The 72,089-nt window shown below is 38.1% G+C and overlaps 5 protein-coding genes and 1 non-coding gene across 7 annotated transcripts; 4 read left to right on the top strand and 2 right to left on the bottom strand.

Annotated features, from left to right (window-relative positions):
• Positions 1-16,492: 16,492 nt before the first annotated feature.
• Positions 16,493-18,428, bottom strand: LOC111878928 (uncharacterized). Its single transcript, XM_023875422.2, has 3 exons — positions 18,212-18,428; positions 17,063-17,126; positions 16,493-16,756 (listed from the first exon to the last, which is right to left on the bottom strand). The coding sequence occupies exons 1-3, from the start codon at positions 18,272-18,274 to the stop codon at positions 16,524-16,526; spliced, it is 360 nt and encodes a 119-aa protein (XP_023731190.1). The 5' UTR covers positions 18,275-18,428; the 3' UTR covers positions 16,493-16,523.
• Positions 18,429-25,313: 6,885 nt separating this feature from the next.
• Positions 25,314-28,614, top strand: LOC111878905 (uncharacterized). The gene is made up of 10 exons (XM_023875391.3): positions 25,314-25,495; positions 25,903-26,095; positions 26,201-26,420; positions 26,501-26,725; positions 26,821-27,080; positions 27,160-27,380; positions 27,450-27,575; positions 27,667-27,840; positions 27,919-28,056; positions 28,134-28,614. Exons 2-10 carry the CDS (start codon positions 25,960-25,962, stop codon positions 28,470-28,472), a joined length of 1,839 nt encoding a protein of 612 aa, XP_023731159.1. The 5' UTR covers positions 25,314-25,495; positions 25,903-25,959; the 3' UTR covers positions 28,473-28,614.
• A 4-nt stretch (positions 28,615-28,618) lies between these two features.
• On the bottom strand, positions 28,619-31,626 carry LOC111878904 (pentatricopeptide repeat-containing protein At1g14470). The gene has a single exon (XM_023875388.3). It carries the CDS (start codon positions 30,956-30,958, stop codon positions 28,682-28,684), a length of 2,277 nt encoding a protein of 758 aa, XP_023731156.1. The 5' UTR covers positions 30,959-31,626; the 3' UTR covers positions 28,619-28,681.
• Positions 31,627-52,700: 21,074 nt separating this feature from the next.
• LOC111878903 (syntaxin-43) lies at positions 52,701-57,633 on the top strand. Its single transcript, XM_023875387.3, has 7 exons — positions 52,701-53,260; positions 54,292-54,568; positions 55,728-55,817; positions 56,462-56,545; positions 56,750-56,893; positions 57,017-57,097; positions 57,180-57,633. Exons 1-7 carry the CDS (start codon positions 53,073-53,075, stop codon positions 57,285-57,287), a joined length of 972 nt encoding a protein of 323 aa, XP_023731155.1. The 5' UTR covers positions 52,701-53,072; the 3' UTR covers positions 57,288-57,633.
• Positions 57,634-62,530: 4,897 nt separating this feature from the next.
• Positions 62,531-64,100, top strand: LOC111878911 (uncharacterized). 2 transcript variants are annotated; one of them, XM_023875398.3, is made up of 6 exons: positions 62,531-62,875; positions 63,126-63,174; positions 63,237-63,339; positions 63,418-63,588; positions 63,674-63,743; positions 63,815-64,100. In XM_023875398.3, the coding sequence occupies exons 1-6, from the start codon at positions 62,750-62,752 to the stop codon at positions 63,875-63,877; spliced, it is 582 nt and encodes a 193-aa protein (XP_023731166.1). In that variant the 5' UTR covers positions 62,531-62,749; the 3' UTR covers positions 63,878-64,100. The 2 variants fall into 2 exon arrangements, with proteins under 2 accessions (XP_023731166.1, XP_023731165.1); XM_023875397.3 differs by having other exon boundaries at positions 62,533-62,875; positions 63,852-64,100.
• A 5,473-nt stretch (positions 64,101-69,573) lies between these two features.
• TRNAT-AGU (transfer RNA threonine (anticodon AGU)) lies at positions 69,574-69,647 on the top strand. The gene has a single exon. It is a non-coding gene; the product is annotated as a tRNA-Thr (tRNA).
• The last annotated feature ends 2,442 nt before the right edge of the window (positions 69,648-72,089 follow it).

Raw genomic sequence — 72,089 nt, 5'->3', positions numbered from 1 at the left:
GGATGTACCTTCGGGTGTGTCTGGACTCAAACTGGGGACTTCATAAATATTTTCAAAAGAAATGATTTTTCCAAAATGAGAAAGAGTTTTAAGAGAAAAACGAGTTGGAGCAGTGTGTACAATCTGCCAAAGCCCGAACGGTGATTTCCCAAAATACCCTTACTTATTTGTGTTATGAGATAATCATGAGATATTAGGGATGCATGCTAAAGGATAGGCTAGATATTTCATATTTTAGGGCTAGAGTTACCTGAATTGTGATGCCTTAGCCTAGGAATTGCTGCTATACATTATTTGCCTTAAGTATATGTTGAGTAGGAGTATCTAGCAGGAATCACTTAGAAAGAGTTCTGAGTCAAGGGATAATCTAGGAGAGGTACCTAGATGAGCATATGAGGCGTCTACTGAGAGAGTAATCTATTATTCGTGAGAGATAGAGTACGTGTAAATTGGGATCCTAGGAGGAGGACTTGGGGTGACTATAGGTTGGTGTGGAAGGTAGTATTGGGCCCGTACTACTGAAAACACCGGATCTGTATGCAGCCCAAGTAAGAATCCTTAGGGTACTAAGGAGCATGTAAGGGCGGGAAACCGAGTGTGGGCATGCTCAAGCGAGTCTCTAAAGATTTTTGTGTTGTATTTCAAAGACATCATGGTGGGTACATGCCACAACCCTGAGGGCGGTAGTGCCAGTAACGAGGAGATCCACAGGATCATTCATCAGGAGGTGGTCGCAGCTATCCGAGAGGCGATACCGGAGATGTTTGGGTCTATTAAGACCACACTGATTGAGACATTCGATGACCATTATGTTGTTGTTACTGAGGCTGCTGTTGCTGTAGCCACCACAGCCAGAGCCGCTGCTAGGCCACAGGGAGGTGACTCGTTGTTGTTCCGGGAGTTCAGCAACACGAAGCCACCAGAGTTTGATGGGACTCAGGATCCAATTGTTGTTATGAGATGGATCTTCGACATTAAGGGATGTTTTTACACGTGTTCATGCCCGAAGCATTTGAGAGTTCAGTTTGCGCTGAACCAGCTTTGCTTGGGAGCGAAGGACTGGTGGAAGTTTGTGACAGCCAGCTTTACTCCTGCAGATCATGCTGCAGTGACTTGGGAGAGATTTACGCAATTGTTCCAAGACGAGTATGTTCCTCCAGTGGAGAGGCAACAATTAGCCCAAGAGTTTCTGTCTCTCAAGCAGAAGACAGAAACTGTGACTGAGATTTCGAGGATGTTCCATGAGAGGGCGTTGTTTTGCCCTGAGCACGTGTCTACTGAGCAGGCACGTGTGAGCCGATATCTGAGCATACTGAGGAGGGATATACGGGAGTTCGTGGCGAATTCATCATACCGGGCATTGGCTGAGCTTCAGACCAATTCCAGGAGGAAGGAGATTGAGCTTGACTTGCAGACCAGAGAGGAGGAGGAGTCACGTGGTAGAGACAGGAGACCGATACAGTCATAGCCGGCGACGAAGAGGGCAAAGCCCACTGATGTGAGAGCTAGGAGCCAGAAGGGCCAAATTTGTGGCAAGTGCGGCAAGAGTCACGAGGGATCATGTCGGACATGGATTTGCTACAAATGTGGCAAAGAGGGGAACATGGCGAAGGATTTCCCCAAGGGGTTTGCAGTTTGCTTCCACTACAACCAGACCGGCCATCAGAAGGCCGAGTGCCCTCAGCTCATTCAGGGATCAGCCCAGGGTTCCACTCCTGCTGCTTTACGTGCTACTAATAGTCGACCGGTGAAGGCCGAGGCTCCGAGGGATCATGGGAGAGCTTTTCAGCTGACAGCGGAGGAGGTCCGTGCAGCACCTGATGTCATGGCTGGTACGCATTTCTTTATTTATATTATTTTGAGATTTGTTGTGCTTATTCTATGCTATATATAGGTACTTTTCTTGTGAGCTCTCTACCCGGTTTGGTGTTATTTGACTCGAGTGCGAGTCGATCCTTCGTGTCTTTAACTTTTAGTCATCACATCAATATCCAACATGAGGCGTTAAGTAGACTTCTTAGGGTTTCTATAGTCGAGGATCATGCGGTTTTTGCTACTGATGTATTCCGGGGATGTGTACTAGAGATCTTTGGTGTTGAGTTCCCAATAGACCTGGTACCGATCGCTATAGGTGATGTCTGTGTCATAGTGGGCATTGATTGGTTGAGTCGGTATGGAGATGTGAACGACTGTGAGCGTCAGATGGTGACTATACGAGACCCTAGTGGGGGAGTGCTTATAATGTATGGCGAGGGTACCAGATCTGGATCAGCCTTCTGCTCTGCTGCCAGAGCGAGACAGAGTCTACCACAGGTTTGTATGGGCTTTTTGGCATACGTGATGGATACACGGGTTGCTGTAGAAAGGTCGAGTTCTATCACCGAGGTTCCGATAGTGTGCGAGTTTCTGGATGTTTTTCCCGAGGAGTTGCCGGGTGTGCCTCCCAAGAGGCAGGTGGAGATCCGGATTGATTTGCTTCCGGGTGCGGCACCTATTGCCAAGGCACCTTACCGCCTGAGATGTAAGAGTTATCCTCACAGCTCCAGGAGCTGCTAGGGAAGGGTTTTATCAGACCGAGTAACTCACCGTGGGGAGCACCTATCCTTTTTGTTAAGAAAAAAGATGGTTCACACTGGATGTGCATTGATTACCCGGAGTTGAACAAGCTGATGGTCAGGAACTGTTATCCACTACTGAGGATCGACAATTTATTCGATTAGGTGCAGGGGAATCTTGGTTTTCCAAAATTGATTTGAGATCTGGGTATCATCAGATGAGAGTTTGCGAGGAGGATATCAAGAAGACGGCCTTTAGGACTCGTTATAGGCACTACGAGTTTGTGGTGATGCCTTACAGACTCACCAACGCATCGGCAGCATTCATGGATCTCATGAACCAGGTGTGCAGACCCATGTTGGATCGATCGGTGATCGTGTTCATCGACGATATTCTGGTATACTCGAGGTCCAGAGAGCAGCACGAGGAGCATCTTCGGAAGATTCTTAGAGTATTGAGGGCGGAGAGGCTTTACGCCAAATTCTCTAAGTGTGATTTCTGGTTACGAGAGGTTCAGTTCCTGGGGCACCTCGTTAATCGGAATGGGATTTTGGTCGACTTGGCCAAGATTGAGGCAGTTTTGCGGTGGGAGGTGCCGAGATCCCCGTCCGAGATCAGGAGTTTTTTGGATTTGGCCGGCTACTATCGGAGATTTATCAGAGATATCTCCAAGATTGTTGTTCCTCTTACCAGATTGACCCAGAAGGGTATTACTTTTTCCTGGGGGCCCGAGCAACAAACCTCGTTTGAGACTCTTTGCCAGAGATGTGTGAAGCTCCAGTGTTAGCCCTTCCCGATGGAGTGGAGGACTTTGTAGTTTACTGTGATGCATCTATATCAGGGATGGGTGCAATGTTGATGCAGAGGGGGCATGTGATAGCATATGCATCGAGGTAGTTGAAGCCTCATGAGACGAGGTATCCCACCCACGATTTGGTGCTGGGGGCGGTGGTGTTCGCCCTCAAGATCTGGCGCCACTATCTGTATGGAGTCTGGTGCACCATATTCACAGACCAGAAGAGTCTGAAGTACCTCATGGATCAGCCCAACCTGAATATGAGATAGAGGAGGTGGTTGGAAGTAGTGAAAGACTACGACTGCGGGATCTTATATCACCCAGACAAGGCTAATGTGGTAGCCAATGCCTTGAGTTGTAGAGCAGAGAGTGCTCAAATTACAGGCATGTGTATGAGGATGACGGTGATGACTCCAGTACTAGATACCATCTGAGAGGCTCAAGTGGAGGTTGTGAGGCCAGAGAACCTCAAAAGGGAGCGAGTGATCGGATAGGTTTCTGAGTTTGAGACAGATAGTCGAGGGCTTATGACTTTTCGTGGGCGGATTTGGGTGCCCTACACAGGTGGAGCTCGGCGCACACTGATGGAGGAGACACATAGATCGAGATTCTCGATTCATCCAGGTGCCACTAAGATGTATTTGGATTTTAATAGGTATTACTGGTGGCCGTGTATGAAGAGAGATGTGGCATGGGCAGTCGAGAGGTGCTTGCCCTGTCGTTAGGTTAAGGCGGAGCACCAGCGTCCACATGGCCCGTTGCAACCTCTAGAGATTCCCCAGTGGAAGTGGGAATAGATTTCCATGGATTTTATCACCAAATTACCATGAACCGCGCGAGGTGTCGACGCGATATGGGTAATTGTGGGCCGGTTGACGAAGAGTGCTCACTTTTTGGCTATCAGTGAGAACTCTTCTGTAGAGAAATTAGTCGAGATCTATGTAAGAGAGGTGGTAGCCCGGCATGGAGTGTCGACATCGATACTGTCGGATCGAGATGTGCGCTTTATTTCCAGGTTCTGGAAGAAGTTTCATGAGGATTTGGGTACTCGGTTGCACTTCAGTACCGCATACCACCCACAGACAAACGGGCAGAGTGAGCGGACAATTCAGACACTTGAGGACATGTTGAGTGCATGTGTTATGGACTTCGGGGGAAGTTGGGACACTTATTTGCCCTTGGCTGAGTTTTCGTACAACAATAGCCACCATTCCAGTATTGGTATGCCTCCCTTTGAGCTCTTATATGGGAGGAGGTGTCGGACTCCCATCTGTTGGGGAGAGGTAGGGCAGAGGGTGATGGGTGGCAAGGGATGAGCAAAAGGACCAAATCGGCTGGAACCGGCCCGAACCGGACCCGACCCGGGAACCGACTTCGGCCAAAATCAAGAACCGAACTGGACCAATGGTTCTACCGGTTCTGGTTCTCGGTTCCTACCGGTTCTTGTCGTGTCTTCAAATGTTGGAACCGGTCCCCGAAAAATAGCATCATACGGTTCCAGTTTTTGCCGGTTCTACCTATTTCGGTTATATCGGTTCCGGTTCCCGATTCCAAAAATCCACAAAAATAACATCCCGGTCCCGGCCTGACCGGTTCCATCGAGTTTCGGTTCCGGTGTCGGTTCCGATTCCGGTACCGGTTCCAGCCGGTTCCCCGGTCCATATGCTCATCCCTATGGGTGGCACTGAGATAGTGCTCAGGACGACTGAGCAGATTCAGCAGGTCAGACAGAGGTTACTGAAGGCCCAGAGTCGCTAGAAGAGTTACGCAGACCGGCGATGATCCGAGCTAGAGTTCCAGGTTGGAGATTTTGTCCTCCTGAAAGTATCCCCGTGGAAAGGGGTGATCCAATTCAGGAAGCGGGGAAGGTTGGGTCCTAGATATATCGTTCCTTTCAAAGTGACTGCCAGAGTGCGGAAGGTAGCTTATCAGTTGGAGCTACCTACAGAGCTGAGCCAGATTCATAACACCTTCCATGTGTCTCAGTTGAGGAAGTGTGTAGCCGATGAGACGGCAGTGGTACCCCTAGAGGACATTCAGGTAGATGCGAGCCTGAATTACATTGAGAGACCGACAGCAATTTTGGATAGAAAAATTAAGACCCTAAGGAACAAGGAGGTGAGGCTGGTTAAGGTGCAGTGGGAGCACTATAGGGGATCCGAGTGGACTTGGGAGCCGCATTCCGAGATGCGCGAGTAGTACCTAGAGTTGTTTCCGAAGCATGACTTCGAGGGCGAAGTCTGATTCTAGTGGGGGAGAATTGTAACATCCCGACTCTCATGTATAATATTTATTCATTAGTTTATAAGATGATTGAGCAACTCAACGAGTTGGATTCCCCAACTCGTCGAATAGAGATGGATCGGTCACATGGGTTTTATGACCAACTCAACGAGTCAGAGGGACCAACTCGGCGAGTTGTGTTGTGAGAGGAAACCCTAAATCTTCGGGGTTTGGTCCTATTTAAAAGACCTTAAGCCCTCATTTCCGCCTCAGGAGCCACCTTACTCCCCTGCGTGAAACCATAATCGTCCATATTGATCTAAGAGAGAAAGAGAGCTAATCTTTGGGCATTTTAGTACACTTTTGGAAGAGAAGAAAATAGTATCAAAGAAAGGAACGAGAAGAGACTGTTGGATTTGGTGTTATATCATCTAGAGCTTCTGTTGAAGGTAAAAAGTCTCCACCTTGCTCATTAGTTTGAGTATATCTCATTTTATGGAGTTTTAGGGCTTATTCCATCTTTCCTTGGGGCTTTGAGTGTGTTAAGCTTATCAAGAGATTGAGACTTCAGATTTGGACCTTGTGAGGTCCCTAGAGCCTAAAGGTCCCAGCTTTATCCAGCTAATAGAATAGCTTTCATGATTAAGACCCTAAATGGAAGTTGTTTTGGCATTTCAAGCCCTACGTTCCATGCATGGACGTAAAGCTTGCAGCTTTACGTGGTATCTCAGCCTTGGGAGGCTAGATCTAGAGTTTGGGGTTGTAAATCTGCGTTAAAACGTCTGAATAAGAAAAGGTTCTAGAGGGACTCGACGATTCGATGAGCTGACTCGACGAGTCGGCTAGGGTTTTCCCCAACGAGTCTGGACATGAGTAACTCGGCGAGTTGATGAGACAGCTCGACGAGTTAGGTTGCGTTTTCGCGGCATTTTTGAAGGAACGAGGGGACTCGACGAGTCGGGTCAACATGGACTGTTGACTCGAGTGCTGACTTCTGTTGACTTTAGGGTTTGGTCAAGACAGGGATTATGGAGACCATGGAGGGGTAGAATAGTCTTTTACCCATTCCAAGAGATTAGAGAGAGAAAATAACTTGGTTTATTTGGAGTTGTGATTTAAGTGTTAATTAGAGATAATTATCATATGTGTTAGGCGGAAGCTAGATCGGTGATCCGCGTACGAGGTCTATTTGCTTACTTACTAGGTGGCTCTTCTCATTATACTTACCTTGAGTGGTAATTTTGTGTGACCGGAGGGTCTTGTGTGCTTATTGTGAGTATTGTGATATCCTGCATTATGTCTTTGTGATTTATGTTGTGTATTATGCAAAGCTTGACTGAGTTAGGACTGGAGGGTCCACACGAGTTGTGGGACCGAAAGGTTCCACTGAGACACATCGACCAAAATGTCTTACTTGAGATATAGCCATGAGAGGCTAATGAGATATGTGTGGTATTTTGGGGAACTCACTAAGCTTCGTGCTTACCGTGTTATGTGTTATGCGTTTCAGGTACTTCTCAGGATCACGAGAAGGCGTCGGCTTGATTGTACACACAGGATAGAGTTTATGTTTTGAGGATCTTGGATTTTATCAAACACTTTATGAATTTGTGTTATTGAAAATTTGACAATGGTGGTGTTTGGAATGTGATATTGAAAATCTTGTGGTTTTGAAAATGAAATTTTTGTTTGAAAATTTACGGTGTTACAATCTTCTTCTTCAAAATCAAAAAGAATGCACAAAAATGGCTCAAAACTCTCAAAAGCGAATTAGGGTTTCGTGGCTAGGGTTTGGGACAATGAAGGCTGTAAATGAGGCTAGCTTATCGGGGTTAAGGTGTTTAAATATGATGCAAAACCCTAAAATTAGGGTTTCATTTTGCCAGTCCTACTCGTCGAGTTGAGGCTTCTCAACTCATCGAGTAGACTTCATATCCTGCATCCCAATCCATCTCTACTCGACGAGTTTGGTGCCTCCTACTCGTCGAGCTTCTATAAAAAAAATGACTAAATTAAGAATTAAATACATACCAGGAGTCGGGCGTTACACGCATCCTGAAAAACTCACAAACTCCTTGATGTCATCCCTTAACATATCATGATACTTTACCTTCTTCATCTCCTCTTCTGTTGCATACTACAGAACCAACAAAGCCCTCTCCCGAAACTTGGCAGTGATATCTGCCATGGTCTCAGTCGTCTGGCAAAGGTCCTGAAACTCCCCCACCAACTGTTGCACCTCAATAGTGGGTGCAAACTTAGCCCTAAATTAGGTTACAAACTCCTCCCAAGTCATCGTCTCTAGGGTTTCGTCTCCCAAAGCGAAGTCTACCTCCTCCCACCAATCTCAAGCTCTGTCTTTCAGAAGACATGAAGTAAATTTGACCTTCGACCCCTCGGGGAAGAAACTCGTCCGAAAAGTGTTCACCATATCCGCTAACCATCTCCTACTAGCAATGGGGTCCTTCTCGGCAAAGAACTCGGGAGCTCCACAAGCACGAAACTCTCGGAAGGAAAGAGTGTGAGCTCCTACAATAGCCATGACCTCAGTTCGGAAAGAGCCCAGAGGCTCATCCAGAATCTCCATAATCCCTTCCTTGACCGCCCTGAAGATCACAGGAGTCTGCTCCAAAATACCGTGGGTGATCTCCGACGAGATAAACTCTCGCATCCACTCATCAATCGGCTCAGTACCAGCACCTAAGCCTGAACCAGATCCCGAACCTCCTCCACATGTTCTCATCAACATTGTGAAAAACAATCATACAAATGATCAGAACATACCCACGAATCCTCATCCTACAGGCTTCCTAGATTCTCCGTGACTCCCCTCAATTTGAGTATGGATCCTGTGATTTCAATAGTGCGGGCCCAATACTACCTTCCACACATATCCATACTTACCTCAAGAGTTTCCCCAAATCCTCTAAGTCACCTTCTCAAACTGGTACTCCAAGTACCAGCTAAATAGCGCAATCAAACCCACTAACCTACATCCTAGGCTCTTTAAGGTTCCGACCTCATCCTGCCATCAACTGCTGAAGAACTCCCACTAATGTCAGCTAACTATTTCATGAATACAATCACATGCCATAAATCTTAGATAATCCTTCAAGTAAAAGACTCAACCCTACAATGGTTAGACTCAAACGAGAGTTGCACAATAGAGTCAAATCCGTCACTTTGAGATTATTTATCCTTTGCAACATGTGACTTGACATATTCAATTAATAGTTAACTCACATCACTAAGAGTTCCACAAATCACAAATCGAGCAACATTCATGCAATGACACTCCAAACCACAAAACAAACAAAGGACATCCCAAGCTCACTTACTACCATCCATTCTAGGAACCTCCACTCTAGGGATGAAAGTGGGTCCAAACCCGGACCGGATGGACCCGGACCCGGAAAACCCGGAACCGGTTAACGGGATTTTATAGAACCGGAAACCGGACCGGTATATAGGAACCGGTTCCGTTTCGGTTCCGGGTATGGTTCCGGGTAAAGTGGGTCTAGAACCGGAAAACCCAGAAACATCAAAGTGGGTAGGTTGGAACCGGATAAAGTGGGTTTAGACCCGGAAAACCCGAAAAAACCGGAATTTTTTGGTAATTACTTACTACTTAGTGGGTTGAACTTTGAAAATTTTCATATTGATATCCCGAATTTGGGGGCTGTAACTTATTGAATACGAAACCACAATTAACAAAATTAGAGTCTAAAATGTACAAACTCTAAAATACACTCTGGAAAAACCCGCATGTCAATCCGAATTTAAACGAATGAGATATACTTGTGTTAATATTTTCACATAATACAAAGTACAAAAACAAATAGCTGAAAAGTTGAAAATTTTCAGTTTTGATATCCCGATTTCGGAGGACTGTAAATCATTGAATGTTAAACCAAAAATGACAAAATTATAGTGTAAACTCATGTACAAACTGTAAACTAGAAGTTGGAAAAAACCACATGTCAATCCGACTTCAAACGAATTAGATATTCATGTTTTAAAACTTTCACCGAATACAAAAAAACTAAAAAACTAAAAACTTTCAGCTTTGGTATCTCAACTTTTGAGGACTGTAAGTCAATGAATATAAAACTAAAAATGACAAATTTATAGTCTAGAATCATGTACAAACTCTAAACTACATGTTGGAAAAAACCGTATGTCAATTGGAGTTGAAACGAATAAGATATGCATCTTGTAAACGTTTCACAAAAAGTGGTTCCGGCCCTAAAAGTGGTTCCGGTTCCAAAAACCGGTTCCGGATTTTAGACACGGTTTACCCGAACCCAATGGACCCAAACCCGGATTACCCGGAACCCGGATAAAGCCAATTTTTAAACCCGGAACCGGACCCGGTTCTATATATTCCGGTTCTAACGGGTCCGGTTCCGGTTCCGGTCCGGTTTTCCGGTTCTAAATCTCATCCCTACTCCACTCTCACTGTCGGTTGCCTTATTCATGCAAATTATACACAATACAGGATCAAATAGATTTTCGAATAAAAGACTCTACCTTAGGACCACAACTAAACGACGAACAGGAGATAAGGCCAAATTAGTCATTCTAGGGCTATATGATTCTAATCGTATACAATTTTTAAAGCATACACCTAGCAATTACTAATACCAATACATATTCCCAATCTAGCATAGCATCCAATGCTTCCTAGGATACAAGGCATCACATATCAGGCCAATCTATCATGCAATTCCTGAAAGTATCCCTAGCCTTATCCTAGCATGCAAACATGTATAGCATATAACATATCAACATGTATGGGTATTCTGAGAATCACTTACTTGAGCTCGGCCGATTACACGCATCACATCCCCTTTTTTCTTGACAAAAGTCTCTTTAGAATTTTGTTTTCTTTTAAACAATTACCAATTCCTCGGTTTGAGTTTAGTCACACTCAAGAGTGTGTCCGAATCCCTCAAACCAAGGCTCTGATACCAACTTGTAACGTTCCAAAAATTATAAGGTAAATTTTTCATTTTTAATCTAACCAAAAACACCAATTATCTTTTTCGAAACATTCAAAAGTATATCATAATAAAACAGCTATTAGAGTACAATCCCAAAATCGTCAAGTTGCGGAAAACATGGGTGGATGCATTGCGATCAAGTCAGGCCCTTCCCATTTGAACTGGAAGTACCTGAAACCATAACCATAAAAATTGTAAGCACAAAGCTTAGTGAGTTCCCCAAAATACCACATGTCATACATATCATTTGGCCTAGCCCTCACATTGGGACCAACCCACCATAATGGGCCTAGACCTGCCAAACCAATACGCCCAGCCCGACATACAAATACAAGAATCACAAAGACAACTAGCATAACATAACATACAATGGGCCTATCCTTTCCTGATCCATGGGCCTAGCCCAGCATAAAAATGGGCCTAGCCTGTCATACAATAGGCTTAGCCCAACATACCATGCAAGAGTCATAAAGACAACTAGTATAACATATCCTAGTGGGCCAGCATTTGGTGCCTTTGACCCACAGGTACAATGAGGAAACTCACCTCAAACTGCTGAAAATCAAATAAATGTTTGGGCTGCTAATCCGAAAAATCTCCGCGCTAATCAATCAAATAAAACCCCAATTAATAATTGGGCCATAAACCATAATTAGGCATCTAATTTATTTGTCCAACTCACAGGGTAAAAGACCATTTTACCCTTTCCTCACTTGGCCCAATAACCGAGGCCCAACCCAATGGCACCAAAATCCCAATATGGCCCAAATTCCTAAATGACACCCAAAGCCCATTATGGGCCCAAATCCAAGAAGGCCTAAAGCTTAACAATGGCCCAAAGTCAAAAAGACTAGTTGCCCAACAAGGCCCAAAACCTTTAATAGTCCAAATACAGCCCAAATTGCAAAAGTCAACAAAAGCCAAGGCTACTAAGTACACCCAGCGTACTCAAACTTACACCCTACGTACGCCTCTTTAGACTAGTACGCGATGTGTATGAGCTAGGTACGCCCATCGTACCCCACAACATGCACAACTTCGCCATTAAGAGCTTAATTGGTTAAGCCACTATATCCAATTCTCAGATCCGATCCTAAATGATGTCTTAACATGTAAAGTTGGCAACTTTACTCCTTTGCATGTCTTAATGGGACCCAAACTCAATAAAAACCCATAATAAGAATCCTAACTCATGCATGGTCCAATATAACACACCAAGATTTCAATTTTATGAGCAAGGGACCTCAAAAATGCTAAGATCTACCATCTCTAGCTTCCGGAGTAGCTCATACTCTTAAGCATGGCTTAAAGGACCATAAAAAGCATAAAAACAAGCCCTAAATAGGTCTATCAAAAGAACCATAAATTTAAGAGCTTTATACCTCCAAAAGCTTCCCAGTTTGGTGATGATTCTTGATCTACAAGCTCTAGCCACATCAATGCAACTTCCAAGAGTTCTTCTTCTTTCAAAATCACCAAAAACACCTTCAAAGTTCACTTCTAAGCTCAAAACACTTAAATGGAAATTAGGGTTTCGTATCTAAGGTTTAGTGGGATGGAGGCTGAATGTAGGAGGGTTTGGAGTTGAGTTAAGGCCATTAAATAGGGTCCAAGACCCTAAATTAGGGTTTACACCTAACTGGAATACGTCCACACACTTTTGGTGCGCCTAGCGTACTCCAATGGGCACCCACGATCCTCCTGCCTAGTACGCCCAGCATACTTCTATGTACGCCTAGCATACTAGGTTTAGCCCTAAAAACCATCAAACTTTTGAAGGCCATAGCTTCTTCATTCTAAGTCTGATTTCGATGATCCTTATATCACCGGAAAGAAATAAGAAGCTCTAAACTTCTATCAACTCACTCTCGCCTTGAAACTTTCCAAACTTAAATCCAAAATTCATAAAAGGCCCGAACTATCACTTTACGGTTATACCCTTGGGCTCCAAAACACAAATCGAACTCTCAGATCACCTAATCTACATTAACCACAACCAAAGGGGTCTAAATCTCTTCTTCCCCAAGGCTCAAATCCTTCTGATAACTGATCTTCGGATCACGGTCCCGAAGTAGGAAACGATTCGAAATAGGGTGTTACACCCTTCACATCGGTTTTTGTTTGGTCGAAAGCTTTGAGCTCCGATGTTTGATCGTAGCCTGAGATGACTGAATAACGGTGGCAACCATTTTTGTAAAGATGATGGTGTATATATGCAAAGGTATTCTCTACAAATGTGAGTGAGAGGAAGGTCTGTCTTGCTTTTTGAGGTGGGCGTATAGAGGAGATAAGTTGGAGAGTATCGGTGGTGATACCTTGACGTGGACTCTTGAGGTGGAATTTAGTTTAATTCTTTTAGTGAAAAAAGTTACGTTATCAAAGAAACCGGCAATTACAAGTAAAGGTCCTTTGGTAAAGATGTATTTTATGCCTCTAAACTACCAAAAATTAGTATGAATGACCATTTATTATAGAACTTAATAGTTGGTTGTGCTACAACGAGGGTAGATCTAAACTTAACAAAAATTAAAGCATTATATTTTCTTTGGGACGATTAACAAAAATTATTTGCAATTTTTTTTTTTTGAGATTGGAAAGCTTAAGTTTTTTTTGGGAGGAAATAAATGACACGAGGATGATGCTTTTTGATTTATAGTGTAAAGTGTAAACCTATATTTCCCTTTATAACCAATCAATGCACGTTCTCTGAACATTAGATTCATATACATCTGTCAAATAATCATCTATGTTTCCACTTATGTACATCCGACATAAAGAAGCAATATTATGTGATATATGCTTTCAATGAGTTCAAATGTGGTCCATCACACAGTCAAACTTGGAGTTTGTTTCCCTTTAAATTATATTTAACAAATTAAAAAGGATTGTAACTAGGGTTTTTGTTATCTTAGCCCAAGAAGCAGGACCATTTAGCTAGTTGGTGACTTTACAGAACATAATTTGTCTTTCCTATAAGCACCAAAGATATTTGAATAATCATTCATCCCATACATAAAGAAACGATGGTTAAAACCTTGACTTTATCATACACTTGTTTTGTGTCAGAGAGTTCAGGGTTTAAGCATACAACCTATGGCTTCATAACTGAACTCCCTTTCGGGACCACTTCTCCATTATCATCCATGAATGGTGTTTCTATTTGTATAATGACATAATATATATTGTAGTACACCGAAAGTTAATTTTTTTCACTTGGTTTTTTGTACTCTCACCCCCATAACTTCGTACATATGAGCAACCAATATGAGGAATGGGAGTATGGGACATTGCAAGAAAATTCATGATTCAAAGGCATGTGACAGGAAGAAGGACAAACTAAAGCTGAATATATATACTACTTGATCTGAAGGGGATAATTGTTTATGAATACAAGGGATGGGGATATATAGAAAGCGTGCACCATTGATCGCTCTATTGATCCTCATCTTTCATCATGAATTTAAGGATAGTTATGCCTTGGCAACAGTGTATCCGTATTTTAATACTAGACGAACGTACGACAAACTGTGGCTCCACGGCGTTTTATGTGCCCATATTTGGTGACATGAAGCTAAATGGTAATCGATATTAAGGATCTTTGTAGGTTTTGCAACAAGGTATAATATTTATGAAGAAACTTTTGAACAGGCTAACAGCCCTTTTGTCCTACAAAATCAATTCTCTTTGATTATTTTAAATTAAGTCATCAACTAGACCTGTTAAACATTTGTTTAAGTTCATATTCATACTTCATTTCTTTTTCCGTTTACTTGGCTTTTACTCATTTCGTGTTTGTCAAAATCAAGTGTCATTGATCATTATGGGCCTTTTAATCGAGGAAATGGCCCTAAACAAGAGAAAACGATCATATTTATTCTCATCCTTGTATTGTATTTGAATTATTTCTTGAGACATCAAACTACCATTTTCTCTACAATTGGTTTCCCTTCATAATTTTCATTTTAGCAGCTGTCATAAGTTTTACTAATATTTATCAAGAAAACGAGAGAAACACGTATTGTTTTGTCTCACTAAGTATCACTAAAAATGGAGATACAATTATAAGTTTTATCTATAAGACTTGTCCTCCTGTTATACACATTAAAAACCTTTGATACTAAAGAACATACCACAGAGACCCCATTGCTAAATTCTGGAGAAACCTGTCCAAGTGATCTTTTGTATTGAGGATAAAGAACACAAAAAATAGGTACAAATAGTTTGTTCAGTATTCTACCATGAAAACATTCCTAGATTCTTCCCATGTTTCTTATGAATTATATTTTGATTTTGGGTAAAACAGGCTGTTTCCCATTTTTCTTATAGGAATTGGACTTGGATACTTCTAGAACAAAATATGGTTGATGTATAAGTTGGAAATGGATTGGGTACCAATGTTGAATAATATGATGTATCATGTGACATGCATGTCGTGATTGACATCATGTGGCTTGTTTTTTGGTTTGGTATGAGGTAGGCACACAAGGTCATACATGAGTTCAATATCATGCTCCATCAAACAGAATCAGTATAACAACCTCTTTCAATCAAGAAGAAGATGATGAATTAAGAGAAAAATGGTAATCTCCTGCTTGTTTCATTATTCATATAAGAAAATTGAATCTAAGTTTCCGTTTTGCTCCTAACGAACAGAAACCTTCCATTGAAGGTAATTATCATTCTATAAGATGTGAATCTTTGATAATTTATGGATTTCTTGAGTTGGAAGGGAATGTGGAAATTATATATAATTCGTGTAATAAATTGTTCGTGTTTCTATAAATGTGAACACAAAATATAAAGCTCGTATGGAAATGAAGTAACTCAAAGAGTATGTTGTTATTATGGGTATATTTTTGGATAATGAGAATTAAAATGATAATTTTGTGGTTTTAGTATGTTAGGATCACTATAAAATCATTCTAAAATGATTGGCATGGAAATTGGAAGGAAATTGGGTTATGTTTTGATAAATTAGAAATTTGCCAAACATTAGTAACAATAACCAAACGGATGTTATATGAAAAATTGAGATTTTGATAATATAACATGTCTTTGTATGAAAATTGATCATTTGATTACATACTTGGGTATTTGACAACTATTAATGTATTTGGATATACGTTGGAAGTAATGGAAACAAATGCATACTTATTATGTTATAAAGACATGTGTTTGGTGTGTATGTGTAGAATATGTGTGTATACATATTTGTATACTATCCTTGATTAAGTTATGACTCATATGTGGAAAAATTGGAATCTTGTAGATTTAGAAATGAATTAGGATAACATGTGTATATTCAATAGTCATTTGGTGACTTAGTTATCATATGTGATGAAGTCTCAACAGCCTGTTAAGCTTAATGTATTAATTGGATATTATATGGTTTTGTTACGGAGTTTTATAAAAGGTGAATATCAGATTTTATATTGGTTCTTTTTCCGATTTAACTAACTTTTTTTTTCTCTCAAAATGACCTTGTATTATTTTCAGTTTTTTTTATTTAGCCTTTTTAACAATTTTACCAGTAATCTGCTCGGAAAAACCCTCTACTTTTCTTCCCAAAAAAAATCCCATGTGACAACTTCACAACTTGCTTTGATATCTAATTTCGACTTTCAATATTAGAAATGATTTGATTCATAATATATTTCTTTGAGACTCAAATTTTGTTTCCATCTGAACCATTTTTTTTTTGTTTGACGAAGTTATGTTTGACATGTTGCATACAAAGTTGCAACTTGAAAAAATTAATAAATAAATAAAATCAAATGTTTACAAATATGTTCAAGATTCATGATGAAGCTTCAAAGAACATTTTGAATGTAAAGCACATACCTAGATCAATAAAAAAAAAATGTACTTCTTTTTCTTACTTATAAATACTATCTAGATTTGAACATTAAAAACAAGTACCCAAAAAAATCAATATATATCAAATATCAAATATTTGATTTACAAATTACAATAGCTTCAACGAAACCCCATCCATCATCAATATCTGGGCCCACCCAAAATCCAAATATCACATTGGGACTACAAACTAATTTATCATCATCAACAAAAACATTTCCACAACAAACTCTTAAATGTGTCTGATTAGGGTTGTGATGCCACGTCACAGAAAGTAGGTTTTTGTTTTTCCCGGCTGATTTGGGTGCCACAAAATTGATTCCTTAAAATCAAATTTCAATTGTAAGCATGAAAGAAATAGTAACATACTTTTATATATCTGTTTATTATAGCATCCTATTTTCATTCTGAGAAACCTACCCAATTATAGCAAATCTCATCCAAATAGAAAAATATTTTCATTGCTATAAATAGAAAAAAAATGGTTCAAAGTACAATGCTATAACTGGTTAAGATTTGTCAAAGTACAATATCAGGAAAAAAAAAATGAAATTACTAGATAACAGATATAAGCTTTTCTAATTATGTAAAAAAAATTCTGAAGGATAAAAAAGCTTGAAGCACATACCTGTTATGGAATTTGATGAATGTAAAAGCATCCTGCAATTAGCTGTTTTCCATGCTTGTAGGTCCTTTAAATAAAAATAAGCTTTGTTGAGTCACCAATTAACTACATTTCTTTATAAAATAATAACATACTTTTGATTTGTCTCATTTAGGTGATTTTTTTTTTTTTTTTTTGATACACAGATAGTCATTGTACTTTCAAAAAGTGTCTTATTTGGTTAATTTGGTAAAAAATAGTTTGACTTTCTTGAGTCAACTCATCAATAGGTTTGTTTAAAACAACAATACTAAACCATTTGCAAAGTATATATATTGGTTAAAAATCAACAAAATACAAGAACCATCTCTGCACATATGATACATAATATTTATATATTGATTTAGTATTTGTAATATTGTTAGATTCTAACAAAATTTTGATGAAATTACTCAAGAAAGTCAAACTGTTTCTAACTAAATGACTTAAGTGGAACACTTAATGAAAGTACATTGTGACCATTTGAAAGAACATCTCTTAACAATGTTTGTTTATGCAACAATGTTGCATATTTTGACACATCATCAGGTAACCAGTTTCAGTTACAATGTTGGATATTTTGACCCTAGAATGAGAAGCATGGATGCATAATTTGTTTTAAAACAAGCTTTAATCCAACTTTTTACTAACATTTTGATATATATTTTAATCACATTTACATAATTGAAGGAACCTTCACCTCAAAAATCCATCGCATCAAACTCATATCATAAGTGATAAGTCTAGAGAAAAGGTAAACAAAGAAACAATAAACAGTTTGTACTTGAACAAAATTTCCACTTTGTTTTTCTTCTTGTTACTTTTAAACCTGCTTTCCTGACCTAAATCAATCTGCCGTATCTGTTATACAGTTAATTTAGTATACTACTGACCCATTTCATGTATATCTATACACATCACATCGAATTGAAGTCATGAAAATAGCCTATTTGACGACAGACGTCAAAGAAGGGAGAGAGTACGAAAAAATTTCAACTAAATTGCTGAAGAAAAGTAACTGAAATGGAAATAGAAGAACATATTAAAGCATGTGAAGAGTCCCAACTTAGAGAAATGAATTCCTTCTTCCATAATCTACATACGGCATAAGGGGATGGCCACAGTGTGAGTTACCTTGATTAGGGTTTTGTGCGAAGTTAAAGGCGTGAAGGAGAACAAGGAGACTAAGCACGCCATTGAAGCCAGGCTTGGAGGTTCCAATAATAAGTCGGCACTCGGCACCACGCAGCTGTGTGAACTTTGAAGGCAACAAGGTGTTGTGAGAAGTTTGAGAACCCAAAGGAATGAAGAATAATGGAACCAAGGTTCGAACCTGAAGGGGCAAAAGAGTGATTATATTTATACCCTCTCCCAGTCAAGACTAAAAGTGAAGATAAAAATAAAAGTTGGACACCCTTAAAAGCAACTTTATACAATATCCCTTTGGATTATAATTTGGGATAATCACTAAAATAGTAATATATTTTTTGATTTGTACACATTTAATTACTGACTTTTTTTTTCGTCTACATTTATCCCCTTCAACTTGTTAAACTGAACACATTCAGTCCTTATGACCGGTTACTCCAGGTTAGCCGAGAAAATGACTTAATAGGGTAATATATTTTTCATTTTGTACACATTTAGTCCTTAATATTTTCGTACACATTTAGTCCTTAATATCTTTTTGTTTCAAACTAAGTCATTTTTGTTTTTGTACTCATTTAATACTTATAATAATTTATTTAGGTTTTTCTCACGACATCTTACGTGGGACAATCATTGATGAAGTGTGTGTGTGACTGTTGATGTTTATGTGTAACGTCTCATTTTCACAACCAAAAAGTTTCATTTTTAAATAACGCAAAACTCCCTAATTATAAATCCATTATTAAGAAAAAAACATTTATTCCAAAATTTATCGAAAATCAGAGTAATATAAGAAACGTGGAATCCTGAATATTGTTGATGAGTGTGTACATTCATGCCTTCGCCTTCCCACGATCAACCATAAAACCTGAAAACATAAACAACTGGGTAAGCATAAAGTTAAGTGAGTTTCCCTCAAAATACCTGACACAACAAAGGTATTATCATGCATAACAAGCCCACACTCATCAGATTGGAATACCTTGGCCCAATTAGTCATCTGACTGGAATGCCAATACACAACATGTCCAATCAGTCATCGGACTGGAATACCCAAGGTTTGTTGGCATGTTGCCTTAACCCAACCGCTCTTCTCGAGTCTCCATGCCTATAGCTTACAGCCGATCCGCACCAAGTATCTTGGCCTACAACATATAACAGGACCACCTCAACCTATCTCGCCACCATATGGCTATTCACTTAAGATGTGAGAAAAACCTTAAAAAATCATTTATAAGTGTTGAATGAGTACAAAAACAAAAATTACTTATTTTACAACAAAAAAAATATTAAGAACTAAATGTGTACAAAAGTATTAAGGACTAAATGTGTACAAAGTGAGAAATATATTACCCTATTAAGTCCTTTTTACTGGCTAACCTGGAGTAGCCGATCATAAGGACTAAATGTGTACAGTTTAACAAATTGAAGGGGTAAATGTGGACGAAAAAAAAGTCAATGACTAAATGTGTATAAATCCGAAAATATATTACCCTTCTAAGTCATTATCCCTTATAATTTAGCACCATAACTATACTATTCTTACTAATTAAATTGCTTATATCATTTGTAAAAGAAATTAGTCTAATTTCTTAATGTTAAGAAAATAGCCAAAAAAAAATTAAGAAATTACCTAAATACTCATAAAATTGCAGATGGGTCTTCACGGGCTATGATTTCGTCATTTGGATTACGATTTCTTAAAAAATATTAAAAAAATATAAAAAAAATCTATTTTTAGCATTATGCATGACAAAATCTCATATTACATCTGCCATCTGCAATTTCTGCTCTAAACTCACATATGAGATTTCCTCTTCTTAAATGGGATTCTAATAAGTGACTAATGCATAAGTTTATGCATTAAACTTGTGTACATCTCACTTGAGGATAGGAAGTTACAAATAAGATTTTGGGGAAAAAAATATATGTTTAATGGAATCACAACCCAAATAACAAAATAGTAGCCCGTGAAGGCCCATCTAGGATTTCGTTGGTCATTTTGGTTATTTCTTAATTTTTTCTATTTCTTGGAAAAAGTTTAAAAAATTAGATTAAATTTGTCATTTTCTCTATTATTATTGTTAGAGCATCCAGAAAGGGTTAGTGGTTAACGAGACCGTTGTATATTTTTCTTCCACCATAATGTTAAAAATTCTTTTAACTAAAGATTGAAAGAGATTTATTTAATATGTTTATAATTCGTTCACACACACACACACACATATATATATATATATATATATATATATATATATATATATATATATATATATATATATATATATATATATATATATATATATATATATATATATATATATATATATATATATATATATATATAAAAGAAGAAGAAGTTATGAATGGTTATCGAGACCCACGTGACGTGAAGATCGGAGAAACTACCTTAATTTGTATACATGAAGATTCATATAATATCGCTAAAGATCATCGCTTTGTTTTATTGCATTTAATGGATCATCGCTAATTCATGAAGATATTCTACCTCAAAATATTTAGTCAATATTTTTAAAATATAATAAGAAATAAATGATAAAAGTAAAAAGTAAATTGTATGCATGTGGATTTTGCTACTTTATAGATTATCATGTGTTAGGAAGAAAGTATGAGTTTAATCAAAAATTAATGTATGATAAATATGATTTTAATGCATTTATTTATATGACAATTGTATTTGAATCATCATGCTTTTTTATTATTGTATTTGTTTATTGTGTGAGAGGTTAACAAGATACAACGTAGTTAATATATTCATTTTAAAAGTACAAAATAGTTGTTTTTGATGAGTTGTGTGGCATGATCTTTCATTTGAATTCATTGTCCATCGGAATCTAGAACTAAAGGTTGTTAGAAATAGGGGATGAATAGATTGCTTGGATTATATGAAAGTCGTGATACACTATTAAATTGAAGTATTTCGATAGTACAGATCAAACACTCAATTGGATGAAATTTAGAGATACGAAATCAGATAATGTATGTGAAAATGTTCTTCAAAAAGATATACCAGAAAAATGACCAAAAACGACTATATGATTCCTATATGAAAACTGTCACTAGACAGTTACAATTTGTCATCAAAACTACCAAACTTGTCATAAAACGAATTTCAGGGAAAAAGGGTTAACTTTCAAAAAAATTGGATTTTGATGTATTTTTTAATATAGCAACATAACCCAAATAAAAAATTTAGTCAGTGACACAATCAGGAATTTTTGTGCCTTGTAATTACAACACTTAAGTCAAATTATGAATCCAAAAACATAAGAGCATGTATGATGCTTACTTTATGACAACAAAATTGCAATCAAATACACCATACAAGCACTACAAATAGTCGTTAAACAATTGGAAACCCTAGGAGTTCTTGTTTAAGTCCATTTTGGACTAGGACTTCTTTATTGGGCCCAAAGGACCAATAAGCTTCCAATTTGGCTACCTTGGGCTTAGAACTCTTAAATGGGTTCTAATTGGACCCACTCTCATTCATTTTAACATTTTGGGCCATATTGGGCCTAGAATGAAATAAGACACCTTAATGGACCTCATTGGGGCATAACTAACCTAATTAGCCCTAAAGGGCCATAAGAATCATATTCATATTTATTTGGGCCGTAAATTTCTCTAAAAGGGCCAATGGGACAAAAATCATTAACTTGGACTCCATATTATGGACTTAAACATAAAAGGCCCAAAACCCCATCTCTCTTCCCTATCTCTCGACCCAAACCATAAACCTAAGAGGAAAGGGGGTTGACTTTTCTTGCCACCTCATTATTGTATGAAGGATATCTAGGCTTTCGCACTTCAAACATCCATGCAATCTCATCTTCCCATGCAAGCACTTCCTTTTCTCCCTCTCTCTCTTGCTCTCGGCCGAGTTCAAGCACACACACACACACATTTCACTCACTTTTCTCTCAAGAAAACTCTCCCATACCTCCTCCATATTTTCGAGATTCAAGGACTTTGCAAGGAGGATTCTTCACAAAAATCATCATCTAGGTAAGTTGATGCTTGAATCCATACTCTAGACTCCTTGTCCTATACAAAAATCTCTTCTTAACTCATATGAAATCTTGATCTTGCATCTTAGAATCACCTCAAATTCGAGATCTTCATCAAGGTGTTGCTAGGGCCGAAAATCACCTCACTTTCTTCCTTTTCTTCTTCAAATCAAAACCACAACTCAAGGTGAGCTTCATACCCCCTATTTTTCGGTTTTTATAAGTTTTGTGGGAGAGAATACAAGCAAATGTGTAGATCTATGAGTATATGTATGCTTTGTGTGATTTCTATGCTTATATATATATATATATATATATATATATATATATATATATATATATTTGTTTTTATGTGATTGTGGTGTTGGTACTAGTCAAAAAGAACTTAGAAACCGAGATCTACAATATGTTGAATGAAATAAGTATAACTTATATTATTTCACACAAATCAATTCTAGAAAAATAACCAAGTTGGTTAATATGAACATCTTTGGGCTTAAAACCCATTTTTGGGCTCAAAATGCTAAAAATACAAAACTAAAGGGCCCAAAACGACAAAATACAAATTCTGAAGGTTGAGATGAGTCAAAACAGTTTCTAAAATGTATTTTCTGAAAATTTACTCTTTTGAAGGGTTAAAATGTGAATTTTTAAACATAATGGGCCAAAAATGAACTTTTCGGCCCAATAAAGCCCAAATTGCGAGATTTTTAATTTGGAGGGGCTGAAACTGCACATTTCTGTAAAACAGGGGACTACTAGTGTACCAAGTTCATTTCAAGGGTTAAAAATGCCTTTCAAATTTAAAAGGGACCAAAGATGCAAAAATTTTCCATTTTGGGTCAAAATAGTAAAAATTGCGAAAATAGAGGTTTCAACCGAGAAAATTTCATTTTGAGGGACTAAAACTATTTTTCAAGTAAATTTGGGCTGAAAAATATCTTTTCAACAAGTTTTGATACTAAAGTGTCAAGAAAAATGGTTTAAGGACTAAAATGGAAATTCTTTTATATGAAGGGTTAAAAGTGTAAATTTATCCAAGAAGGGGCTTCAAAAAGAAAATTTCTAATGTTTAAAACAATAAATCCTTTAAGATAAAATATGAGTACCACAACTACCGGCGAAACGTAATACACCTTCAACACCAAAAATCGTTACCAAACGAATTGATTCGGTCTCGAATCAATAACGAATCAAAAATCAATAAACGATGATACTTCAATGCACACGCGGAAATTTACGGGGAGTCAATACACACGTGGGAATTCACCAGACGTCGATACACCATCTTTGGGCCCAAAAGTTTCAAATCGTGCTTGTTGGGCCTAGCTAGCCCAATGACATGATCTTTAGGCCCGAAGGAAACACGCTTACATGTTGTTGGGTCTTATACAACCTAACTCCGTGTAAAAGGACTTTCAATAGCTTTTGTGTTGTTGGGCCCCAAGGGTCCTTTGGTACTGCTAGTGAAGTCAAATGCGAGTCGGGCCAAGGGCCTTTCGCATTCACGATAGCCTTGAACGACTCATGGAAATAGCGGGGGCTTCGCACCCTCTTTTCTCCTAGGTTGTGGGGCTATGAGAAGTCAGGGTGGTTGGATTAAGTGGGTAGTACGGACGACGCCTAAGGGATCGTTTGTATAGTTGTAACCTAGTCATTTTCATTAATGCGTGATTATAACAACTCACGACCCATAATTAATCCAATGTCACCTGGAATTATCGAATACACACGTCGCAACGGCATAACAATATATAAAACGCGCAATTTAAAGTATTAGGAAAACATCCGGTTTTCCTAGGGATTTCAACACTTACACCTATGTGATGCATACCAAGTCTAACAATTATTCATACTTATAGAAATAAACAAGCATACTTACGGATCTTCACACTTTTTCTTACTTACAGTAATCTTTTCAGAAAATATCGGATTTTCTGGTGGTTTTCAAAATGATACACATCATTACTTTTCAAACATTACTTATGAACTCACCAACATTTCATATGTTGACGTTTTTCCAAAATATTTGTATTCTCAGGTAACAGGTAAATCGAAGAAAATGTACCCAGTGATATCATGATGTTTTGTTTAATTAATATCGAACAGTTTATGTTTTGGAATTGTAATGTGTAAAAACAATGTACTGAACGTAAACACTGATGGTTGTAATATTTCAATGCATGGTGACGAATGATGTTATGATTCATGTATATTCATTGTGATAGTATTCAATTGAGTCACAACAGCCCTCGGACGTTTCCGCCGTCTGGTTCGGGGGTGTGACAGTCAGGGGTTCTGTCCCTTAGACCCCTCTCCCAGGGGCGCTGCCCCGGATCCCCGTTCGTTTAGGGGTTTCGCCCCTAAATAACAGTGTACTTTGAATCTCGAAAAACTTGAACAAATGTGCACTCCTACACCATCCTAACTTATTCAATATTCAACAAGATTACTTTTGGTCAACAAATTTAATCATATTACACTTAAATAATATTGATGATATTAAATCACCAACAAAGGTCTATCATCTTGGCAATTGTGTTAGTCTGATGTGCTCTAGCAGAAGGTTTGTGATGCTCGATACAAGATATGTGGTGCTCAAACCAATGTCTGATGTGTCCTCGATAAGCAAATATGTGATGTTGGACTTGTGCCAAGTCTAGTTGATGACAAATTTTGGGTTTGACCTTAAGTAGTTTTTTTGGCTATCTTGTCGTTATAAATTCATGAACGTTTGTAATCGTAAGAAGAAAGTATATGTATATGACATTGTATTTTCTATAAGTCTAATAAAATCTTTTTATACTTGCGTTTGTTGGTTAGTTGATCACTCTAATTGTGTAAACCATGTTAATTCTTTATGTACTTTTTTTTTGGTATTTTATTGTTGTTGATTATCGATTCCTGAAATTCCCAATCCTAACCATTTTTGTGAAATACTATCTTATACAACTTAATTTTTACTATTTTGTATTCAAGATTTAACAAGATGTATTATTAGTGAAAAAAAGGGTTTTGATAGAGAGAAATAATGTCATACACTTTATACTCGAGTTTTTATACCAAAGTACCCAATTAGTATCCCTTGTTTGATTGCTGCTGGTGCTGGTCTTTGACACCCGCTTCTACGCATTGGCTGGCTACAGTCATATCTCAATCAATCCCCATAAAAGTTACTGCTGGCTTGAGTCTTCACCGCTTTGCGATCAGTTTCCCAGAAAATTTTGTAACTAATCAGGTACTGCTCCCTCTATGTCGTCTGTTTCTTTTCGCAAAACAAAGAAAAAGCCTTTAGAAATGACTGAACATGGCAATTCCACCACTTAGGTAATGACTGACTTACACCTACAGCACCTCCTTTTACCATGCTTATAATCAAGCGGCTGACTGGGTTGCAGGAACACGTTTTAATTTTTATGACTCTTTCAGTAATGATTCAATCCAACTCTTTTTCGTGTTTTTATCTCAAGGGAAATTCACCAAAGTTCACTTTGTTCAATTTCTTTATTGCTGGAGCTGTAGTTGGTTAAATTACTCATTCGAATGTGCCTTCTGTTCATTATAGTTTAAACGTACACAAGGTGTTCGACGTAATGCTAATGTCTAATTTCTCTTATTTCATATTTATCTTCGGGCGCAAAATAGGTTACATTTTGCAATCAGAATACAGGTTTAATAATCATCAAAAGCAGTTCTTAATGCATGTCTCTCTCACGTGTTCATACTCTTTCACGTCAGAAGATCTTCTACCACTTTCGTATCACAACTCTTCTACCAAGAAACTTAGTCCACCACTCAATCTACAATGAACGTTCTCCTCCTTTACAGTTCACTAAAGGTATTATTCAGGTGTGATTGTATACAACACATATACAATTTGTACATCTCCTAAAAGGACAGGAAAACATGATCTTGAGATGTTGAGATTGTTTTTCATTGTTAGGTTCACACCTCCATCATTCTACTTTCGAAAATAGACATTGGTTTTCTACCATTCGAGCTCCTGATGATGTAAGCAATGATATCAAAGACTCTTGTGTTGAAACCAGTGGGACCCAGTTAAGTGGAAAACCAGTTGAATTCAGCAAAGTAGATGCCCGCTTGCTTCCAACTGTACTTCTTATTGGCAGACCCAATGTTGGCAAATCTGCATTGTTTAATAGGTTAGCTGTTCTTGAATAGTTATACATACATACATGCATACATACATACATACGTACACATTGTGTGGGATCTATTGTAGGTTGATTAGAAGGAGAGAGGCACTTGTGTACAACACTCCTAATGATCATGTGACTAGAGATATACGAGAGGGGATTGCAAAATTGGGTGATTTAAGATTTAAGGTGTTGGATTCAGCTGGTTTAGAGGCTGAAGCTTCATCTGGTTCTGTTCTTGGAAGGACTGCAGAAATGACAGCAAATGTGTTGAGGATGTCCAATCTTGCACTATTTCTCATTGATGCAAGGTTAGCTCTTTTGATATCTGTTTTGATTAAAAGCTTTAATTTTTCTTTATCTTGAGTGTATGATATAATTAATATCTTTATTTGTTGTTGATTAGAGATGGATTGCAGCCTATGGATTTGGATGTTGGAAAGTGGCTTAGAAAGCATGCTCCTGGAATCAAGATTATTATGGTGATGAATAAAGCCGAATCACTTGATGATGGATTTGGTTCAGTTGATGCTGCTTCTGGTGAAGCCCAAATCTTGGGATTTGGAGATCCCATTCCTCTCTCAGCTGAAACCGGCTTGGGGATGAATGACTTATATGAAGTTCTTAGACCACTTCTTGAGGAACATATGCTCAAGAATATCAATGGTAAGCTTATTCATACATTATATCATCCTACTTTCATTTCTTTCTATAACAGGCTATAATCTTTTATATTGCAAATTAGAATCTGTGGATGCAAGTAATGAAGAGTGTGAGTCTAGTGAGCAAGAGGATGAGTCAAAGCTACCATTACAGCTGGCATTTGTAGGACGACCTAATGTTGGAAAGTCAACCTTGTTGAATGCAATTCTGCAGGAAGATCGTGTTCTTGTGGGCCCAGAAGCTGGTTTAACTAGAGATTCAGTTAGAGTTGAGTTTCAGTATGAAGGGAGAACGATATACATGGTAAAACACCTTACAATTCTCTTTTCCGCTTTCAGTTCCATTGGAAATGACCATTTTACCCTTGTATAGGTTGACACTGCAGGTTGGTTACAGAGGACAAAGTCGGAAAAAGGACCAGGGTCGCTGAGTGTTGTCCAGTCAAAGAAAAATCTAATGAGGGCTCATGTTGTTGCTTTGGTCCTCGATGGCGAAGAGGTTTGTTTGAATAATTGAATTCTACACTTTCTTGCATAAATATGTTCACAAGGGTAAAATGGTCATTTTGCACTATGCTCTCTTCGTGAAGGTTTCAAAAGCTCGGAAAAGCATGACACACGATGAGGTAGTGATAGCAAGAAGATCTATAGAAGAAGGGAGAGGTTTGGTAATAATTGTGAATAAGATGGATCTTCTCAAAGATAAATTATATGATCGGGTTGTTAAAGCTGTTCCTGAAGAGATTCAGACAATCATACCCCAAGTAAGCTACGTTTCTTTTTGACTTAATGGAGAAAAATTTTGGTTTGAATTTTAAAATATTTGATTTTTGATTTGACAGGTGGCAGGGATCCCAGTTGTATTTGTTTCAGCATTAGAGGGAAAAGGAAGAATAGATGTGATGGAGGAGGTGATTCAAACATACAAAAAATGGTGTTTAAGGTTATCAACTGCTCGCCTTAATCGTTGGTTATGCAAGGTATATTTTTATTAGTTCAAATTTGTAAGAAAAAGTAATAATGGAAATAAATGAAAGTATGATGCTATTTCTTTCAGGTAATGAGCCGGCATTCATGGAAGGATCTAGCGTCTCAGCCGAAAGTGAAGTATTTCACACAAGTGAAAGCCCGACCACCGACTTTTGTCGCGTTTGTTAGTGGAAAGACACGGCTTTCAGACACAGATTTAAGGTTCTTAACAAGATCTTTAAAGGAAGACTTTGATATGGGTGGGATCCCCGTTCGTATTTTGCAGCGTGTTGTCCCCAAAAAAGGCACAACTGGTAGTAACAGTAACAGTAGCAGTAACAGTAATAGTAAAAGTAAGAAAAATGGCGGGAAATTTGTTGCGGGAGAGGCATCCGACAAGAGGATACTAAATGTGGTGAAAGATTAAACTATGCATTAAAGGGTTGTACATTGTAGAATCTACTTAAATCACGGAATTTGTTTCGAGGGTTTTTTTATTTTATTGGCATTTTGTTTTTGTTTTTCTTTTATATAATTGAGTGGGAGTCCATGTCCCACTTTTTGAGCTAGATATTTCAATTTTGTTTCATTGACATCAGTCTCAGTCCAATACATGCAAAAATACAGTTCTATAACCTACCAATAATCGTTGCAAGAGCATAAACCATCACGAAACAAATGAAACCTATTATTATCCCTTACAATAATCTCTCTACCTTCCAACTTTGACAAAATCTTCATAGCTTCATGACAATCCCAACAAACCCTTAAATTCTTCACAATTCTAATACTACTCCCTTTTTCACTCACAAGAATAGCGAAACAAACCGCTAACTTCTCACTATGAGTCCCCACCATCTCTTCCTTCTCTTCATCTTCAACATCTCTCAACACACTCTCCTTATCAACATTATACCCAACCACCCTCATTTTCTTTCTTAATTCCATTAATAACTTGTATATATCATCCGATCTTTCGTGCGACTTATCACCTACAATAAACTTATGTAATTTCCCATTATACTCCACGAAACTCCATCCGGTTGTTTTCTTTACTCCTATTACTTTCATTTCCTTTCTTACCCTCTCAACATTGCCCCATTTCCCCATTGATGCGTACATATTTGAAAGCAAAACATAATTACCCGAATTTTGTGGCTCAATTTTGAAAAGCTCATTTGCTGCAAACTCTCCAAGATCAATTCTTTTTCGAATTCGACTCGCGTTTAGAAGCGAACCATATACACCTGCGTGAGGTGCCATTGGCATTTTTTCAATCAACTTTTTGGCTTCATCAAGCTTACCCACTCGACCTAATAAGTCAACCATGCATGCATAGTGGTCAACATCTGGGGTGGGTATGGATTCGAATAGTTTTTCACCTTCTTTTATTAGTCCCGAATGACTACAAGCTGTTAAAACACCGATATACGTGATTCTATCGGGTTGAAAACCATCTTTTTTCATCTTTTTTATTAAATCAATAGCTGAAAATCCATCACCATGAGCTGCAAAACCTGTAATCAAAGTGTTGAAGGAGATAACATCGTGTTGTTTCATTTTGTTAAAGATTCTTTGAGCTTCTTTCATGTTTCCACATTTGGAGTACATAAAGATTAAAGAATTGTAACCCGAAATACTCAGATTGATTTGGTTTTCGTTTATGAATTTTAAAGCCCAGTTTCCTAACTCCAATGCTCCTAAATGACCACATGCAGATATCACACTTACCATGGTAACTTCATCTGGTTTTATGTTTGTGGAACACTTGATCATTTCCTTGAAGATATCAATTGCCATTGTTGATTGACCATTTTGTGCATAGCCAGCAATCATTGAGTTCCATGACACTACATTCTTCCCTGGCATTTTATCGAACAGTTGTCTTGCAGAATTTAAATCACCAACACGTGTATATGCAGAAATCATTGCATTCCATGTGACAGCATTTCTGAAAGCACCCAACTCGTTAAAAATCTTTCTAGCAGCTTCAAGATTCCCACATTTTGCATACATGTCAAGTAATGCAGTATGAACAAAGCTATTCAATCTAACATTCTTCTCATTGAGCATTTTCACAAGTGAATTTGCAAGATTAGGATCTGCACGCTCTGAACATGATGAAATGACAGAAACCCATGTTGTTTCATCAGGTTGAACATTGGAACTAATCATCTTGTTGAACAATTCTATAGCCTCTTCTGCAAACCCATTTTGGGAGTATCCTGATAACATTGCGTTCCAAGAAACAACATTTTTCTCTTGCATTTCATCGAAATACATCCTTGCTGTTGCCAAATCTTGTATATTTGAATATCCTGTAATCATTGCAGTCCACGTGATCACATTTCTCTCAGGCATTAAAGTAAACAGTTTATGAGCTTCAACCCTTTTACCCCATCTCCAATACCCAGAAATCATGGAGTTCCAATCTGCAGCCATCCTCTCAGACATTTCATCGAACAGTTTACGTGCAAAACAAATAGGCCCATATTTCGCGTACATACCCATGATAGCATTACGTACGTAACGATCAGACTGATGTCCTGTTTTCAAAACATGACCATGTAAGACAATCGCGTCCTTTCCGAATGATTTAATCACGATCGGAAACACAAATGCGTCTGGTGTGACACCGGAGATCTGCAAACAACCAAAGAGGGTGATGACATCAGTATGGGCTCCGATGTGGGAGTAGAACTTGAGCATGTTGGTGAACGCGTACACATTTGGTTGGTCTGTGGAGTTGAAAATGCGGCGGGTGTAGATAGGTGGCGCACGGAGGCGCGTGCAGTGGCTGATGAGGAGTGACACCCAGTAGTTATGGTTGTGGAGTGAATGCTGAATGATCTGCGCATGGAGCTGCGTTAAGTGTTTGAAGCGGGATATTGCAGTGGCGTTCAAATGTGACATTTAAAAATTAAAAGCTTTGGTTTATGAGTTTCTAGGAAGGTTATATGTAGACAAACAGAAGAATCTATTCCAAACCAAGTTGTATTTAACTATACTACAAAAGGCCTGATATATGAAGTCTATAGAAGAGATATTTGAATATAAAGATAGATTGATAAATTGGTTGATTGTGACGCATCGAATCAAAGCCTTTCTTGTTATGATAATGATCCCCAATCATAATCCCCTTTTTCCTTTCTCGAATTTATCGTAGATTTTTAAGTATTCATAAAGGCTATTCTGAATGAACTTTCTGAAGATCTTCATCTTCTTCACCAGCTCATGATGATCACATATACGATGTGTTTCTAAGCTTGAGAGGTATAGAAGTTTCACTGACCACCTACTCAAGGCACTGGTTGATGCCAACATCCACACCTTCTTGGATGATGAAGATATCCAAACAGGAGGGAAGATCTTAAACCAGAACTTGATAGAGCAATCAAGGGGTCAAGGGCTTCTATATAATTATCGTGTTGTCTGAGAACTATGATTCTTCAACATGGTGCCTTGATGAGCTTGTATTGATCCTTGAGAGGCGTAGGACCTCTGATCATATTATATTGTTATATATCATGTCAACCCCCCAGATGTTAGGAAGCAAGAAAACAGCTTTGGTGTTGCATTATGATCAAAGCATAAACAAAGAATGAGTTTTTTTTACTAGAAAGGTGTTTTTTACAAAAATATTTATCAAAAAGGTATTGTTTTAAAAATATCTATCAAACAAGAAGATTTTCAAATGTAATCTAAAAAATATTTTACGTGCCCTTACTACTACTTCGTCTCCACATACAAATGAGAAGTCGATTTAGAAATCACCCAAGTAGCAAGTAAGGGTCGTCATTCAAAGCCGAGCTACATATCTTCTCCTCCTCCATGAAGAAATCTGGTTTCTTGGGCTTTGATTCTATCCAAAGAAAATAAAAGAAATTGCCGTGTTCTTCTGTAACTATTAAATGCTTTTACATTACAAATATTTATTGTTAATTTGTTTTTGATTGTTCATTGTTTACTGTTATTCCTTTCCAAGGTTTCAAATTTCCGTTGAAATTTTGTTTATTCTTCACTTCGGTTTGGTTTAAATTGCATTGCTTTGTTATTTTGCATTTGTTTTTCATTTCAAATCTTTACTGCCCACTAATAAAATTTTGTTTGTTGTTAATTTCTATCAGTTGGTTATCTTTTGTTGATTTTTATTGGAATCTGCCAAGAAGTTAACTATCAAATTTTAGATGTTGAAATTAGTATATAGCTAGCGGTTGAATGGTTTAGTAGTTTTAAGCCGAGAGATTCATTTTTTAACTATAGCAGCATAAATATGATTGATATTTTTGATGGTGTACCTTTTAGTGATTTAAATTGAAAAATATAAGTAATTTAGGATATTTATTTAGATTTAAACCTTTTAGAAAAATATAAAATTTTAAAACTACACCTATTTGATAAATAAAATATTTTTAAAACTATACCTATTTGATAAATAAAATATTCAAATATCCTATTTGGTCAAAAACTCAACAAAAGAATAGAGAGGCTAGACAAATATGGAGAGGATAAGTCAATATGGAAGTTGTCATTCAAAAAGGGAAGGATGTATATCGCCACTAATTATTATTAACTACTTTGGAAAATTCTTAATATTTCATCATAATTTAGTAAAAAGTCTCAAATTAAAATTTGTTGAGACGAAAAAGTAATAATTAACAGTAAAAATGACGATTTAATCCTTTTTTATGGTTTACCGGTTTCAATACTTACCCGGTTTCATGAAAGTCTCATTATTTTACTCTAATTCATTAAAGTCTCATTATTTTACCATAAGTTGGGACTTATTCTTAAATTATGGTAAAATAGTGAGACTTTAATAAAACTGAGTAAGTAATAATAACGGTAAACCGGAAAAAATGGGTTAAATCGTCGCTTTTACCGGTAATTGAGACTTTTTTGTAAAAAAATTTTAGTTTGAGACTTTTTTATAAATTAGGGTAAAATATTGGGACTTCTCCGATGATTTCCCAAATTTTAACTATAACATCTTTGAGTAAATTACATGAATGGTCCCTATGGTTTGGGGTAATTTATGCGTTTAGACCCTAATTTATTTTTTTTAACTCAAAAGGTCTCTACTATTTGTTTTTGTTGCGCGTTTGGTCTCTGTCTTACCTAAAAAGACTATTTTTCCCTTGATTTGTTAATTTATTTAAATAAATACACTCTCAACTCCAACCTCACATCACCTTATCTTACCTAAAAAGACTGTTTTAGTTTATCTAAATAAGGGCATAAGAGTCATTTCAGGTAAGACATGAACCTAGCGTGTAACAAAAACTAACAGTAGGGATCTTCCAAGTTAAAAGAAATAAATTAGAAATCAAACGCATAAATTAGTCCAAACCATAGTGACCATTCGTATAATTTACTCAATAACTTTTTAAAAAGTTGTCTTTACAAGTTCGTTGGAAAAACCTAATTTACTATTTTTGTTCTCATTGACATCTTCATATTTGGTTTGTTTTGTTTCCAAATTAGTGTTCGTAGTTCTAAATGAAGTAAGTTTTCAGGCGAGAGACGAAGTTTATTGAAGAAATTGTTGTGGACATTGAAGCTACAACACATGTACACTCTCAGCCTGATTTGCCACTCTTTTTTGGGATGCAATATTCCATTCATTCCATTACTTCACGGTTGAAAGATGGATCCTTGCATACCGCTATTCTTACTACTTCAGGTATGATGGATGGGATTGGGAAATCATCTTGCGCTAAATATGTATATGGCTTACACAATTATGTTTTTGATAGAAGTAGTTTTAATGAAGATATTGGGAGGAAATGTGCACAACAGTTTAATGGATTACTTGATTTACAAAACCAACTATTTGATGACGTTTCAAAAACAGGTGTGGCTCAGGTTTGGGATATTTCTATTTACACGCATAAGATTCAGAATGTATGCCCATATCTTGAATCGTGTTGCGACAAAGAAGGTTTCCAAAACACCTCAAGAAATGTGGATAGGGAAGGCTCCCTCACTCGCACACATCAAGGTTTGGGGTTGTGAAGCACTCTTGAGACGAGAGATGCATGACAAACTTGAATCCGGAGCTAAGAAGTGTCATTTCATTAGCTACCCACCCACAAAAGTCATTTGGATACTTGTTCTATAGACCTAGTGAGAATGTGGCCTTCGTAGCTCGAAGAGGAGTCTTTCGCGAGAGAGAGCTCATATTCAAAGAAGATAGTGGGAGTGTTATTGATATTGAAGAAATTTAAGAGTCATTCAATGAAGGAACCTCAGATAAAACTAGCACTCAACATGAGGAAGAATGTAACATCCCATTTATTGAGTAAATAAGTAGATAAAGATTTATAAATGAATAATAGTCCTATAGTAAATAATATTTAGCGGTGTGTTGGTGTTGGGGAGCCAAATGAATATAAATTTGGATTTTGGGGGTTAAAATAGTAAGTTTTGGACTTGATTTGAAAGGGATTTCAGAATGCAGGGTATAAATGGTAAATTATGTACCAAGGTTGAAAGGAATTTGTCATGAAAGGGGCTATATGGTAACTTAAGGATCTATTTTGGAAAGTTTATGGGTAGGAGGGACTGGAAGTGTCAAAATCATAAGAACTTTGTATGGACACGGGATTGGATCGGTAACTCATTTTTTCCTCTCGTTGGAGCATACAAACCCTAAACCTAATCTTCATCAGCCGTCACCATGGAGCTCTCTTAGTCGCCGCCACCTTGTTGTGTCGTTCGCCGCTTGCCACTGTGTCGTTGAAGCACCGCCACCACAAGCGACGTCGAGATCAGCTGGGAGATACGCCAATCGGAAGGAGGCTCTGTGTCGTCGTGTGTGGGTCGTGAGCCACCGAAAACCCACGGTTAGTCCACCTATAACCCATCCTTGCTCCCTCTCTCTCATTATTTTATGGGTGTGATGTCGGAGTCGTCACTGCCGCCCAAAAGGTGGTTGAATGTGCCACTGTTTGCATTTTATGGCGATGTCTGACGCCAAGTGGTGGCTGAACGCGCATATGTTTGATTGTAATGGTTGTTTTCGGTATTTATGGTGTGGATTGTGTGCATTTGTGGCCGAGAACCCACTGTCACCACCGTGAGGTGATGGCTACCACCCCATTATCGTTTTTATTGCCACCCTTGGGCGCCACCATCCACCGTGGGAGGTGGTTGTGTGTATGTTTATTACGTGTGAAGTGGTATGTGTGATTTTGGGTGGGAACCACCACCATCACCATTGGAAATGGTAGCTTCCGCCGATCCCACCACCCGAGGTGGCAGTGGGTGGTGCTCGATCTAATGGAACCCTAATGGGTCTTATACACTTAATCTTGGGTTGGGTTGCTTTATGATTGGGCTAGAAACCCTAATTAGGGTTTAGAAAGCCCTAATTTTTGGTTTGTTGGTTTGGACCTATTGGGACCCGTGTTTGGACCAGTGGACTGAAGTTATGACTCATGCAGATTCCATTGTATAATGGACTTAATGGTTTAAGTCCTTAATGGGTTAAGTGAGAACACTTAACCATAATCGTCATTTCATGTGAAAACCCTAATTTTGCTTGGGCCTTGAGTTGGGCCTTTCTATTGGGCTATTGATGGACCATCCAAGAGAAATCATGTGGACTAGAATATGTAGATGGGCTTTAGGGTAAGGCCCAAATAAGGGTTTGGTCCCAATTTGGAAAATTAGGCCATAGTTGGGCCATTAGTGGACCTTTGTGGACCCATTTGGTAGTGGGCCTTGTGGGCCCAATGGGCTTGGGTTATTTATGGTCCAGATTGGTGGACCATATTTAAACTAATATGTGAAGGTTTGGTCTTAGATCATAAGGGGGTTAATTGTGGGTTTGGCTCAGTGTTAGAGGTCGGAGTACAACAATAGTATTTATAGGATCTGCTCGCCATTCGAGGTGAGTCTTCTCACTATACATACATGTGTGGTAATTTATGTGTGATCGGAGGGTCTTAATCGTGTTATTAACCAGAGGGTCTTATTTACATTATTGATCGGAGGGTCTTAGTACATTATAGATCGGAGGGTCTCAGTATATTGTAGGTCGGGGGGTCTTAGTACATTATTGACCAGAGGGTCTTATTTGCTTATAATATGATATGTGTTATTGGGCATACTGTCTTTGTGACTTATGCTGTTATAGTATTCTGTGTATATGTTGATCTATGTGTGTATACTGCGATATGTGATATCATGCATTTTGTCTTATGATTTATGTTATATATTATCCTGTGCATTGTTGGGATAGGACCAGAGGGTCCACCCGAGTTGTGCGACCGGGGGGTTCCACTGAGACGCATTGACCGAAGGGTCTTGTTCAAGATATAGTCATGAGAGGCTAATGAGATGTGTATGGTATTTTGGGGACTCACTAAGCTTTGTGCTTACCGTGTTATGTGTTATATGTTTCAGGTACTTTTCAAGATCATGGGAAAGCGCTGGCTTGATTGTACACACGAGATGGAGTTACGTTTCTGAAGATCCTGGATTTTATTCAAACAACTAAGAACATGTGTTTTTAATAATTTGACATTTTGGGGATTTTGTGATATTTGTTAATGAGATTTATGTGATTTTAAATGAAAAAAATTGTTGAAAATTTACGGTGTTACAAAGAAGTTCCAGTTGAGCTAGTTGACAACTCATTACCCCTTTTGTCATTCCAGTAGGGCTAGCATTAAGAGTTTGGCAGCGGCTTTGGAAAACACTCTTTGTTGGTTACCTCAAGATCTATACTTGCAATTGTAGTTATTGAGTTATCTAAATGGGAGACTATTGGATTAGGGTGTCTAAGCCAATAACTAAATCGATGTATTCTTGAATTAAGAGAAAATTCCTTTTTGGGTTGCTCTCATAACTAGTAACTGAATATAATGACTTTTGGAAAGAGAGAGAGAGAGAGAGAGAGAGAGAGAGGAGAGAGAGAGAAGATGTTTTATTAATTTATAATATGATTAATAAATTAATTAAAAATCAAAATAAATGATTTATTAATATATTATATGATTATTATATTAATTACAAAATGTATTTATTAATTAAGAGTTAATCGAAAATTAATTAGAATTAATTGTGTGATTAATTAGATTAAATGAAAATACAAGTACTGAAGCTGACAACGTTCAAAAGTTGATCATTGAAGGATTCCAGAACCTTCCCACATAGGGGGGGGGGGACAGTTTTGGAGGCTTCTTAGGGGTTATCTATGTATGATTGCCTTATTTAAGCTTCCTTACTCACCTATATAAACCTCTTAACTGTTCCTTGATTTTGTCCATCCCATTACACACATAAGAGCCGAAAATTTGCTCTCCTTTCCCCTCTCTGAAAGTCTTATAGTTGCTAGAGTTTTAATGTAATGTCCTAAAATTCGAGTCCGAAAATTTCATTTTTGAATTAATAATTTTTAAAACATTTTACCATAACATTGTCAATAAAACAACACATTACAAAATCATAATATTGTGTCCCAAACCATGACATCATAATAATGGAAATCAGAGTGCAATCCCGGAAAATCCGATGCGGAATCGACTCGCCAAGTTGGGCCGTCAACTCGTCGAGTCCCTACCCTTTACTCGTCCTTATCCATGACTCGAGTCGAGTTTGGCAACGACTTGACGAGTTCCCCTTTTTTCGAACATCAATGAACCTTCATCCGATTCGCCGAGTTGTATGAACAACTCGTCGAGTTCACCTTCATCTGATGAACAAGTCCTGACCTTGACTCGCCGAGTTGTATGAACAACTCATCGAGTTCATCTTCAAACATAAGAAGATTGCCTTGGACTCGCCAAGTCTATTCTAGCACTCGTCGAGTCCCATGAACTCTAGGTCTAAAACTAAGTCCAATGCGTTGGGTCACTCCTTCTGTCCTGCTACAACCCTTATAACACCCAACTGAGTTCTTTTGACCCTCAACAGATATGGGACTCAAAGCCTTGGACTCGTCGAGTCCCAAGAACGGACTTGCCGAGTCGATAACGTCCACACCCTAAATCCTCGATTTCTGATGTACAACACTTGTCCAAATGATAGATCCAAACCCCTAAGCTCGATCTAGCACGTAAAGTTACGAACTTTACGTGCATGCATGGGACTTTTGAGCCAAAAAGGCTCTAAAATGGCTCTTGTGTTGCATGGGGCCTTCCTTGGGTGCAAAAGCAACCCAAATCTGCCTTGTGACTCTTCCCAAGTGCTAGATCCGAAGTCTTGACCCCCAACCATGTTTGCAAATCATGGTTGGTCACCTCATATGGCTTAAAAGCCTGAAATCTTCCCCAAAAAGGGATCTAACAAACAAGCAAGCAAGGTACAGACTTTATACCTTTCAAGGACTGCAAATGATGAACCAAACTTGAATCCTTCAGTCTCCTCCTGATCCTTCTATGCTCTTCCTTCTTCCTTGAGGCCAAAACCCACAAAATCACTCAAAAGCCTTAGTTCTTGCACCAAAACACTTAGGGTTTGCTATGGAGAGTCTTTGGGAGAAATAGGGACGAGTGGTGGCTGAAAGAGATGATTAAATAGGGTGCAAACCCTCATATTAGGGTTTTGTCCAGTCAGAGCCTACTCGTCGAGTCTGGCCGCCGAATCGATGAGTCCATCACTTAAGTCCCGTGTCCAATCCCACTCCTACTCGACGAGTTGGGCCTTCAACCTGCCGAGTCCCAGACCAAAAATGCAAAATACAACAAAATAAATTACATACCAGGAACCAAGGGTGGATCTTTATTAGGGCTAGTGTAATGACCCAAAATTTCACGTCCAAAAATTTCGTTTATAAAACATTACATAGAAAACATTAACAATTAAACATTGTTTAGTTGAACCACTTCACATCGAAAACCAAATTGAAAACCACAACATTTGATCAACCAAAATATCAGAGTGTTAATCCCAGAATAAACTCGTAACTGCAGAAACAAGAGAGTGTGTGTGACATGCTGCTACCGCGCCGACTCCTTTCCCCTAGCTGAGGAGGTACCTGAAACCAAAACTGAAAACCGTAAGCACGAAGCTTAGTGAGTTCCCCATAATACCTCATACCATGCAAGCATATAACAAACAACGTTCAGCTAGGAGTTACGGGCCTCGCCCACACTCGGGAAAATACGGGCCCTGCCCACACTTCGCTAGCCGGGAGATACGGGCCTCGCCCACACTTGTGAAGATACGGGCCCTGCCCACACTTCGTTAGCCGGGAGATACGGGCCTCGTCCACACTCTACTATCTGGGAGATACAGGCCTATCCCACACTCCACTCTCGGAGAGATACGGGCCCTGCCCACACTCAACCGCTAACTAATAATATACAAGTATCACACAGACGACAAGTATAAGCAACTCTATCATATCGACACATATATCATACTTGACTAAACCCAGAGATACGGGCTCGGCCCACACTCTAGTACTAACATCTCGTCTACACGGGTCGGCCTTGGTGCCTTAGACCCGTTCCTACTGGAAAGGAAACTCACCTCGAAATAACTGCTGGTCTATGTGGGAATTGATCACCTACTGCTGCTGCTGCTGCTCCGGAAATCCTCCGGCTGTAATTCCCACAACATACTCAATCAAACACTGCTAACTGTCCTTTGGGTAAAATGACCATTTTACCCCTGATCATGTCATAAGTCAAATTCAGAGTCAACTTTCAGTTGACTCGACTCGCCGAGTTGGCTCCCTAACTCGCTGAGTCCCTATCCAAACGATTGCCCTGGATCCCATTCCTACTCGTCGAGTTAGGCGTTGACTCGACGAGTTCTTCTTCTAAACTGAGGCTCAAGTCCTTCATCATACTCGCCGAGTCGTATGAACAACTCGCCGATATCGTCTTCATCCGAAGAACACTTATGCTGAGACTCACCGAGTTATATGAACAACTCGTCGAGTTCATCTTCATCTGATGAACACTTATACTGCGACTCGCCGAGTTGTATGAACGACTCGCCGAGTCTGTTCTTGATCTAAGGAGATTGCCTTGAACTCGCCGAGTCAGGGCATTGACTTGCCGAGTTCCTCCATGGATGAGTTTGGCTTCCAACTCACTGAGTCACACCCCGTGACTCACTACTCACACTCGACACAACGAAAGGGGACAACTCGGAGACTCGCGAGCAGACTCGCCGAGTCAGATGAACGACTCGCCGAGTCGTCGCCATGCACTCACTATATACGCGATTTTGCTCGATTCCAGTCCATACCATTCACAGATATGGGTTCCTAGAGCATGAATAACGCGTAAAGTTCGCTACCCTTCGCCAATCCATAAGCGACGACAACTCGGCCCTTCGTGCCTCCATTGATGAGCGCCTCGCTAAGCTTCAGGAGGATCTCGCAGCTGAAAACTCATTGATGGACGTTCTGGCAAGCAAAACAACCGCCCTCAAGGTCAAGAGCACTCAGCTTTCAAACTCACAGCAACAGCTTGAAGCTCTTCGATCCGAAAGGGAGGTCATAAAAACATGTGTTTCGGATGTACACGCTGCCCTATCTAACATCCTGGAAGCACAGGATCTGATTCTCAACCATTCGGTGAGGCGAACCCTTGCTGAAAAACTTTCTCCTGCCATGGACCTTCTCAGCAAAATCGAAGGCTTACCTAGTTTCGTGTCCACTCCGAAACAAGGGGGAGAAGGGATGAAGTCCGGATCGAAACCACCTCCTTCCTCCAAAGCTACTCACACAACCGAACCACCTCCGACTGGTCAAACTTCGGGTTCGGGTGTGAAGGATAAAGGGAAGAACATAGCTGAGGAAGAAGATGAAGATGAAGATAAAGAAACCATTGCGGACATGTTGAAACGAAAGAACAGTCGCAATGTTGATGATGATGTCAATCGTGTGGCGCGAGAGGCTGAAGAAGCCGAACGCAAGAAGAAAGAAGCCCACGATCTCCTTGAGAGCAGGAAGACTCTCTTCCCTGCTTGGACTCGGGAGCGAATGATCAAGGAGGCCATAGATACTCCCAGCATCCTATGGCTCGAGCCGGTGATCTCGTTCGACTGCTATAAAAATGGATAATACTCAAGTGAGATTTACGTACCAGGAACCAGGTGCTACAGCTAGGGGGTTGTGCCCCCCCTGATTTTTTTATCACAATTAGTCCCTATACTTTAATTTTATACATATTAGGCCCAAAAATATAAAATTTTGGCTGTGGCCCCCTTGCTCATCGATTTTTATACATATTATATTCCCCCCCCCCCCCCCCCCAATAAAATGTTGAAGCTCCGCCCCTGCCAGGAACTAAGTGCTACATTTAAGTACAAGCCATTTGAGGCATCCAAGCTTTTGGTGATTGCTTTCCAAGGAAGTCAAAGGATATTTTACTTTATTAATTGTTATATTAATCAAAAGGTATGGAACCCTAAAATCTTTGTAAATTTCGATTATACTAGAGTTTCCTAGGGTTTCTTGATATTCATAGTTAGTTGCTATCAATAGAGAAAACACAGATCCTTTCTAGGTTGCATGTGAATTTAAGGGTTTAAGACTTTTTTCCGCAACATGAATTTTTTTATAACCTAAAAAACCCATTAGTTTTTTATCAACAAATGCCACTTAAAGAGGTTGTTTTTGATCAACCAATGCAAGTTATAGGTTTGAGTCTTTCAGTCTTTGGATGATTCGAGAAGAATAACGAAATCATAAAAAGGGAAACACAAAGGTAGAAAAAAAGGTGGTGGAGGGTGGGTTCGAGATTGTTGGATCGTGGTAAAAAACGGGAAGCACCTTTGATGCTTGGTTGATCGTAGAAAAAGAAACACGAAGGTGACAACAAGTGAGGCTGTCGACGAAGGCTAGTGGCAAGGGGCTGCTCCAGCATCCTCCTGGCTGTTTTTGATTTCTTGTTTTGATAGCAGACGCGATATATAATAAGGGAAGGAAAACCGACAATGGTTAAAGGGTGTTTGGCTGGTTTAATCGACGGGAAAGAAAGAGGCAAAAATGAGGTTGTTGCCTCCTTGTTCACTGGGAGAAAACAACACCTCCGGTGAGGTGTTTTTGGAAGAAATCGAAGAAGAAAAGAGAGAAGGCAAAAGGTGGTTGATTGATTTTCTTTTCTGATCAAATGGTTTTAAAACTCAATCCTTGTATGACCATTTAACACCAATAATTCATGTTCTTTGGGTTAGACTTGTAAGCAAAGTCTATTTTTAATTCAAGTGTATGTATATTAATTTGATAGATATATGAGAGAGATCACGTGGGGGAGAGAAGAGATCTGAGTGTATGAAGTAGCATGGCTGGTTATTTAGTCAATATGCAAAACTCAAAGTACCAAAAATGTGAATCATACTTGTGACATTAAATGTGTCTTAAAATAGCTTTCTTGATTTGCATGCCATAATCCCGATATCAAACATTTTTTTATGAAAGTGGTGAATGATAGTCTCGGGTTCAAGGATTCCAAAAACTCAGGCGGATCTTAAATCTAATATGTGGAACTCCGAGAAAAGTCTTGTAACAACTCAAATTTTTCAAACGAATTTTTCATTTTTAAAACATAAATAATTCCATTTAAAACAAGGCATAAGTAGTTAAGTATTCTATCAAATACATATATATTCAAAATCCCAAGATCCTAAAAACCATCTTCAGTGTGTATCGATCACGTCGGCGCCTTCCCACGGTCCTCGCTAGTACCTGAAATACATGCACAACAACTGTAAGCATAAATGCTTAGTGAGTTCCCCAATATACAACTTACGCACATACGCCTTTCCAGGCCCGACCTTCCGGTCCATGTGTCTCAGGGGACTTCCGTCCCTGCTGGGTAAACCTTCCGGCCTTACCCACGCCGACCTTCCGGTCCATCACACATCATATCGCCTTCCGGCCCATAACATAATGCCTTCCGGCCCATAATATAATCGCCTTCCGGCCCATAACATACATAGCACATATAACAAATAACTTACCACATATAGCATACATATCACATATCATATCCGACCTTCCGGTCACACAGTCAAACCCTTCCGGGTACAGTATAGTGAGAAGACTCACCTCGTAAATGCTGAAAGCTAGCAACTCCTGAAATCACTCGTGCACAAACCAACGAGCTACAACCCTCCTATAACATTACATAACTCATTAGCACTCATATCATCTAAGTGTGACTATCCCTAAGAAGTCAGACTTAGGTCAACTCTGGTCAACGGTCAACGGTCAACTCGACTGGACTCGGCGAGTACCCTGGCGACTCGGCGAGTCTAGTTGCCTTCACCAATTCCTGCATGATCCCTCTCTACTCGTCGAGTATCCCTCTTGACTCGACGAGGTCCTCGTGGAAGAATTGCGGGGCCACCCCGACTCTACTCGTCGAGCCTGAAGAACAAACTCGGCGAGTCCCAGTGAATCTTCAAGCTACTCGCCGAGTCTGATCATCCGACTCGGCGAGTCTACGCCATGCAGTCGATCAAACTGCTTCCTGGGATACAGATATACTCGAATATACAAACATGGGACCTTCTGGACCTCTAAGGGTCCTACTACAAGGTTATGAACGTTGAATAACAACACCACAATCCATCTAGACTCCAAATGGGTTCCATAAACCCTAAATTTATAAACACATCAAACAACAGAAGGGAATCCGAAATATTACCTGGAATATGTCCTCTCTATGTCTCCAAACCGCAGAACTCGAATCCCTTGCTGTTCCTTTAGCCTAACCCCTCTCCTCCTTGCCCAACAATTTCCTTCAAGCCCTAATATCCTCCACTCTTGCTCTAGATGCCCACAGCCGTTTAGGGTTCCTCTCAATCGACTAAAGACTGAAAATGACGGCCTAAAAGAGCATTAAATACGATCCAAAACTGAACGGTTAGGGTTTCTGCTGAACAGCGTCGACTCGCCGAGTCCATATCTGGACTCGTCGAGTCCAGTCGCGGACCCGCGACCAAGTCTGCGATCCTACTCGGCGAGTCTAGGCTCCAACTCGCCGAGTCCCCTCTTAAATAACCCAAAAACATAATTTAATAATACCTGAGATTCCGGGCTGTTACAACTCTCCCCCACTAGGATTAGACTTCGCCCTCGAAGTCTCATTCTGAAAATAGTTCCGGATGTTGCTCCCGCATCTCACGTTCCGGCTCCCAAGTCATTTCCGATCCCTTACGGTGTTGCCATTGAACCAACACCAGAGGTACCTCCTTTTTCCTCAGAACCTTGATCTTCCGATCCCTGATAGCCACTGGTCTCTCCGCGTAATTCAGGCTCGCATCCACCTGAATATCCTCCAATGGAACCACTGCCGACTCATCGGCTATGCACTTCCTCAGCTGCGACACATGAAAAGTGTCATGGATCTGACCCAACTCTGCTGGCAATTCCAACCGATAGGCTACCCGGCCTATCCTTGCAATCACACGAAATGGTCCAATATACCGGGGCCCCAATTTGCCCCTCTTCCTGAATCGAATCACTCCTTTCCAAGGAGAGACCTTCAGGAGAACGAAGTCACCGACTTGAAATTCAAGCTCGGATCGGCGCCTGTCTGCATAACTCTTCTGTCGGCTCTGGGCAGTCAATAACCTTTGTCTCACTTGCTGAATCTGCTCTGTCGTCTGGAGTATGATCTCCGTGCTGCCCATCACTCTTTGTCCCACCTCTCCCCAGCAAATGGGGGTTCGACACCTCCTACCGTACAACAGCTCAAAAGGTGGCATACCAATGCTCGAATGATGGCTGTTGTTGTAGGAAAACTCTGCCAATGGTAAATACGCATCCCAACTACCCCCGAAGTCTAACACACACGCTCGGAGCATGTCCTCCAGCGTCTGAATTGTCCGCTCGCTCTGACCGTCTGTCTGGGGATGGTATGCGGTACTAAAATGCAATTTAGTACCCAGCTCCTCATGGAATTTCTTCCAAAATCTGGAAGTAAAGCGCACATCACGGTCTGACACAATCGAGATCGGCACCCCGTGCCGAGATACCACCTCTCTCACGTATATCTCCGCCAACTTCTCCGCCGAAGAACTCTCACTGATGGCAAGGAAGTGTGCACTCTTTGTCAACCTATCCACGATCACCCAAATTGCGTCAACTCCCCTAGCAGTCCTCGGCAATTTGGTGATAAAATCCATAGTGATCTGTTCCCACTTCCACTCGGGGATCTCCAATGGCTGTAACTTGCCATGCGGTCTCTGGTGCTCAGCCTTAACCCTACGGCAGGTCAAGCACCTCTCAACGAACCATGCCACGTCCCTCTTCATACAGGGCCACCAATATTCCTTCCTTAAATCCAAATACATCTTTGTAGCACCGGGATGGATCGAGAATTTCGATCTATGAGCCTCTTCCATCAACGTAATACGCGTACCGCCCACGAACGGTACCCAAATCCGACCCTGAAACGTCATAAGGCCTCGACTATCCTTGACAAACTCTGAGATTAACCCCACAATCCGCTCTTTCTTCTGCATTTCTGGTCGCACAGCCTCTGCCTGGGCCCCACGAATAGCGTCCAATACTGGAGTCATCACAGTCAGTCTCAAGCATACATCTCGCAATGGAGTGCTCTCCGCCCTGCGGCTCAATGCATCGGCTACCACATTAGCCTTGCCTGGGTGGTACAGGATCTCACAATCATAATCCTTGACCACATCCAACCACCTCCTCTGACGCATATTTAGGTTGGATTGATCCATCAAATACTTCAAACTCTTATGGTCCGTGTATATCGTACATCGAACCCCATACAAGTAGTGACGCCAAATTTTGAGAGCGAACACTACTGCCCCCAACTCTAAATCATGCGTGGGATATCTTGTCTCATGAGGCTTCAGCTGCCTTGACGCATAAGCTATCACATGACCCCTCTGCATCAACACTGCACCCAATCCCGAAATTGATGCGTCGCAATATACCACGAAATCTTCCATCCCTTCTGGGAGAGCTAATACCGGGGCTTCGCACAATCTCTGGCGAAGTGTCTCAAAGGAGGTCTGCTGCTCGGGCCCCCATGAGAATGTAACACCCTTCCGGGTCAATCTGGTGAGTGGTACTGCGATCTTGGAGAAATCCTTGATAAATCTCCGATAATACCCTGCCAACCCAAGGAAACTTCTGATCTCAGAGGGTGACTTCGGCACCTCCCAACTCATCACCGCCTCAACCTTGGCCGAATCGACCAATATCCCTTTCTGATTAACCACATGTCCTAGAAACTGGACCTCCCGCAACCAGAAGTCACATTTGGAGAACTTTGCATAAAGCTTCTCCGACCTCAATACCTCCAGGACCTCCCTCAAATGCTCCTCATGCTGCTCTCTAGATTTCGAATACACCAGAATGTCGTCGATAAATACGATCACTGACCGATCCAACATCGGCCTGCATACCCTGTTCATGAGATCCATGAACACAGCCGGGGCATTGGTGAGTCCAAAAGGCATCACCACAAACTCATAATGCCCATATCGCGTCCTAAACGCTGTCTTCTGGACGTCTTCATCCCGTACTCTCACCTGATGGTATCCTGACCTCAGATCGATCTTGGAAAACCAAGATGCTCCCTGCAACTGATCGAATAAATCATCGATCCTCGGCAACGGGTAACGGTTCTTGACCGTTAGCTTGTTCAACTCCCGGTAATCAATGCACATCCGGTGTGAACCATCCTTCTTTTTGACGAACAGAATAGGTGCTCCCCATGGCGAGCTGCTCGGCCGAATGAATCCCTTCCCCAGCAACTCTTGGAGTTGCGAGGACAACTCTTGCATCTCTGGAGGTGCAAGACGATAGGGCACTTTGGCAATAGGCGCTGCCCCCGGAACCAGATCGATACTAAACTCTACTTGCCTCACAGGCGGTACTCCCGGCAACTCCTCGGGAAAGACATCTGAAAACTCGCGCACCACCGGAACTTCCTCAACTAACTTCGGTTTCTCGGAAACCTCCCGCGTATCCATCACATACGCCACGAAACCCTTACAGCCCTGCCGTAGACACTGCCTCGCCCTAGCGGCCGAACAAAAAGCTGATCCCGAACGGGTACCCTCGCCGTATACCGAAAGAACTCCCCCTCTAGGGTCTCGTATAGTCACCAACTGACGCTCACAGTCGATGACAGCGCCGAACCGGCTCAGCCAGTCCATGCCCACGATGACACAGACATCCCCCACCGCGATAGGAATCAGATCAATCGGGAATCCAACCCCGAAAATCTCTAGTACACATCCCCGAAGAACCTCCGTAGCACAAATCACCTTCTCGTCAGCTATAGAGACTCTCAAAGGTCGACTCAACGACTCACGACTAACGCCAATATGCTGACTAAAGGCTAAGGACACAAAGGACCTACTCGCACCCGAGTCAAATAACACTAAGGCAGGCACAGAGTTCACAAGGAAAGTACCTACGCGCATAATAACATAAGCATAACATATCGACATTAAAAATAATTACATGAATTACAACATACCTGCCACAACATCGGGCGCGGCGCGGACCTCCTCCGCAGTCAGCTGAAAGGCTCTTCCCCGAGCCCTCGGGGCCTCGGCCTTCACCGGTCGAGTCGCAGTAACTCCGGCAGCAGGTGCAGATCCCTGAAGAAGCTGAGGGCACTCGGCCTTCCTATGGCCAGTCTGGTTGCAATGAAAGCAAACCGTAAATCCCTTGGGACACTCCCTAGCAATGTGCCCCTCCTTGCCACACTTGTAGCAAGCACCAGATCAACATACTCCATCATGACTCTTGTCGCACTTCCCGCAAGTGCGACCCTTCGAACCTCCTGTCCTCGAATCAGCGGACTTGGTCCGCTTGGCTGCCGGCTGGAACTGAGCCGGTCGCCGATCCACCCGCTGAGACTCGGCCTCCTCCCTAGCCTGGGTCTCTAACTCGATCTCGCGCTTCCTGGCATTCGCCTGAAGCTCAGCAAAAGTATGGTAAGTAGAGTTTGACACAAACTCCCGAATATCCCTCCTCAAGACACCCACGTATCGGCTCATCCGAGCCTGCTCTGAGGACACCAGCTCAGGGCAAAACATCGCCCTCTCATGAAACTTCCGTGTAATCACCGCAACAGAATCGGTACCCTGCTTGAGGGTCAAGAACTCCTGCACCAATCGTTCCCTCTCCACCGGGGGAACGTACTCATCCCTGAACATGGCAGTAAACCCCTCCCATGTCACCGCTGTAGTCTCTGCCAAAGTGAAATTCGCTGTCACGAACTTCCACCAGTCCTTCGCTCCCAGGCGGAGCTGGTTCAAAGCAAACCGTACCCTCAGGTGCTCCGGGCATGAACAAGTGTAGAAGCACCCCTCTATATCTGCGATCCACCTCATCGCAGCAATCGGATCCTGCGTCCCATCGAACTCTGGTGGCTTCGTGTTGCTGAACTCTCGGAACAACAATGAATCACCCCCCTGTGGCCTAGCAGCGGCCACAGCTGCGGTAGCTGCAGCGGTTGCAGCCTCAGTCAATGCGGCGTACCGCTCGTCGAACGTCTCCATCAGGGTGGTCTTGATAGACCCAAACATCTCCGGGATCTCAGCCCGGATCGCCGCCGCCACCTCCTCGTGGATCATCTGACGAATATCCTCGTCACTCACACCGCTCGTACCTGCTCCGTGACGCGGTCTAACCATGATATCTCTGAAATACAACATAAAATCATCAGAGATTCTACCGAGTATAATCGTACTCGATACGCAACCCTACTCAATCCCAGATATCCAGGGATTCTTACTTGGGCCTCCCACTGACCCGGTGTCCTCGGTAGTACGGGCCCAATACTACCAAGCACACCACATCAATGTTCATCCCAAGTCCTCCTCCCCAAACTCCGGATAGTGAGTACTCTACTTTCGATATGCACTATCTACCCGCATACTAGCAAAGCATCTCATATAAGCAAACTTCCCTAGACTAAGGCATCACAAATCAGGCCACTCTAGTCCTATCATGAATACCTAGTCTTCTAGCATGCATAACAATTCACATCATATAATATTGTAAGGTATTTTGGGGATCTTTACCGTTCGGGCGCTGACTGATCGTACACACTGCTTCTTTCTTGCTTACCACAAAACCATTTACAAAAGTTTATGCCTTTATTTGAAAAGTTTCCTCAAATCCTCGGTTTGAGTTCAGTTACCCCCGAAGGTGCACCCGAATCCCTCAAACCAAGGCTCTGATACCAATTGTAACAACTCAAATTTTTCAAACGAATTTTTCATTTTTAAAACATAAATAATTCCATTTAAAACAAGGCATAAGTAGTTAAGTATTCTATCAAATACATATATATTCAAAATCCCAAGATCCTAAAAACCATCTTCAGTGTGTATCGATCACGCCGGCGCCTTCCCACGGTCCTCGCTAGTACCTGAAATACATGCACAACAACTGTAAGCATAAATGCTTAGTGAGTTCCCCAATATACAACTTACGCACATACGCCTTTCCAGGCCCGACCTTCCGGTCCATGTGTCTCAGGGGACTTCCGTCCCTGCTGGGTAAACCTTCCGGCCTTACCCACGCCGACCTTCCGGTCCATCACACATCATATCGCCTTCCGGCCCATAACATAATGCCTTCCGGCCCATAATATAATCGCCTTCCGGCCCATAACATACATAGCACATATAACAAATAACTTACCACATATAGCATACATATCACATATCATATCCGACCTTCCGGTCACACAGTCAAACCCTTCCGGGTACAGTATAGTGAGAAGACTCACCTCGTAAATGCTGAAAGCTAGCAACTCCTGAAATCACTCGTGCACAAACCAACGAGCTACAACCCTCCTATAACATTACATAACTCATTAGCACTCATATCATCTAAGTGTGACTATCCCTAAGAAGTCAGACTTAGGTCAACTCTGGTCAACGGTCAACGGTCAACTCGACTGGACTCGGCGAGTACCCTGGCGACTCGGCGAGTCTAGTTGCCTTCACCAATTCCTGCATGATCCCTCTCTACTCGTCGAGTATCCCTCTTGACTCGACGAGGTCCTCGTGGAAGAATCGCGGGGCCACCCCGACTCTACTCGTCGAGCCTGAAGAACAAACTCGGCGAGTCCCAGTGAATCTTCAAGCTACTCGCCGAGTCTGATCATCCGACTCGGCGAGTCTACGCCATGCAGTCGATCGAACTGCTTCCTGGGATACAGATATACTCGAATATACAAACATGGGACCTTCTGGACCTCTAAGGGTCCTACTACAAGGTTATGAACGTTGAATAACAACACCACAATCCATCTAGACTCCAAATGGGTTCCATAAACCCTAAATTTATAAACACATCAAACAACAGAAGGGAATCCGAAATATTACCTGGAATATGTCCTCTCTGTGTCTCCAAACCGCAGAACTCGAATCCCTTGCTGTTCCTTTAGCCTAACCCCTCTCCTCCTTGCCCAACAATTTCCTTCAAGCCCTAATATCCTCCACTCTTGCTCTAGATGCCCACAGCCGTTTAGGGTTCCTCTCAATCGACTAAAGACTGAAAATGACGGCCTAAAAGAGCATTAAATACGATCCAAAACTGAACGGTTAGGGTTTCTGCTGAACAGCGTCGACTCGCCGAGTCCATATCTGGACTCGTCGAGTCCAGTCGCGGACCCGCGACCAAGTCTGCGATCCTACTCGGCGAGTCTAGGCTCCAACTCGCCGAGTCCCCTCTTAAATAACCCAAAAACATAGTTTAATAATACCTGAGATTCCGGGCTGTTACAAGTCTTTTAAAGTTTCGCATCTAATTCGTCCTAATTCAATGGTTTTCGCGACTTTGATAAATTTACGGGTTAAAAATATTGTGATTATGAAATCAAATACTATCCCTATAACTAAGTTCAAAAACATTCACAAAATTTACATATGAGATGTGCAAGTACCTCAACAAATTGATCCAGTTTTCGTTTATTAAGAAAGTCAGTATTATACTATTTGGTTTCTTAAAATGGACGTAACTTCTGTATATGACCTTCATTTTTGACATTCTTATTTCCACGGAGTCCTGATATTATACTATATCTAATTTGATCATAAATTAATCCTAAATATAGTCGATGTATAAAAAAAATATTTTTAGGGCATTAATTAGTACTGATTTTGTGAATTGTTTTCTGTTGCTAATGACTGGCAACTTTGACCAATTTTGATAAACTTTAATGCAACTATGAGTGACATAGTTTCAATTGCATATAAAAACTTAGAACAATCAAATGATAGGTCCTAATACAGATGGGTTCACAGTGGCTTGACCAATGAATTCTAAAATATTTTAACCAATTGTTACAGAAGAGCTTATCATTTTTTGCATGGTGGTCCATCGCATTCGCGATCAAAATCCCTAGATGTCCGGCTCCTCTTAATCCTAAAATTTTTGCTCTGACAACCTTGTCGGAGTTGATGAACTGTTTCAACGGACTAAACGTAGTCACTCATGCACATAGAAGTGACATTAGGTTTTCCGATATGTTGACTACGTAGTTGCAGTTTCATTCAAATTTGACTCTTTAGTACGTAACTGAAAGCGTCAAGTCGGGGGAGATAAATTTTAATTTTGCTTACTTTTGATGGACAACCATGGCGGAGGAGAATCCTCTCTGAGTAAAGCTTCCATCGTTGTTAATGGCGTTATAATTGAACACCATTTTGTCGCAATATTGTTCTTTGTTGGTGTGTACACATGGATAAGGAAATTTTAGCCTTTTGAAAGTCAATATAGGTTAAGGAAAAAAAGGCCAACAAGTGTCTATGTGGAAAAGGGGTAACCGAGTTGCCCATTCAGAATGTTCAAAATGAATTTTTAGACATGACAAAATCAACTTTATGCCCCTATAAAGCACCAAAAAATAAAAACATTCTTGGACTAATGTGTCATTTTCCAAATTATTTTCTATAATCTTGGACCTATAAGCATTTAAAGTTTGCCTAAATGTTTACCAAAGTTCAATAAGTGATTGATGTAAACGGAACATGATCAACTTCGAAGGATGCTTTACAGTCCTTCCTATTGCATTTTTTGTTTCCAAAAATAAGTTAATATAATGGTTATAATTGTGTTTTATAAGTACAAACTGTTGGTGAATTATATTATCAATGTTATTTAAGTGTAATGGATTTATTTGTTGAACAAATACAATCTGATAAACATTGAACAAACATGAGTGATGCAAAGTACATATTTGTTTGAGTTTGTTCAAGATTCAAAATACATTACTATTTAAGGATGAAGCCCCTAAACCTACGGGAGTATGGGGGCAACGTCCCTGGTAAAGGGGTCTAAAGGGCAGAGCCCCTGGCTGAGGTCGAAATTGACCCGACTTTTTTATCCTAATCTTGAACCCGGTTTTAATGACAGTTTATAACAGTTTGGAAACTCCCTTGTGATAGTTTAGCTTGGTTTTCAGATGTATAGGTTAGTAATTCATTTTTGGTTAGAATTATAGTACATCAAGAACATTACATCCTTCCATTCTCTATGTTCGAAATCATTTTTTTATCAATTTGAACTTTCAATTTGTACCATCAAAATATATTAATTTGTCAGTGCAATCATGACTTCCAGTGAATACAAACGCCCAATTTCTAACACAAACTTCTCTTCTCTTAATTTAAAGCATTTATGAATTTTGTGATATTATGAGTCATATTTATAGTTGTAAAACTAAAAGGGGCTGCACCTGACATCTAACTCATAATCGATGGGGGTTGAGAGTAATTGAGGGGGAAAAGAAGAAGAAGAAGCATCACAAAGGGGAAATTGGGTCGATTTCTTCAGCAATTCATGACTATTAACTCCCCTCGATCTCCAGATTTCTCAAATGATCAGCTAACTATCGATAATTGTTTCGATTCAATCTCTGCACATAAGCAATTGAATTAGATTAGAGAGATCCTCACAAACTGCTCACCCCAGATCTCCAATCAAGATAATTCAGCCTTGTATTGTTATAGATTCCGATCTGTAAATTGTATTGGTTTTCTGAATACATTTGGTATCCACTTATTGTTTTTCAATTTTTGTGTTGGGAGAGTTTTTTCTTCAATGGCGACAAGGAACAGAACGTTTCTGTTTAAGAAGTATAGAGATGCATTGAAGAGCGTTAGGGCTCCGTCTTCATTAGCTTCTTCTAGCTCCCGTGGTGGTGCGGTGATTGAGTTAACCAACGCCGGTTTGCTTAAACAAAATAGTTCTTATGCTCCTCTTAGTACCGAGGATCCCGGGACTTCTTCGTATGTTTCCTCTATCTTTCATCTGTTTTTTTTTTCCTGTATTTATGAAATACGAATCTCCATTTCAAATTCAAACTATCTGTTTGTTGATCGATTCATTAGGTTTTAACATCAAATAGGTTCTGTACGATCTCATTGCATTTCTGTATATAATTACCTACAGAAAAATTTGTCTGCTTAACAGTAGTAATTCTAGGTCGCTGTGTTTGAAAATACGCTTCTGATCTGGTTGATATGAGGTTTAGTATATCATAAACTTGGTAATTCTCCTGAGAAAATACCCATCTTTCGGGTATAAATGAGAAAACCAGTGTTTCAATCAAGTTGAAAGAATGGAAGATTTCTTCGAGAAAAACATTAATGTTTCCATGAGTGTTAAAGCTGTTTGCACCAACTGACAGAGATCATTCTAGATATCAATGCTGTATTGCATGCTCATTTAGATTTGTGCATGCTGAGTTAGGTTAAGATGCATGATCTGACATGGGATGAAGAAGAAAGTTTAAGCTTCCTTATTTTGGATGCCCATTTATTGACAAGATATTAAGGAAGTGTTGTGAAAGAAGTTGTGAATCTTGGACAACTTCATGGATTAAACAACATTCTTGGTTAAGCAAAACCCTATTAGGGATTGTTTCTTTTTTTTTTTTTTTTTTTTTTTTTCGCATTAAGTTCTGTATGCGAAAATTGATTGAATGGGTATCTAGATACAGTGTCATATGCATAAGGTCTGGTTCTTTTCTAGATCGAGTAAACTGTCTGAATGAAACTAAATGACCATTTTACCCCTACATCCCAATTTCCAAATAAAACAAATATCAAGAAGAAACAACCCCTTAGATGTCAATGAAATCCAAGTGCAAGGATAAGAGAAGTTAGGCTTCTATGAGTCATGGTGTTTTAAGGGTTATTAAAGTATTTACCTTTGAATTTGTTGAAGGGTTTCAAAATATAGAAGTTAATGAATATGTGTTGTGTGGTTTTAAAAGTAAAAATATAAAAAACACAGATTGATTATTATGATTTTTCAGGGCAGGTGCATTAACTGTGGGGCTTCCTCCTGCTTGGGTTGATGTATCTGATGAAATAACAGCAAATGTGCAAAGAGCAAGGGCTAAAATGGGAGAATTAGCGAAGGCACATGCTAAGGCTTTGATGCCATCATTTGGTGATGGAAAAGAAGATCAACACAAGATTGAGGCTCTTACACATGAGATTACTGATCTTTTAAAAAAGTCAGAAAAAAGATTAAAGAGATTATCTGCTGGTGGGACTTCTGAGGATTCAAATATTAGGAAAAATGTGCAGGTATCATTATAATCCCATCTTTAGATTTGTCATGTGATTGCTTGAAATTTAGGGTTAGATGTAGGAAATAGCAATGCACTTTCATTTATTTGTTTATGGTCAAATTATAAAGAAAAAAAAAACATAAGATTTTTGCTAGTTTCGTGGTTTAATCACTAGTACTCTTTTTTTAATTTTTTTTTTCCACTCAGTTAATAAAAGTTGTAGAAATTTATATAAAACTGGTTATTTTGCAAGTTAATATTAGGTTAAAGTAGTTAAATTGGAAAAATGGTTGAAACTTTAATGGTTTGATTGGCAAAAAAGTAAAGTATAAGTGGTTAAACCACAAATTGCCCAAAATATAATGAGTTTTCTGTAATTTGTCTTGTATTTTATTGTAGTGTTCTACTTCCATTTCTTTCTATTACAGAATTGTACTTTAATGAATTTTCCTAATCATAATTCATAGCAATGTCATCCAAATACAAAGAAATTGTTGTTGCTATAATACGAAAAGAAATATTAAAAGTACAATGATATAATAGAAAGAAATGAAAGTAGGATGCTATAAATCACTAATATATAAAAGTACATTGAGATTTCTTGCATTTAGCCCGAAGATTTATAATATTTGTGTGTATTTATTTGCAGTTAGGTCTTCCAATTATCTCTTTTTCTTCAATGTTCTCTTTGGAGTTTTGTTCACAACATAATATCTTTTTTGTCCACTAAATCTGAATAAAAAATCATTATAAATATTGTGTCAGAATCCAGCTTTTTATACTGATTTTGTTTGAAAAGAAATGTAAAACAAGTTATGTGTATTCAATATTCATCATAGATTCTTTTGTTTCTGAAGAAATGTGCCTGAGTTTATTTATTTAAACCATTGTACATTTGGCATAATGGAATCAAGGAATTTTGATTCCATTGAAATTAAAATTAAAAAAAAAAAAAAAAAAAAGAACTATGGAATGTAACATTCTAGAAGAAATGTGATTCCTTCCATTAATCCATTTTGTTAATTTTCATTCCATCATGGAATGGAATGAAATCTACAATATAACAAATCATTTTTAAAAAAGATCCATAATTTTAAATGAATCACAACTTTATTTTCCTAAAATACACTTGTACATCTGAACGATTTTGTTTCTTTAATATTTTTTTTTGGCAGCGTTCTCTTGCAACTGATCTTCAGAGTCTTTCAATGGAACTCCGGAAAAAGCAATCTACTTATTTAAAGCGCCTTCAACAGCAAAAAGAGGTCTCTCCACACTCTTAAATTTATTTAAATTTAGTATTACTTTATAAACAAATATTTGAATCATCTGATTAAATTCATATGGTTTATATTATTGCTCTCCTCTATAACTTTTCAGTAATAGCTTCTATCTTTAATTTTCAGCCAATTAACTATTTTTTATACTGATTATATTTATAATTTTTTCCGATTATTCAAAAAAACCGTTTTTTTTTCTGGTTGCCCGATTTTGATATCAAGGAAAAATACAGAAAAACACAAATAGTTTTCTTTTGGTCCCTGAGTTTGTTCAAACTTTGTAGTTTTGGTACCAAATAATTTTCTTTTGCAATTTTAGTGTCTATTTTCAATTGTCGTAATGATTCTGGTCCCTGAGTTTGTTCAAAAGGTGTAATTTTAGTAGTTTCCCTTTGCAATTTTGGTGCGTATAGGGACTAAAATCGTTACAATGATTGAAAATAGGCACCAAATTTGCAAAAGAAAGTATTTGGGACAAATACTGAAATTTTTTGAACAAAGCCATGGACCGAAAATGTAATTTTAAATGGTCAGAAAAAGTATATAATGTGTAATCACATAAATTTGATCAAAGTAATTTTATGCTTGAGAAACTATTTGTTGATAGGTGTTACTTTGTGTTGTTGTAGGGTCCAGATGGGGTTGATCTAGAAATGAATTTAAATGGAAAGCATTCTAGAAGAGATGATGATGATGATGAGTTTGATGACATGGTACATATATTTTTATTTACTCAATAATTATTTATGGTGTGTTTATATGGTTATAAATTTATAATTCCAGTTGCTTTATGTTATTACTTCACTGAATATAATTAATGACTTAATAGAGAAAGTGAGGGAAATGACCAATTAAGTCGTAATTTTGTCCTTATTTATTTATTTGAAAGAAAAGAGGTTAAAATGATGTGTGTTTAGGGTTTCAATGAACATCAAATGGCAAAGTTGAAGAAAAGTGAGGCTTTCACAGTGGAAAGGGAGAAAGAGATTCAACAGGTTGTGGAATCAGTAAATGAGCTCGCTCAGATCATGAAGGATCTTTCTGTCCTCGTCATCGACCAGGTTAGCAGCATACTTTTTACAAATTTGCCCTCTAAGACCTGTTTTCTCATGTCCTAAATGGGGGCTTAAATAGTTGATCATTTTGGTGGTATGTAACTTGATGATTTTATATTGTGAAAATAGGGAACTATTGTTGATAGGATAGACCACAATATTCAAAATGTTGCAGCGTCTGTGGATGAAGGCCTTAAGCAGCTGCAAAAGGTTCTATATTTTCTTTTATTTTTATATCTAATATTCCATATATATATATATATTTTTTATATTTCTGATGATGAATTTGTAGGCGGAAAGAAGTCAGAAAAGAGGGGGGATGATAATGTGTGCGACAGTACTAGTCATCATGTGTTTTGTTATGTTGGTTCTCTTAATCCTTAAAGAGATTCTTTTCTGAACTCTTAATTCTCATATAATATGTCTCTCAAGTATTTGGCTTACAGAGTTACTGTTATGACCCTCCCCCCAACCATCCTCATGTGACTATGTGAGACTTAGACGAAAGGGTAGTTTTGGGAATTCCCATAAAAGACGGTATGTGTTGTTCTACTTCTATGTACTTTTCACAAGGGCGGGGGAAGGCTGGGTGTATAGATGATTTTTATAGTGTAATTTGCCTAAGTTTTGGGATTAACCTACTAGATTTTCATTTTCATTTTTTTTTGTATCGATTTATTCTTCAAATATAAAAGAAGAGGATATTATTACAAGTTTATAGTAATGGTTTATCTGTTTGAAGAAAATGTTGTATGAGTAATGATTGGTTATTTTTTAGATCGAATGAACTATATGAACCAGAATAAACAACAATCTTAACCAATATAAGTTGAAATTATAAATGACAAAAGTTAAACCAACGAATAATTATGAAAAATTGGCAATTGCTTTGAACTATAGTAGTACAAATGACCAACAGTTTTGTAACTTAGTAGCAATGAAATTTTTATTTTTTATTTCTTTTAAATTGCTCCTATGACAAACAAAGTAGCAATTAGCAAACCTTAAAAAGAAAGAAAAAAACAATTTCTAAATTGTACTATAGATTGTGAAATTGTTTTTATATTGGTCATTTTTTTAAATCAACCTTCACCTCTTTATGGCCATGATCAACGACACTTTGGTGCAATGAAATTCTTATGGTGTAAAAATATATATCAAGTGTTATGTAAGCTAACAACTGATTCAATAAATTGGTATAAGGGGTTGTTTGTTTGCCTCTTAATTGGCAAATTAAGAGGCATCTTCTTAAAAATTCAGATCAGTCCGTTTGTTTTTTCTACCTCTTAATATTTCAAAAGCCTCTTAATATTTTTGAGATTGTATCCGGAAAAGAAAAAGACGCGTGTCTTCCTATTTTGCCCTAAGTGACTTCCCTCTTCTCTTTTCTATTTCATACGACCGACCCCTCTTCCCTCCCAACACACTCCGATTGCCTGCAATCTTTTGCCGCCATACGCTCCACCTCCGTCAGCCGCTGCCATCGCTGCCCTTCGGATCTCCAACGCCACCCTCTCATACCTTCGGTGCTAGCCTCCCATGCATACGACGCCACTGTCGCACATCAAGGTCGGCTTCACGTATGTATCGTTTTTTATTTTTTCCTTTTTTCTCTCCCCAAATACGATGAAATCGACGATTTCAGGGTGAAATCAATGTTTTCTTGCTGAAATCGATAATGAATCTGTAATTGTTGCTGGCATTTGGTGATTTTTTTGCTGAAATCTCCATTGTCAAATGTGTCATTCACACAAATTGCTCCACTGTTCTGTTTTACTCAAATTGTTTTCAGGAAGCATGTTTTTATTTAAAGTGACACTAAATTGACATAAATTGATGATTTCAATTTGGAATTGAGGAATTTTGATTACATATCCTTTGAGCATAGATGGCAAATGCAATATCAGGGCGGTTTTGGTCATTTTTTCCCCTGAAATACCTTTTCTTGATGTATTAATGTTGAAATCTGATGTGGTAATGTATGGACACGAAAATCTGATCTGATGCTTATTTTTTATTTTTCTAAAATCACAGCTCATATCATATGTGTTGATGTGCTTGTAGGGTTTATTTGGATTTCAATATAATTTTTAGGATTTGAAAATATTAATGTTTTATTTGGATTTGTGTTCATTTTGATGTATGTTCAATTTGAATTTTATATGATGTTTAGGTTTTTTTAATAATTATTTAAGAAATTGTTTCGGTTTTTATATAAACAAACATTTGAATTCACTGAAAAATAATACATAAGGGTAATTTGGTTAGTTAATATTATAGTTGATACAAGTGATAACAATTGGAGATTTTGATAAATTATCGATTCTAGCAACATACTTTCAAAAGTTGGTGATGGATTTGATAAGCAGTTTCTATATATATATATATATATATATATATATATATATATATATATATATATATATATATATATATATATATATATATATATGTTTAAAGTGTTTATTTGTTTCCTTGTTGAATTTGGATTTGTAGGTTGCAACATACTTTGAAAAGTCGGTTGCAAGTTTGTTGTCATTTATATCTCAACATTCAATGACAAATATTTTGTATTTAACTTTGAAATCCTTAGGATGTAAAAAATGATGTTATTTTTGTAAAATATATCTCAAAAAGATCATTATAAACTATTGAAGATAAATTTTAATTTATGTTAATTTGGATTTCATATGGTGTTTTATATATATATATATATATATATATATATATATATATATATATATATATATATATATATATATATATATATATATATATATATATATTATTCAGCAAAAAATAATAAAAAAGGGTATAATGGTCATTTTGATAATTCAGCACAACAATTCAGAGGTTCCAACCAAACAACATTTTAAAAATTCAGATCTTAAAAATTCAGAGCTCTTAAAAATTCAGATCCTGCTAAACAGCCCTTAAGTCAACTCAAATACCAACCCTCCATTGCTAAATAATAAAATTGTACTATGTTTAACATGTATTTTCATAGACAAAACTGCAAAAATGGTCCCTGTGGTATGCATTTTTTTGGGGTTTTAGTCCAAACCCCGACTTTTTTGGATTCGTGGTCCTTTTGGCGATGTTTGTACGTAAATTTGGTCCCTCGTAAAATTGAAATGACTATAATGCCCTTATTATATTTATTTTCCATTTTCTTTTTTTTTTACCTATAAATAATTATATATTAAAAATAAAAATAGGGTCCCACATACTCTCTCTCTCTCTCTCTCTTCCTCTCTCTCTCTCTCTCTCCCTCTCTCTCTCTCTCCCTCTCCCTCCCTCCCTCCCCCCTCCTCTCTCTCTCTCTCTCTCTCTCCCTCTCTCTCTCTCTCTCATATTAATACGATCATACAAACCCAGATGTTGGGATGAATCGTATGAAGATCTGGGTTTAGATTCAACAAACATATGATACCCCAATAACCCAAAATCAAAACGGAAATCCATCACACCTACATTAAAACCCATCTGCAAACATGATTTTCTTCTAATAACATTTGAAGATACTCAAGAAAAAAACACATATGATTTTCTTCTTCAAAATACACATACACTTATGAACATAGATACTCAAGAAAAAAACACATATGATTTTCTAAACACACACACTGATGAATATACATACTCAAGAACAACACACATCAGTAATTTTAAAACCGTCAACCTAAATTTCAGTTTTTTAACCTAATTTTCAAGTCCATCAAGTTCAACTTAAAACCTATATCCATCTTCTAGATCAAATTCGAAAAAAGAGTAATTGAAATAAAAATCCATCACCTTCAACCATCGACCCTCCCAAATCCAACTGTTAGACCATTTTCGAAAAAAATACAGCAAAAAAAAACACTAAAAGAAGAAAGGATATGAAACTAATCAGTAAGGTGGAGAAGAAATCATATATAGCTTCCTTTTCTTCCAACGTTTCAAATGGGGGGGAGAAACATCCAAGCACAGATGATGAAATCCTTCGAAAGCCCCCAATTTGTTTGTGGCTTCAATTGATTCCGGAGATACCAATAGATTAGGAGAAACAACGAATACAAACTCACAAACATGATGGTGGGGGTGTCGTTTGCTTTCATTCTCTTGCACCAAAGGAACGAAAGGAGTTTTACAGGTCAGCGGTAGTAGGAGCGACGATGGAAGCGAAAAGGGTGGAATCGTGAGTCGGTAGGGATGAAGCTTTCATTCTGTTTGTAGCACCACCGGAAATCGAGATTTGGGTGTGTTCCCCACTGGAAATCGGAGAAGATAAGCAGGTGAGCAAAAAAGGGGAGATGAGTGGTGAGGATGAAGGTTTGTTTGGACATTGGTATGAGGATGAACATGATTTTGAAGATGCAACGATAAATGGTCTGTTTTTTTTATTTTAAGAGAGAGAGAGAGAGATGTGGGCCCAAAATAATTATTTATTTTCTTTTTCATTTAAATTAAATAGAAAAAACATAAGAAAATATATCATAAGGGCATTATAGTCATTTCAATTTTACGAGGGACCAAATTTACGTACAAACATGGCCAAAAGGACCACGAATCCAAAAAAGTCGGGGTTTGGACTAAAATCCCAAAAAAATGCATAACACAGGGACTATTTTTGCAATTTTGTCATTTTCATATTAAGACTGTGTCAATGAAATAAATTGTCAATGGAACAAATTTTGTAATTTTTGTTCCACCTACAACATAAATGTTGTCCACATGCTCATCATCTGAAATAACTTTAGGACAAAATTAATAAATGGTCATTGTGGTTGAAAAAATAGACCAACTTTAGTCCTTACAATGAATTGTTTGTATAGATTGTCCTTATGTTTTCAAAATGTTGCAAAGATGGTCCTTTTAACTAATAGTGTTATCTTTCTAGTTAAGTCTTTTGTAAAATGACTCTCATATGCCCTTCTTGTCATAGGGACCGTTTATGTAATTTGTTCATGCTACAGTAACTATTTATGTAATTTTGTCTATTATTCATTATCTTCTTATTTTATTTTTATTTATAATTTTTATAAATTAAATTTTTTAACGTTTTTTTCAAATATATTATTTAATTTATTTAGTATTTTTTTTGCTTATATCTGTTGATATTTTTGTTCAAATAAATTTCTTAAATTTTTTTACATAACTTCAAACATCACTAACAATGTATAAGATTTTAGTACTTCACTGTCAAAATTCCATATAGACAACATAAATCGTTACTAAGTAATCTTGTTAGCCCGTAAAATGAATAAGAAAAGACATGACAAAGAATAAAAGCCTGAAAAAAAAATCACTATCCCGCTATCACAAAGAAACACACCAACATGCGATGTTAGTCAGATTGCTTACAAAGTACAAACACATCCATGGTGGGAGAGAAAAATTACCCCGTATTTACCTACGCAACCGGTTGGTGTTAGTGGAATGGTTTTTTAAAAAGGCAAATGATAATTTGTTACCTTTTAATAAGGTTTTTTTAGTTGGAGGATGATTTTTAATCATTTTAAAAAATAGGTACCTTTTTATAACATTAACCCTTATTTAAATATTGTACACTCTGCTAAGTTTCTGACTTTTTGGGGTTTGACCAATGAATTTTTTTACCATTGGACTATTTCTTTATTAAATGTTGTACACTTTGATAAGTTTTTGACATTTGGGGTTTGACCATTGATTTTTTCTTTCCATCTGTGTACTTAAGATTTTCATGGGCGACGATAAAATCCCTGATCATTAATCCATAGATTCATTTTCAGATATACACCGCCGGAATCTCGAATAAGCGCTTCCATTGCTTTTCAAACAGTTGTCGAAAGACGATTCTCCTTCCTGCAAGGAAGCAGTGCAATTAGAGCTACATCGAATATGTCTACCAATGGAGGCGACGCTGAGAAAAGGATGGTTCACTTCAATCTGTCTCCCACGAGGGTCCTGAAGATTCAGAAAGGAGATATCACTCGTTGGTTCATCGATGGCTCCTCCGACGCTATTGTATGTATATAGGATTGTGTTGATTGCTTCATCTATTTGAATATGAAATCAATGATATTGCTCATGGTAATACATATAGAAATGATTGTGGCTATCTGATCATCGGTACCTTTAGAATTAAAACCTTAAGTTTTTCTTTGATTGTCTCTCCTTCTTCCGTGGTGATCTATTTATCTAAATTTAGCTATTGTCAAAGCAATGGCAACCTGTTTTCAAGCGTTTCTTCTGTGATTTATAACATTATGCACAGGTTAATCCTACAGATGAGGGAATGCTTGGTGGCGGTGGTGCTGATGCAGGTGATTCTCTTCCGAATCCATTTTCCATGACGTTTTTAACAAATTTTGTGTAACTTTGATAGCTATACATGGAGCTGCTGGCCCAGAGCTTCGAACAGCATGTTATGGTGCTGGTGAAGTTCGCCCTGGAATACGTTGCCCAACTGGAGCAGCAAGAATGACTCCGTAAGTTCTCAAGATCTAGACTCCATTATTGATATTTACTTTGTATTTCTTCAACTCATGATTGAGGAATTCACACAGAGGGTTTAAATTGCCTGCATATCGTGTAATCCACACTGTTGGTCCTGTTTATAATGAAGATGAGAATCCTGCAGCTACCTTGCGTAATGCATACAGGAATTGTTTGCGTTATGTAAGGGGGAACAGTCTTAAACATGTTGCATTTCCTGCCATATCCTGTGGTGCCAATGGGTGAGTTCATTAAGTTGCTACTTCTTTTATAAATATACCAGATCATAAATTGACAGAATGTGTAATTAACTAATTACCATTTCAGATATCCATTTGAAGAAGCTGCAACTGTGGCCATATCTACAATTAGAGACTACTTTCATAGCGTTAAAGAGGTACTTATGCGTGATGTTTATTGTTGATTAAACAGAATGGTTTCCAATATTTGCTTATATCTATCTGTTAGCAATCAAGTGGAGAACGTGATTATGATCTGTTTTCAGATCCACTTTGTGCTATATTCGGATGATATCTACGATGTTTGGGTGAAGAAAGCTGAAGAATTACTGAAAAACTAGCACATTTGGCTTCACAAGCGTGTACTATATACCGGAGATTGTATCATAGATCCGTATTTGTATTTTCTGTTTATGCTTTTAATTTTCTGGTTTGTTACTTAATGTAATTATTAAATAGTTTGAACTTATTATTATCAAACAATATTTCATTTTATATAGTATTTGTTTTCTTGATCTGATTTTTATGGTGGTGCCTGAAAACATTTAAGACATGATTTTTGAAATGGTCAAAATAGCAATATACTTTCTATTTTTCTTATAATAACATGTACTTTGTTTCTTCTTATCACACTACTGTATTTTTTATTATTTCCTATAATAACATAATGCTATAATAAAAAAAGAAATATAAATATAATGTTGTAATAAAAAATATTAGAAAATACATTCTTATTTCATGTATTTAGCTCTTTTGGAAAAACAAAGTTTACTTAAAGGCGTCTTGGTAACAACAATAACAACATCACCCCAATTTCATATATAACATTCTTTTTGACTAAAACTTTGAATTAATTATTCTTACGAAATCTATAAAATGATTCGGTAAGTAAAAAACCTAAAGATTCGGTAAATAAAAAGCCAAACTTTCATTATGTTATCGACAAAGTTCAATGGATTTGACAAGAAAGTCTTAAACTTTATTTTTTTGACAGTAAAGTCCAAATTACCGACAGTTTTTGACACTTTTACCCTTTTTTCCCGGTTAGCCGGTAATTAGGACTTGTTTGTCAACAAATTAAAGTTTAGGACTTTCTTGTCAAATCGTCAATTAGGATTTTACTGTCAAAAAAATAAAGTTTAGGACTTTTTTGTCAAATCGTTAAAAGTATTGGGACTTTTTTGTCAAATAAAAAGCCAAACTTTCATTATGTTATCGACAAAGTTCAATGGATTTGACAAGAAAGTCCTAAACTTTATTTTTTTGACAGTAAAGTCCAAATTACCAGCAGTTTTTGACACTTTTACCTTTTTTTCCCGGTTAGCCGGTAATTAGGACTTGTTTGTCAACAAATTAAAGTTTAGGACTTTCTTGTCAAATCGTCAATTAGGATTTTACTGTCAAAAAAATAAAGTTTAGGACTTTTTTGTCAAATCGTTGAAAATATTGGGACTTTAGTGTATATATAATTTTTTTGGTTAAAAATTTAATGGTATGATACTCTTTAAGCATAAGAGTTATTAAAACATTCATTAATCTGCTAGATCCTATTGAAATCCTTAACGTTTGCTTCTTGTTAAATCGTTTTTTTAATCTCAACAAACCGACATTGAAAAAAATTGAGATAATCAAGAAAGAAAGAAAGAAAGAAAGAACCAGGGTTGTGTTGGCTTTTTGCAACCCCAAAAATGGAGAAATAAGAAACCGAAAAAAACGAAATTGCCCTTCTTTCCCTTCTCCACATTCACACCCTTTTGACTAGGCATGTGTTGGTTGTGTTTGTATAAAGCCAGGACAATTTCATTTTTTTAGGTTTCTAATTTCTCCATTTTTTGAGACTGTAAAAAGCCAACACAACTCTGGTTCTTTTTTTCTTGATTATCTCAATTTTTTTCAATGTCGGTTTGTTAAGATTAAAAAAACCGATTTAACAAGAAGCAAATGTAAAAGATTTCAATAGGATCTAGCTGATTAGAGAAGGTTTCAATAACTCGTATGCTTAATGAGTTTATTAATTTTTTTTATGTTTTGTTTGAATAATTTTTTGGACGTTTTGTTCGAATAATATTTTTTTATTACTTCTTTTTATCATTTTTTATTGTATTTTATAAAAAAAATAACAACTTTTTTTAAATAATCACTTAGTCAACAATGTATACATTCTGGCAGTATCATTAAAGGTGTCAAATCTGACTCGGTACTGTGATTCCTTACTCCAAGACATCACTTTCATACTATGTTTTGGACTTCTCCGTTCCAGGCTACTCCAACTTCAAAAAATGTCTTCTTGTAATGCCTCAATTTCCCAGGTATTTAGATCGAGAATTTATTAGTCGTTAAGCCCTACTCGACGAGTAATGATGCCCTACTCGTCGAGTGGTGTCGACGCGGGGACGCAGAATTAGTGACCTACTCGCCGAGTCCATAAAAGGACTCGACGAGCAGGAGCTGGCAGAAGAAACCCTAAGTCCCGGGTTCTGCACCCTATTTAAGGGGACTTAAGCCCCATTTGGCCTCCTTGGAGTCATTAAGAGCTCAAGGAAAACCCTAACCGTGTATTGTGTTCTTGTGTGCCTTGAAAGCTTGAAAGGAGGACTTTGTGGAAGGAAGAGTTTGGAGAAGCAAAGGGTTAGAAGCAAGGGAGGAGTGGGATCCGATTTCTACCTCAGTTAGCACTCATAAAAGGTACCAAGTCAACACCTTTATCCCTTTTCCCTTCTAAATCTCATATAGTGGAAAGCTAGGGTTATGAGGTGTAAGTGAGGTGATATTACAAAACATAAGCTGGATTTGAAGTTGTAACTTCAGATCTGGACCATTCCTGAGTTCTAGATCCATAAAGTCCCTGCTTTGGGCGTGAATGAGGCCTCCCTTGTGCATGAACCCAATTAAGAGCTTAGTTTTGGACATTAAGGACCTTTTTAGCCATGCATGCACGTAAAGTTTGCAACTTTACGTGAAAGGCATGCCCTAGGAGCTTGGATCTGTGGTTTGGAGTCGTTGCATGGCTTAAAAATGGGTATGTATGGTTTAAGGACTGAAGGAACTCGACGATTCGCAAGGGTGACTCAGCGAGTCGTATGAATATAGTCGTGAAATCGATGAGTTAGACGAACAACTCGGCGAGTCCGATGAAGATTGCCATAAGACTCGACGAGTTGATGAACAACTCAGTGAGTCAAATGAGTTTTAACCAGGATATGTTGCGTGTATATCCGTCGAGTTCAAGGGGGGGGGGGGACTCAACGGGTGGCCTTGGGGTTTGATCGAGATTCGAAGGAACTCGACGAGTCACCCCATGACTCGGCGAGTTGGAATATGCTTCAAGGAACTCGGCGAGTAGCCGAGTAGACTCAACGAGTTGAGGTCAACAGGGACTATTGACCTTGATTAAGGACTTTGACTTTGACCAGGGTTAACTAGTGGGTTATGGAGTACTCTGAAGACTCATGAGTATGTTCGTATGAATATAGCCGTGAACTCGATGAGTTAGACGAACAACTCGGCGAGTCCGATGAAGATTGCCATAAGACTCGACGAGTTGATGAACAACTCGGTGAGTCAGATGAGTTTTAACCAGGATATGTTGCGTGTATATCCGTCGAGTTCAAGGGGGGAACTCGACGGGTGGCCTTGGGGTTTGATCGAGATTCGAAGGAACTCGACGAGTCACCCCGATGACTCGGCGAGTTGGAATATGCTTCAAGGAACTCGGCGAGTTGAGGTCAACAGGGACTGTTGACCTTGATTAAGGACTTTGACTTTAACCAGGTTTAACTAGTGGGTTATGGAGTACTCTGAAGACTCATGAGTATGTTCGTATTACGGTAATAGGTGGTGGAGTCGTTGACGCGTGATCAGAGAGTTGTGATTATTTACCGAGCTAACATCTACGAGGTGAGTTATTCTCACTATACTAAGGGGTCTAAGGCACCAAGGCTGGCCCATTATATTTGATATCCTAGTAGTCAATGATATGTTGAGTTGAGTTAGTAATGTATGCCAGTTGATATGCTAGTCAGGTAGATCTGTAGGACTGCCTGTGATACTGATTGATTACCTGTATGTGCATTTATCTGTTACATGTCGACATGTTATGTAGGATGGGTTGAGGTTGTACTACTCCGTGCGGTAGCCAACAAACCCGAGAGTATTCCAGATATGAGTTGAGGGCCCGGTAGGCATTCCAGACTCATACTGAGGACTCGGGAGCATTCCAAATACGAGCTGAGGGCCCGGTAGGCATTCCAGACTCGTACTGAGGGCTCGATGGCATTCCAGATACGAGCCAAGGGCCCGGTAGGCATTCCAGACTCGTACTGAGGGCCCACGGGTAGTCCAGCTTGTAAAGTTGTGGACCCAGTGCATGTTGTTCTATTTTTGATTGAGATGATATGTTAATGTTGATATTGCTATGTGGATTGTATGTGTATCAGTATTTTGGGGGTAACTCACTAAGCTTTCGGGCTTACGGTTTCAGTTTATTGTTTTAGGTACACCAGGGGATCGCGGCAAGGCAAAGGCGTGATCGTACAGCTCCTCCTATTATGATATGTTTCTGGGAAATACTCTGATAATTTATATTTTGAATACAAAGTTGTAATGTTTTAATGAACTTGACATGTTTTAAAAAGTTTAAATTGGTTTGAAATTTTGGGTGTTACACTTCTATTGATGAAGAGCTCAAACATTTGTGGATATGTGTCAATTGTTTGTATGATTATATGCTCAAAATAAAGTTGATGTGTTTTTTGTATGATTATATGTGATTATTTAGAAATAATTCGCTTTGCTTCGATTTCGATGGTTAATTGTGATTAACTGGAATTAATCATATATAAGTATAAAAAATCAAAGTAAAACGAATTATCTCCAATCCGTACTACTGTAAAAAATAATTCCAATTAATCAAAATTAGCTTCCGAAGCCAAATATAAACGAACTATTTCTAAATAATCACATATAATCATAGAAAAAACACTTAAACTTTATTTTGAATATATAATCATTCAAAAAATTGACACATACCCACAAATGTTTAAGCTTTTCACCGATAGAAGATAATATTCTACGAACTTAGAGCAAAATAGAGAAATCCAAACATGATATGGAATGGGAGGTTTTTGAGAGGGGGACCACAATATAGGGTTAGATCTAACTTGTTTAATATGAATTCCATATTAAGTTGTAATTTTTCAAAAAATAAAAAAAATAATAAAAGTGGTTATTTTAAAAAAAATTACGATACAAAAATGATTAAATTACTCAATTACCCTATAAAAAACAAAACATAAAAAAATATACAAAAATGTTAAAAATGTATTCGACCAACACATAAATTAAATTTATTCAAACGAAACATAAAAAAAATTAAAAATAATAATATTACATGTATTTGATTAAAGCGTCAAAATTTTAAAAAATTTATTTGAACAAAAAAATCAAAAAAATATAAGCAAAAAAAATTAGAAAAAAACTTCAAAAGAAAGTAATTCATAAAAAATATAAAGATAATAAATAATAGACAAAATTACATAATGGTCCCTATGGCTTTAACAAATTACATAAACGGTCTCTATGACAGGAAGGGTAAATATGTAATTTCACAAATGACTTAACTGAAAAATTTAACACTGTTAGCCTAAATGACCGTCTTTGCAACATTTTGAAACCAGAAGTACGATCTATGCAAAAAATTCGTCATAAGGACTAAAGTTGGTCTATTCTGTCTACCATAAGGACCATTTATGTAATTTTGTCTAACTTTAGAAAAGTTTGTCAAGATATGTACAATTTTGTTCCTTGAAACCAACGCATTTTGATGACAAAAAGCTTAACGTATTTGTATCTCAAAAATGGAGTTGTATAAGATCAGTTATCATGTTGCATAGATGGATGTTCCAAACAAAAGAATAGTAGCTTTTTTTGCAACCAGGAGGAAAGACGTAAATTGAGTAATATTGTTTATCCGAAGTCGATGTACAAAAAGCTTTCATAGCTCAGTTGGTTAGAGCACCCGTTTAGTAAGCGGGAGGTCTTGAGTTCGACTCTCAATGAAAGCAATTTTTAAATTTTCTTCCTTTTCCACTTTGACTTGCTCCCGTATTTGTGAAAAAAAAAAAAAAAAACATAATGGATTAATGGGTCAAGATTATTATAAACGTGTACTTTTTTTACTATCCTTTTTTTAGTGAAATCAAACCTATATAAGTAATCATTGTATTTACCAAAAAAAAAAAAATCATCCGGTAACTTTGAGTACATCCCAATCTTCTTTGAATTTCACCTGATAGACATGTCCTTTGAGTACATCCCAATCTTCTTTGAATTTCACCTGATAGACATGTCCTACTTAGTTAGGAGTTAGACAAGTCCAAAATTAAGGATGTCAAAAAGTCCCGTAGGACCCCGATCCCGTGAGGGCCCCGTCCGTATGGGGGCATTTGTTAAAAAAAATCGAAAACGGGGGCGGGGATGGAGGCAAGGTTAACCCCCGTTTTAATTTCGGGGGCGGGGGTTGGTAGTCCCGTCCCGAAACCCTCGTGGGGGCCCTGTTAATAAATTATATAAATTGATATATATTAATTATATAAATATAATAAACAATAAAATGATTTTTACATATAAAAATTCAACAAAAATATGTTTTAAAATGTTTGTAACATGTAAAATTATGTTATAAATATCTATTTGTTACCAAAAAAAATAATAATTTCTTTTAGCTCAAACAAGAACTTATTTTAGCCCAAAATAAAATGGGCGCGGGGTCAGAAGGGGAATTCGGGGGCGGGGGTGGGGTGGAAAGGATGGAGATTTCGGGGGTGGAAACAGGGGCGGGGGAACAGGAAAATTTTGGGGGTGGGGGCGGGGGATGCAATCCCCGTCCCGTTTGCCCCCGTTGACATCCCTATCCAAAATTCACATATCAAATAAGCGGCAATTATAAATTTCAAATCCTAAAATCATGTCTTTCTTACTTTAGTGACAAAATTGCAAAAATGGTCTCCGTGGTTTCTTATTTTATGTGGTTATGGTCCAAACGTTTGAAAAGTTGCAGATTTTGTCATTTTCAACAAGTTTTATTGTGGTTTTGGTCCCTCATCCGTTAAGTTTAACTGGTTGGCTGTTAACTTTTTTAAGATGACAATTTTACCCTTAGAGACCATTTTCACAGTTTTGTTTTTTACCATACCATAAGGACTATTTTTGCATACATTCTTTTTTATTTTATTGAAATATTATATATTAATAAATATTATTTTTAATAAATAATACTCCCTTCGTCCCAATATTATTGTCCACAGACAAAAAACACACATATTAAGAAAAACATTAATTACCACTAACTTTATTTAATAAAATGACAGTTTTGTCCTTATTTTGCATTTTAATGTTCCATTAAATGCTTAGTTGGTTAAATAATAATGAAGGGGTATTTTGGTAAAAATGTTATTTATTTTTAAAAGTGGACTATTATTTTAGGACAAACCAAAAAAAAAGATGGACTATAATTTTGGGACGGATGGAGTATTATATATTAATAAATATTGTTTTATTTGATTATTAATTTGTTATAGTTGATTTTTTTTGTTAGAGTAATTCTTTTTATTGAGTTATAATATATCAATACATATAGTTTTTAATATATAATATTTATATCATAATAAATATTATATTATTGAATTATTAATTTATTTTAGTTGATATTTTTAATTCTTTTTTTTAATTATTTTTATTGAATTATTTCTTTTATTTCTTTTAATTTATTATTTTCTTCATATACTAAATATTGTTTTATTGGATTATTAATTTATTTTAGTTAATTCTTTTTAAAAAAAAATTATCAAAGTAATTATTTTTTATTGAATTATTATATATCAATACATATAGTTTTTAATATATAATATTTATATCATAATAAATATTATATTATTGGATTATTATTATCTTTTAGTTAATTTTTGTAATTTTTTTTAAACTATTTTTTATTGGATTATTACTTTTAATTTACTATTTTCTTCATATACTAAATATTATTTTATCGAATTATAATAATAGTTCTTGTTAATTTTATTGCTTCCACCACAAAGTCATGGGATACGCAAAATCATCGTCTCTCGTCATCGAAATTGTTAGGATCGTTGTCAAACACTTTCATTTCATCTAGCTTATAATGAGAAACCATTGTGAAAATACCACCACCATCACTCAGTCACCACCAGCACTTACAAATGATATCGAGGTTTATTGCGCATTATGTGGGATATAAAGGATTCCAGTGGATTATGAAGAGGTTGTCGCAGGTGGCTACCAACAACGCTGGGTAGAATAGGGTATGGTATCTATTAAACCTCCGATGATGGTGTTTGGAGGTGATCCTGCTAATTTTTTACGATGATAAGCGACACTTTTACGTATTTCAACGACTTTGTGGTGAAACTAATAAAATTAAAAACAATTAATAGTATTCATTTAAAATAAAATAATAATGCAATAAGATAATA

Source organism: Lactuca sativa, chromosome 9, assembly GCF_002870075.4.
Source record: "Lactuca sativa cultivar Salinas chromosome 9, Lsat_Salinas_v11, whole genome shotgun sequence".
Classification (NCBI taxonomy): Eukaryota; Viridiplantae; Streptophyta; class Magnoliopsida; order Asterales; family Asteraceae; genus Lactuca; species Lactuca sativa.
This window is presented reverse-complemented; position numbering and strand designations above follow the sequence as displayed.

Bases quoted from the DNA above. Each gene is read 5' to 3' on its own strand.
- LOC111878928 (XM_023875422.2), bottom strand. From the start codon at position 18,274: ATGGCGTGCTTAGTCTCCTTGTTCTCCTTCACGCCTTTAACTTCGCAC. The intron at 17,127-18,211 runs GTAACTCACACT...TTTTATTTAAAG, and splicing joins CGCACAAAACCCTAATCAAG to GACCTACAAGCATGGAAAAC. The intron at 16,757-17,062 runs GTATGTGCTTCA...TTTGATTTTAAG, and splicing joins TTCATCAAATTCCATAACAG to GAATCAATTTTGTGGCACCC.
- LOC111878905 (XM_023875391.3), top strand. From the start codon at position 25,960: ATGTCTCTCTCACGTGTTCATACTCTTTCACGTCAGAAGATCTTCTAC. The intron at 26,096-26,200 runs GTATTATTCAGG...TTTCATTGTTAG, and splicing joins TCCTTTACAGTTCACTAAAG to GTTCACACCTCCATCATTCT. The intron at 27,576-27,666 runs GTTTGTTTGAAT...CTCTTCGTGAAG, and splicing joins TGGTCCTCGATGGCGAAGAG to GTTTCAAAAGCTCGGAAAAG.
- LOC111878904 (XM_023875388.3), bottom strand. From the start codon at position 30,958: ATGTCACATTTGAACGCCACTGCAATATCCCGCTTCAAACACTTAACG.
- LOC111878903 (XM_023875387.3), top strand. From the start codon at position 53,073: ATGGCGACAAGGAACAGAACGTTTCTGTTTAAGAAGTATAGAGATGCA. The intron at 55,818-56,461 runs GTCTCTCCACAC...GTGTTGTTGTAG, and splicing joins GCCTTCAACAGCAAAAAGAG to GGTCCAGATGGGGTTGATCT. The intron at 57,098-57,179 runs GTTCTATATTTT...ATGAATTTGTAG, and splicing joins GCCTTAAGCAGCTGCAAAAG to GCGGAAAGAAGTCAGAAAAG.
- LOC111878911 (XM_023875397.3), top strand. From the start codon at position 62,750: ATGTCTACCAATGGAGGCGACGCTGAGAAAAGGATGGTTCACTTCAAT. The intron at 62,876-63,125 runs GTATGTATATAG...CATTATGCACAG, and splicing joins ATGGCTCCTCCGACGCTATT to GTTAATCCTACAGATGAGGG. The intron at 63,589-63,673 runs GTGAGTTCATTA...TTACCATTTCAG, and splicing joins ATATCCTGTGGTGCCAATGG to ATATCCATTTGAAGAAGCTG.